The sequence below is a fragment of the Typopeltis vanoorti genome, chromosome 20 (assembly GCF_054136105.1).
Source record: "Typopeltis vanoorti isolate ZY-2024b chromosome 20, IOZ_Tvanoo_1.0, whole genome shotgun sequence".
In the NCBI taxonomy this organism is placed as follows: Eukaryota; Metazoa; Arthropoda; class Arachnida; order Uropygi; family Thelyphonidae; genus Typopeltis; species Typopeltis vanoorti.
In genome coordinates, this window is record NC_143568.1 from 29,529,265 (window position 1) to 29,601,353 (window position 72,089).

Consider the following 72,089-nt stretch of genomic DNA (forward strand, 5'->3'; position numbering starts at 1 on the left):
TAACAAGGATCTATAAAAAAAAATGTATCAAGAGAAAGTTTTTCAAAATGCTAAAATTATATGTGATAAATGGAACATTATACATAGCCCATATTTAGATTGTAAGATAGTAGTAGTAAGAATTGAAGTACAGGAAGGTGTTTTAATGGTTACATGCTCTCTCCACTCATATTCATTATCATCCATATGGATCACATTATGAAAGAAAGTGATATGAAACCTGAAATTAGGAGACATTAAACTTAGCTCTTTACTTTGTAAAAGATGTTGTACTTTAAAAAAAAAAAAATCCAGTGCAAGTCTCCAGAATTCTTTAATAATAGCTAAAAAATTAGATTTGAAGATCAGCTAAACTACCAAAATTAACAGGAACATAGACCACTTCAACTGCATTCTCAATGGAGAACCTATAGAGAAATAAAAGATTTCTGTTATATTTAGGTGTAATTTTTAGTAAAGATGACAAATTAAATATGGAAATAGACAACAGAATAAGCAAAGAAATTAGGCAAAACACTTAAACAGCAGTATAAAAGATAGTATTCAAACCAGTTTTAATTTATGCATATAAGAGTTGGATTAGATCCAGTTGATGACTAGAGACCATAAATATGAGTTCTGAGAAAAATTACAGGGAGGGAAGAAGAGATGACAACAATGCTGGAATCACATTAAAAATGAAAAAGTATTTTGGAAGGAGACTGACACTGGAATGTGGGAGAAGAACTAATCTAAGGTGGTGTATACAACACCTTAAATTAGTTCTCCCACATTCTTGATATCGATGTAGACATTGATATCAAGCAGGATCTGGCAGATGTTCAGTTGTTTGCTAATGATACAAAGAAAGACAGGCCAATCAATAATGATATGCAGCACTTACAGAATGACTTCAATAGGCCAGAACAACCATAAATAATACATTTTTATTCACTTCTATTCATGGGCTGTACTGTTCAATGTGCTACCCTTCCTGGTATACCACAAACTGCATCCTTTGCATAGTGTGTTCAACGGCAGAATGCAGCTAGTCAGGACTGATGTTGCACACATGCTGCGTTATGCTGTTGTTTAGTGCCAGCAAGTTATCCGCATGCCTAAATGTTCTCTAAGAACCTTCTGTATAGATCGACTGATGTGCGGAGTAGTCATTTTCATGTAGGACTACATCCTACATGAAAATGACTGAATCCATGCACAGGCACTGCTGTAGCACAACAAAATTGTTTATCATATCATGATACCTCTTTGCAGTAACGGAGCAGATCGCAGGACCCAACTGGAAAATGTCCTCAAAGAAGAATGGTCCAATGATAAATGAAGCTGTAATAAACCTACACCAGAGAGTAATTTTGTGAATGAAAAGGAATTTTTTGGATTGCATGCGGGTTTTGCATAGCCCATACCTGGCAATTGTGGGTATTCACAGCTCTGTTCAGGTGAAACTGAGCCTCATCCCACTACAAAATCATCCATTGCCATTCAGCATCCAACTCCACTTGAACAAAGAATGTTAAAAGTGAATGTCAATTGACATTCAAAGTACTGCAGGTGCAATTCCTGTGTCAGTGTTATCTTGAATGGGTAGAAATGCAGAATCTTCCATAGAATTTTCCAGACTGTGTAAGGCACATCCATGTGTCTTGGTATAGCAAGGTGCACTGCAGGAACAAACTGTTATTCAAGGCCTTCTTCACAATGGCAGTAGCAACTTCATACACTCATGAACTGACTGGTTTGTGACTTCTGCCAGGTCTAACTCGCAACAATCCTTTTTTTTCAAAACGATTCATCAGAAAGCAAATGGAGAGAGTGGTCCTCCTCAACATTTGTTCTGCCAATGAGGTCTTGCAATGCTGTGGAGTGCAGCAATACCATTGCAATTGTTTAAGTAGTACAGTTTCACGAGCTAAACACGATGGGGCAAGGTTAGTGCTATCACTGTGGATGGTATTAGCAACCAGAATGAAGGAAAAACTCCTGTGTCCATGTTTGTACACCCTCCCGGCACCCGCTATGCACATTCCATGCATTTGGTGTTTATAATGTCCCCTGATGGTGAATTTTGGAAATCCCCACCCCAGATATCGCTTTCACATGATGCACAATGTATTCCTGCAAAGGAATACTCTGTGCATCATCTACACCAATGCCATCTACCACTCACCACCACCACTGGTATTTTCACAGACAGTCAAAAATATCCATGGCCATGGCAGGATTCGAACCCACAGCCTTTTGGCTGGAGAACAGATAATGCTAACCACTCAGCCAACCAGGCAAGCAATCATGCCTCTTTTTCAGCCATTTTCTGAGTTAATCAATTTTTGATGCAGGTAAGTAGAGATTTTGTTTTTTTCCCTCACCCAGGAGGGAAGGTTTTTAGTTCAGCAACTTCTAAAACTCAACTTGTGGAATACACGCATAATTATATACTTGTTATAAATTAAAGATGTCAAGGAACTATATTCTTGGTTTAATCCTTTATCCAAGTGTAAACTATAAATTAAAGATGCCAAGGAATATATGAGTTGCCCAGTCATGAAGTTACTTCATGTGCAAACTTTGTTTGCTTACACTTGGACAAAGGATTAAACCAAGAATATAATTCCTTGGCATCTTTAATTTATAGTATAACCAAGTGGAAAAACTTTCAAACATCTATCTCTAATCCAGAGTATTTAAGTAATAAAGTGCGACACATTTTGGCTACTCGTATATGGAAATGTGACTTCTGCATTACTTCAACTTTGGTATCTCAAGATTGTGAAAACTTTTTAGAACTTCCAGGGTAACAAATGGCAATGCTGTAGCCAATGAAGTTTTAACTGAGGCTCGGCTACTGCCGTTACCCAGCCATGACTAGAGCTTTTTAGCTCTAGTCATGGCCAGGTAACGGCAATAACACTCCATCCACACAGATTTTCTTCATTCAGATGACGGGATAAAGAGTCAAGGACTCAGTCCATCACCCAGTTCTTTTAAGTTTTAAGAACTTTGGTATCTCCTTTCAACCTTTCCTATGATGCATGTCAGTAAGGATATGTGCTTTGCATTATGGGACACTAAGGCAAGTGATGTGAAGTTATTACCCTCCATATGTGAGTTGCCCAATCGTGAAGTTATTTCACGCACAAACTGCTTGTTTTCACTTGGATAAAGAATTAAATCAAGAATTCTTTAGCATCTTTATTTATAGTATAATCAAGTGTGTGTGGGGGAGAAATATATATATATATATATATATATATACACACACACACACACACACACACAATAGTTAAGAATAGGGAACACAAAATGGCAGCAGTTGTCAGCCATGTTCTCATATTGAATGAGAACATGGCTTTAGTCTATTTGCATGCCAGTGACATGTATTTATCTTTACCAATGATCAAAACAGAAACTAGCTGCCAGCTGATTTCCAATAAATTAACAGTGAAGGAGTTGCTTAATCCCTTTCAGAAAAAATCAGTACTAGATGATTTATCTATTGAAAAATTACAAAAACTAAGATTTGCTTTTCTAAAGGCACAATTTGTTTTGCTCAGTAATGTGATGAAAATTATACATGTACAACTGGAATTAGGAATATCCAAGAATTAAGAACTCCTGTTACCTTTCCATTTTTTTGAAAGATTAATACTTTTTGTCTCAACAAGGCCAACCACTAACTCTGAAGTCATCAATGCCAATCAATCCATATCCAGTATCGTTGCGTGTGAAAGCATAAAAGTCAACCTAAGAAGAGAAAAATAATGAGTATTAAAGTAAAAAATAATGAGTATCATCATCATACAGTTCATTGATTTGTCATCACCAGAATTTAACTTTGAAATGATAAGCCTCAAAGAGCATGTCTCATTGCATAGGACATTCAATGAATCTAGCAAGGAAAAAGATTTGCCAAAACATACTAAAATAGTAATTATTAATTTTTATGGCTATTTTGTCTATTTTTCTTTAGGAGTACCCCTTTTATGATGTCATTGGCTTTTTACTTAATTTTTTGGGCATAACTGATGTTTTAAAGACAGATACATGAAGAATATAAGGAAGGAATAATTTTGGACATACTTTTGTAGGATGTTCCTGGTTGTCTTCTTATTGAGTGACATCTGGCATGTGGTGATAAACATTTATATTACTGCTGAAGTATGACTGAAAGGAGAGGGGGGGGTTGGAAATGTGGAGATAGATGTTGGAGAATTGCAGGTGAGACAAACGGTATGTGAATTTAAAACCAAGGTTTCAAAGGGTGGGCTGTGAATTCCTTGGGAAGAAGGTAAAAGATAGAAATTTTTTGGGAAAGGAGAAGGACAGATATGAAACAAGGTTTATTTAGAGGAGTACCATGGAAAATATTCCAGAAATAATATCTATGCTAAAATTGTTTTCTACACTAGTGGCCAAAATTGTGGAAACCTTTTGGAAAAAGTGTATTTTTGAGGTTTGATGACTCATAACACCACTTTTTTTTTGGTGTAATACCATAAAATTATATATCGATGAAAAGATAATTTAATCAAGAATGTAATGCAACAAAGTTTGTTCAATTATCTGTATTCTATGAAAAGTTATAGCCAAATAACCAGAAAAAAGAAGCACAACTTGCTTAGGTTGATATGAAGTAGTAGCTTTCTTTCATTTGAATGCAGCCAATGAGCACGAGTGTTTAGAGAGCAAATCAGGTGTCATCTTGTTCTGGCAATGAGCCAACAAGGTTACAGTAGGATTCAGCTATTGATGTCATGTATTGGAGCTGAGAGGAGGACATTTGTCAGTGTGTTATGTGATTGCTATCAAGTTGGTTGGTTTTTTTTTTGTGTTCTTTCATTTAGTGAGCTTGTAAAACGTAATAAAATTAAAGAAATGGCACAAAGAGTTGACTGGTCACCCAGAAAGTGATGTAAAATAGTACTATTAAGTGAACAAGGCTACATTTATGAAGAAATTAGAAGAAACATTGGTAGAAACTTAACCAAAGGTGGCATTTCTAAATTTTTGAAGAGGTATAAGGACACTCAGTCACTACAAAACCAGACTGGTAAAGGCAGGAAAAGGTGCACAACAGCAAGTGATGATAGATGAATTGAGAGACTGTGCTTATGTGACAGAAGAAAATCATCTCTGTGTATACAAGATACAATGGCACAATACACTGTGAAGTTGAGTGCAAGGACTGTTCGGTGCCAAAAAAGAGCCATTTTTATCTCTCAAACAAAGGTTGAAAAGATTAAACTGGGCTAAAACCCATGTTAATTGGACAGCGGAACAATGGGACAGTGTTATTTGAAGTGATAAGACCAAAATCTCCCTGTTTGGTACTGATGGCATAAAATATTTAAGGAGAAGAATCGGAGAAGATTTGCATCCTGATTGCATTACACTGTAGGTGTAATGCAATCAGGATGCAAAACCCACTTAGTGTTATGATCTGGGGGTTGTATGACATCAAAAGGTGTGGGCAGGATTTGCATGATTAATGGGAATAAAAATGCCCCAAAATACATAAATGAAATACTTGAGCCCAAACTGAAGCCTTCCGCACGTGATCTTTTCCAAGACAATGAAGCATTTATATTTCAACAGGATTCAGCTCCATTCATGTTGCTGCTGTATGCAAAAAGTGGCCTCAAGATAATCATATTCCACTACTGGAATGGCCTGGGAATAGCCCAGACCTTATCTGGGGTCAAATACACTAACCTAGCCCAATTGAAAATCTATGAAGCCGACTAAAGAAACTTGTTAGTCAGAAGCAACCCACCAATAAAACCCAATTAATAGAAGCAATAATTCAATCTTGGTTTCACATTATAACAGCTGCAGAACTAAAAAACTTGGTTCACTCCATGGGAAGGCTTAATTAACACTAAAGGTTACCCAACTAAGTATTAGCTCATTATGTGTTTCACTTTTCTTCTTTATAACTGCTGTTATAATAAAAAATCCTTCATAAAAGTTATTGCATTACATTCTTGATTAAATTATCTTTCCATTGATATATAATTTTATGGTATTACATCAAAAAAAAGTGGTGTTATGAGCCATCAAACCTCAAAGATACACTTTTTCCAAGAGGTTTCCACAATTTTGGCCACTGGTGTAGTGTAAATCATTTGAGGCATTCTAATGTACTTTGGCAAGTACTTTTTTGTCAGCTGACCAAATCAACTGCAAATCAGTAACATTACACAAAATAACTTGCTATCAAAAGGCAAGTATAATACAGGGTGATTCAAAAAGATGGACTCAATTTTGTAAGTCTATATATCAAACATAGAACTAGTGACAAATATGATGTAAAGTATATTTGATTATACTCGTAATAAAATTTATAGATGTTCAATTAAATCTTCATTCGAGGAAGAAGCCAGTTTTCAAACATGTCCAGATATGTTACCCCAGTAACGGTCTCTTCAACATAAAAGAAAGGTCTATAAACATTTGTTCTCGATAAGGTGCAAAACACATTAACTTTCGGAGAGATCCTCTCATGTTGCAATGTTTCACGGTGATTTTGTAGCCCCCATATGAGAACATTGTGTCGGTTTACTTTCCCGCTTAGGTGAACCATCGCCTTGTCACTGAAAATTAAACATGGTAGAAAAGTGTAATCTTCCATGTTTTGGAGCATACGATTACAAAATTTGACATGCTTTACCTTGTCATTTGCGCAAAGAGCGTGAACCAGCTGTAGGCAGTATGTCTGAACAGTAAACAGTGCTTCAACACATGCCAGACAGTTGGTTGCGGTATTGCAAGTTCTCTGCTCGCTCTACAGGTTGACTTGCTTGGGCTATGCTCAAAAGTCTGTTGAATTCTCATGTTCCCTTCCAATACACGTGGTCTACTTGAGTTTTTTCCCTTACACAGACAACCTGTTTACTCAAATTGATAATTCCAATGACAAATGCTTTTCCTTGTTGGAGGTTTAATGTTGAAATGATGATGAAATGTACGCTGCACTACAGTCGCCGACTCGGTTTTAATGAGCTAACGAACGCAGAAAATTTTGTGCTGCATAGTAGCCATTTTGCTCCTGACACTGCTGCACAGCTGTGCGCTAGGCAAATGCTCTAGCAGTAGTATTTCAAACTTTAGGACCTCCTCTTTCAAATGTTATGTATATCATTCACATGCTGTATAGTTAAGGAAATATAGCTGTAGGAAATTGAGTCAATCTTTTTTGAATCACCCTATACTTGCCTTCTGATATCAATATATAATATGGTCTATAATATCTTCTGTATCGCTCTAACAAATATTTAGCTTGTGCTGTTGTAAACTCTTTTAATATTCTGCATTATTGCTGTCTGTGTTTTTTTTTTTCAACTTTCCAACTTACTGGATTGGTTAACATTATACATTTTGTCATGACAATGGTATCAAAATGACACTAAATTATCTAGTAAATGATTTCACTTTCACACAGCAAATACAAGAATAATAATTAAGAGTTAGTAGTTTTATTAAATAAAATCATGTACTAAGTGAGTAAGTAATAATTTAACTCTGACCACGTAGCAATGTGATTAATACAAACTATAGTGAGTATCCTCTCCCTTCTCTTTGGCTGCTTTGCTGGTCCTCTAGGCAGTGTACAGTCCAATGCATGTACTAAGTGAGTAAGTAATAATTTAAAAATAATATTCTGACCATGTAAAGATGTGATTAATACAAACTAGCGAGTAGCCTCTCCCTTCTCTTTGGCTGCTTTACTGGCCCTCCAAGCAGTGCTGGTAGATGGCTAGGAAGGAAAAATTGGCCTTTCAGGAACATATGCCTCACGAATAAGCCAATTTCTGGCTTATGGATTAAATCCAAATTAAACCCTACGGATTAAATCTCCTCAGCCACATACATTTATGTTAAAATAAGTCTCAGGAAAGTAATATATTTTGGAGAAACCTAAATTGCAAAAACCTTTAATAGGTCCTGCTTTGATTCTGAACATACTTTCCACTCCTCTAGCATGCACTCCATAAGTTTCTGATAATGTGTCAAGCACTTTGTACCATTCTTCCTTCACAATCATCACAATACTATTATTGGATGCATTGGTCTGTCTGACACCTGGCATACCAGTTTGTCCCATAGATGTTCTGTTAGGTTTGTATCTAGACACTCTGCATGCCAGTCAAATATTTTTCACATAATTTTCAATTATGTGAAAAATAATTAAAAAATAATTAAAAAACATGTGATAGTGCACTGGCATGTTAATAGAAGGGGTCTGTTTTATAAAATTTCTGCAATGCAGAGAGATGTGCATTGAATAGTGTTGTATGTCCATTCCTATTCATCCCTCTAGGCACTACAACCAACCAACCAAAGGTCTGAATCCTTAGAAGAAAGAGCTCCTGACCATTACACTTTCATCACCAAACTTCACAGTGAGAATGATGCATAAGGCATTTGCCTAACTCACACTTGTCCATCCAGTCTGAAAAATAATCTAATATGCTATAATTCCCACATTGAACTGCCATGATTTCCATACCACTCTCTCTCAAGCATCTTTTGTTGTTAGATTCTTCTATCTTATTATGTGTTTCTTGGCTGTGGTGGCTCCCCTCACATTTCATAAGCTATAATGTTGCCTACAATTCATTTTGAGTAGTTCAGGTTATTTGGAATTACAGCTGAAGCAGCTAAGGCTTTGAGGCTAGTTGTATTATGTCAGTAAAGTGTGTGTGTTTTCTCTGGCTAGTTTGTCTGTTTTGCAGGATGAAAAAACAGAGTTTATGGGAGGAAAACCTACTACTTCTGAACCAGCGAATTAAACTTCAGATGAAGGGGAAAAAATAAACAACAACTTACGAGGGGAGGGATTGAAAAGTCCTGATAAACACCTAGAAGAAAAATTATATTAATGCAACTGATAACTACAAGACAGAACATATCTTAAAAGATGTTTCATCAAATTGTAATAATTTTTCTTTTTCTTTTAGGATATATAAGAAGACATGCTAGAGGTTTTGAAGAAATTCTAAGTTTTTAGCCTCACCCCATAATTATTTGCAACCTACATGGATTTGAACCTAGATACTTACAGCCAAATTAATTTTTGATGGTGCAGTATCTTCTTCATCTTCTGGAACTTTCAATCAGGTGTACTACTGATGATGTTTTTTGGTTGGAAATATCTGGGTTTGAGTACAATCCCCCCCCCCATTAATATGGGCTTTTCAAATGAATGCTTAGCTGGTCTCATACAGAAGTAGCAGAGTTTCCCCTATTGGAAGCTTCAGTTTTTCTTTCTACAAAACAGGCAAACCAGCTAGAGAACACATGCAGTTAACAGATTTAATATACCAGTGAACCATAGCCTTAATTACTTTGACTATTCTAAACAACAGTAGCACTCAGGTATTGGCTAGCTCAGGAGACTATTCAATTTCAGGAAAATGAAAACAGTCCAATAAATGATTAAACCCACTTCTGCTGGCCTGCTGTCATTGTTCCCATGCAAAAGTGCCAAAGAGGTAAGTCTATCTTATCTGAGGACTGCATTTTGCCAATTTTTATGTTTTGCAAGGAATAAAAGACCGTGGTTTACTTCCAGGAATATTCATAAATGCTTTTATAAATATTCCTTGCCTTCTAGATAGGATTAAACCGATCTTTCCAACTAAAAAAGCATATACCATTCTTTCAAGTGTGCTAACCACTTGCAGTATTCCTAATGTATATGTGCTCATAGGCTCATACTGCTTTTATGTAATTCTCCTTTTGTTAGCATGGCACAAATGGAATTTATATTCATTAGTTCAAAGACCTTTTTCCTCTCTAATTTTCAAATGACTAGTTTTTGTATTCTGCCTATTGTAGGTACAGTTTGTTGGTACTGATAGATTTCATGGTAGATGCCCCCACAGTGGCGTAGCTAGAGCTGTTGCCGCCTGGGGCGGTCCCTGAGTTTGTCACCCCTCTCAATACACACCAAAAATACTACAAAAAGTAAAAACGATGTATAGGGAAATAAATTAAATTCTAATAGAAAGGGGGATGGAAAATCCCTTTATGTTTTTATAGCCGGGTATGAAACTCAGATCGAAATCCATAGTTTCATGCCTAAAAACTATCAGCGGGTCCAAGTGTAAATGATCACTTGGGTAGTACAACACCAGGGCAACTCCATGCAAAGGTGGAGCAAGCTCTGTCACTAACTTTAATATTCTCTCATAATGTAAAACCCAGCTCCTAAGAGATGTATAAAAACATAAAGGGATTTTCCATCCCCCTTTCTATTAACATATTCGCCGGTAAAATAGCCTTTCGGCTTATTAACTTAGAAATTAAATTCTATTTATTTCCCTATAAATAAATTAAATTTTACTTCAAAAAAATAAACTATGTTTATTTTTGAAGTAAAACTTTAATTTCAACATTCTAAAATGTCATTTTTCTTGCTTTTCTGTTAGCAAAATCGTCTATGATATTGGCGAAGTCTATTTCACAGTAATGTAGGTAATTCTTAATCAATTTTATTTAGAAAAGCTTCTCTCACAACTAGCAAAACTTACAGCAATTGTAAGGAAAATTCGCAGTGGTATTACAATATTTGGAACAGATCTCGAGACTGTATTTTAGAATTAACTGCAAAAGTTCAAAAAGGTTCAAAGTGCCATCCAGGGTGGACTGCCCCCTCTGCACCCCCCCCTAGCTACGCCACTGCCCCACCATCCTCTTCAAGCTTTGCCATTAAAGCAGGAGTGCCTGAGGGGCTCTGTTCTATTAACGCCCTACCTACTCTCAATCACCACTAATCCTATCTAGTTTTCCTCATAAAAACAGTACGCTCCATTCATTCTCCTCTTTTGACAAGCCATATAGTTTTCAGACATCCCAAGCTTCAAGATCATCTGTGACCAATGCTTTAAACACTGATCTCCATACCATCTTTCAGTGAGGCAAGGATAACATGGTCACAATGCATTCCTGCCTTTTTTTTCTCCCAAAAGGGATCTCAGCTTATCTTCTCTTACCCTCAGTAATACACATCCCAGACAAGATCAGAGCTCCCTTTCTCCTGGGATTAACATTTATACCACTCTCTCCTTGTATAAATACATCACATCAACTTTCCTCTGCTTCTGAAAACAGGTAGAACAATCCCCAACTTTTCCACTCAAGATGCTATTTTATATCCAATCAGCTAATAACATATACAAATCCTGAATTCCAAGGATAATGCCTATTCTTAGAATACTAATCACATTTAGGGTGGTAGACTTAAAACTTCCTTAAAAGTTCTTGATGCTATCTAGAGGAAAGCAATTCAGCTCATAGATGACCCTTCCCTCACAGATTCACTTCAACTTCTATCTCACAGGCACACTATTTCAGTTCTGTGTCTCTTCTGCAGTCACTTCCATAGTGTCACTGCTCCAGTGAAACTGGCAAACATCATTCCTCTGTTTTCGGTTGGGTCTATTAAAACAAGAGCAGTAGCTGTCCAACATCCCATTTTGGTACAACTGCAAACACATCAAACATTCATCACCTCTTTCTCATTTATTCCACCTACTTTTGTCCTATAGAACATTCTTTGTTATAATGTGTTTCCCAACAACTACAACCTCCAGCTCTTCAAGAAAAATGTCCAAAGATTTCTTCTTTCTTAATCCTTACCTCCACCCCACACAAAGCACTAATGTGTGTACCTCTTGTGTATGTGGAAATTAAAAAAGAAAAAAAACATGCATAGACAATAATAAAAACTGCCCATACAACAGACAGAATAATACCAAAACTAGCATATGAAAACTGGTAAAAAAAGTTCTATGTTCAGGTTTATTATGTTGCTTGTTTACTCATTATCATAATTTTGGGGATGAGATGACCATGTAGATGATATGATTAAGTAAAATAATTTCATTTCACTTAATTACATCATCTACACATACCAGCCACTGAATTAGAAACCTTGTGTAGATGTACATAAACATACTTACACAGCATATATGCAAAATACTTGGACACATGTTCTAGGCAACTATTTAACAATGCTGCTAGTCAGTAATCCTCAATAGCATTTATCACAATGGGAAAAAACAAAGGATCTCTAGGAGTTTGATAAAGGTATTATTGTGGGTGTCCATTTGGCTGGAGCCATGATTTTGAAAACAGCAGAGCTGACTGGTTTCTCAAAAGGTGAGATAATCAGTGGAAAAATAAGCCAGATTGCTTGTCTAAGAGGCATAACTGTGGTCCTAAGACAGTCTGAAATTTTTTGCACTCTGAGATTGCCACTGTCAAAGAAGGCTTGTATGGACAAACAGAACTTTATGTGTAGCAATTGACCGAAGCATTTAATGAAGGCTGCTCCTGATCCATATCTCACCAAACTATGTGCAGGGAATTCAAAAGAATTTGTATTGGCAGTTGCACGGCTATATAGAAACCACTGATTTCTACGAAGAACAGGAAAGTTCGTCTACAGTGATGTCAGGAACACTGTAACTGGACACTGGAAGATTGGAAAAAAACTTGTGGTCCAATGAGTCATGGTACACCTTGTTCTGTACTGACAATAGGCAGAGAGGATTTGGTGGGAGTCCCATGAAGCAATGAAACCAACTTGCCTTGTAAACAAAACTCAAGGCTCTGGAGGCGGTGTTATGGTGTGGGACATGTTCTGTTAGTACGGAATGAGTTCCCTGATATTGCTGGATGGTCGGGCATCCTCCAAGGAATATCTGAACATTGTTGATCAAGTCCATCCTGCAATATTGACTTTTTATTCAGCAGGTGATGATTGTTTCATGGACAACAATGCTATTGTCCATCATGTAAGAATTGTTCAGCAAACATAACAGCAACTTCCACCATCTTCCCTGGTCACCAAAAAGCCTGGATCTGAACACCGTTAGAAATGTATGGGACATATTAATAAAACAGATCAGGGAGCATAGTCCACTTCCATCAAAAATGAGCCAGTTAAAGGACTATCTGGTGAATGGCTGGCATGTTGTAGACAATGGTGCAATCGGGTGTAGAATCTATGCCAAACTGCATATATATATATATATATATATATATATATATGCTGTAATTTGGACTAAAGGAGGTCCAGCATGGTATTAAATAAAAGTTCCTAATTCAGTGGCCAGCATATGTAGATAATACAGCAGAACTTACAAAACTATATAGTTTTAAAAATTCATTTGCTAAGTTTTAACTCCTATTTAACTCTAGATGCACAATTCATTTTTTCCCCACCAATATCATCCCAAAACAATACAGTTAGCATTTGACTTATGATAGGGTTTCATTTTGATGATCCTGTTGCAAGTCTACAAGCACAGATTACTATTCAGAATAAATTTTCTTTCATTTTCTGAATTACTATTCAGAGTAATCAGAGCCAGAGATTACTATGCATCATAAGGATAATGCCTGAATGTTAAAATGTGCGGGTCTGTTTTATAGTATTTTAAACTGATTTTACTGTTTATATAGTATAATAATACATGATGTACAAATTATAATATAAAATTACTGTATACAGTTGTTATACTGTAATAAATAATGAAACATGAGTGTAGGGTGCTTCTTTGCACCTACCAGTGTTAATTTTATATTTTGCACTTACCTGTGCTAGAAACATATGAAGCAGAGTAATTCTTCAAAGATGCTGCTTTTATTGGATGATTCATTGTAGTGGGGGGGGGGGATATGGGAGGCTAGGTCAATAGATTCTTTAACTTCAGGAATTCAGGCCTCTTTATTTTTTAATGTAGCTCCCACATCTCCACAAAAGGTTATTTTGCAAACCTATAATAGATTTGCAAATGTACCATGGGAGGACAAGGGATTTTTTAAAAAATATTTTTTGTTAATTTTATATTATTTATTTATTTTTTTACCTAGTCTGAAAACCTTGCTCTAGAAACCATACATGGAACTTTTTTTCAAGCCTCCAGTAAGTGGGAGAATGAAATTCACCTGCTATCTCAAGACAGTCACAAACTTCAATGCCCATGGGAGGATTAGAACCTGCAGTGTACAGGTTCAAATATACTAACCGTTCTGCCAACTAGTCTGGTATTTAAGTCCAACTTAGTTTGTACAGTCTGCCTTTTCTTTCCTGCATAAATTTTTCTGTAGCAAGCAACTGTAGCTGGCATCACTCTGTCTACTTTGCTAAATCTCTCCATGTTGGGGTTCATTTCCTCAAATAACAATTCAGTTTTTTTTTTGGTGCATGGGTGGGGGCTTGATTTTTGTTTTGCAGCTCCTTGAGGTCTCTTTTTGAAGTTTTTCATCTTCTACAGGTCTCATTATTGTTCTACATTTTCATTGTCAACCTTTATCTCAAAAATTATCTTTTCAGTATTCTAGGACTTTATAAAATCCTGTGAATGTATGAACATATGAACATTCCATTATGCACATGGATGTTTATAAAACCTATTCTGGATGAACTTGTGTAGCATGTCCAGAATAGGTATAATGCTTTTTTTTTTTTTTTCAAAAATATACAAAATTGATAAAAAAAATACTTAGATCATCAATGGTACTAAATACACTACTGGTCTTTGTGGGCAGGAGCAACATAAAAAATATTCATACACTCTGCTGTCGACTCACTCTATGCACCACTATATTCTTTGTTACTAAATAGCTTAAGGAAATTACAACGTACAATAGAATATACATTAAAATAAATTTTAATACACTTCCAATATTTCGGCAATGTCACGTTGCCATTATCATAGGAACTTAAATACAAGACACGTGCATGCAAGCACAACACACAGTAAATGAGGAACGAAGCAGGAAGCTATTCTTTCTCCTAAAAGTCCTGATGGTGCCCCCCAGCAGGTAATGTTGGTATTCTTAGCCAATTGGGCTGAAGGTCTTCTGATGTAAGTTTCCCAAATTTGGGGCAGTCTCATGCAACCAAATTTGTTGAGGTTTGGATTGTTTCTTAGGGCTGAGGCTGATTCCATGAATAGCCTTTCGTATTTGAATTTACTATGGTGTATTATCTTGACTTTCTTCCACCATATTCTATGGTGGGTATCCAGTGCATGGTCTGCAAGACCAGAGTGGCTGTATTGGTGAAAACGGATGTAATCCTTGTGTTCTGAAATTCTGATATTAGCTGTCCTGCCTGTTTTTGGCCAAAGTAAGACAGCTTACAACTGCAAGGGACTTGGTATACACCAGGTAGGTCTAGGGAGGGGGGATGGTTGGTCTTTAGTAGAGCAGATAAGGGATGCCAATTTTTTATTATAAGATCTGTAACAAGAAGTTAAGTCATGTTTTTTTAGGATTTTTGCAATTTTTTCCAAGGTGCCTCGGATATAGGGAATGGTGATGGATTTAGAGTAATCCTTGTTATGAAGGGGGAGGGGGGGGGTTGTGGTTTATTGGTTTCAATATTTTTTGGATTTTTTTGAGAGGGGTAGATTGGCTAAGAAAGTGTTGAGAATGTGGTTCAGTTCTGTGGTTAGGGCATTGGAACAGATAAGTTTAGCCCTGTTGTGTAGTGTCTTAATGACTCCATATTATTGTGAGGGGGGGGGATTGTTGGTGAATGTATCTGCCTGTATGGGTGGGTTTTCTATAAACTGAGAAAACCAAGGTTCCATCAGGCTGGCAGGTGACTAGTATGCCTAAGAAAGGAAGGCAGTTGTTTTTTTCTTCTTCCAGGATGAACTTGATTCTGCGGTGTTGGTTGTTTAAGTGTGTTAGGAAGGAGAGGAGCGTATCAGAGCCATGTGGCCAAATAGCGAACACATCATCAACATAGCGAAGCCATATGGTTGGTTTTTGTGGGTTTAAGGCTTTCTCTTCAAAAGTTTCCATATAAAAGTTGGCCAAGGGTGGGGAAGGAGAATTACATATTTCCTTCTCCACTGGCTAAGGAAATATGTAATTTCCTTAGCCAGTGGAGTGTGTTGCCAGTATAGTGTGTGAAGGCTTTGGCCAAATTTTTACCTAGTTTGTATGTGGGGGAATCAATGCCATCCACTATGGGACATAATGGCACATTTTCTTTATGTATTTTTGGGAGTCCATATATATATGGGGGGGGGTAAGAAATTAAAACCAAATGTAGTAAGAAACTAACAAATTGAAACCAAACTGTTTTAATTTGTTAGTGACTTCTACAGGCCAAGAAGTGACCTTCTTAAGGAGCCTGTGGAGTTTTCTAATTTATGGGTGGGTGGGATTGTACTCAACAGGTTGGTAAGTAGCCCGATCTAACAATAGAGCATTCAACTTACCTATGTAATCCTTTTGGTTAAGTAATACAGTGGCGTTTCCTAACACACTTAAACAACCAACACCCCAGAATCAAGTTCACCCTGGAAGAAGAAAAAAACAACTGCCTTCCTTTCTTAGAACACTAGTCACCTGCCAGCCTGATGGAACCTTGGTTTTCTCAGTTTATAGAAAACCCACCCATACAGGCAGATACATTCACCAACAATCACCCCCCCCCCCTCCCCTCACAACAATATGGAGTCATTAAGACACTACACAACATGGCTAAACTTATCTGTTCCAATGCCCTAACCACAGAACTGAACCACATTCTCAACTTTCTTAGCCAATGGTTACCCCTCCCAAATCCAAAAAATATTGAAACCAATAAACCACAACCTCCCCCCCCTGCCCCTTCACAAGGATTACTCTAAATCCATCACCATTCCCTATATCTCAAGCACCTCAGAAAAAATTACAAAAATCCTAAAAAAACATGACTTAACTTCTTGTTACAGATCTTATAATAAAAAATTGGCATCCCTTATCTGCTCCACTAAAGACCAACCATTCCCCCCTCCTAGACCTACCTGGTGTATACCAAGTCCCTTGCAGTTGTAAGCTGTCTTACTTTGGCCAAAAACAGGCAGGACAGCTAATATCAGAATTTCAGAACACAAGGATTACATCCGTTTTCACCAATACAGCCACTCTGGTCTTGCAGACCATGCACTGGATACCCACCATAGAATATGGTGGAAGAAAGTCAAGATAATACACCATAGTAAATTCAAATACGAAAGGCTATTCATGGAATCAGCCTCAGCCCTAAGAAACAATCCAAACCTCAACAAATTTGGTTGCATGAAACTGCCCCAAATTTGGGAAACCTACATCAGAAGACCTTCGGCCCAATCGGCCAAGAATACCAACATTACCTGCTAGGGAGCACCATCAGGACTTTTAGGAGAAAGAATAGCTTCCTGCTTCGTTCCTCATTTACTGTGTGTTGTGCTTGCATGCACGTGTCTTGTATTTAAGTTCCTGTGATAATGGCAACGTGACGTTGCCGAAATATTGGAAGTGTATTAAAATTTATTTTAATGTATATTCTATTGTATGTTGTAATTTCCTTAAGCTATTTAGTAAGAATGTGTAACCAATGTCTAAGCCTTTCCACGAGAATTACATTCTTTGTACAATGCCAAATATTATAATCCTTCAAAACATCTGAGAATTTTCTCACTTTCAGTAGCAGCGACAGCCTAAACAAAAGTATTTCTTAAATAAATGGCCTGAAAGTAACAGTAACAGTTTGTTCCATGAATTGCAGGTGTGCAGTGGTATTCACTGAATGCATTAATAGGATGGCAGTCATAAGTACGAGTTATTGTAAGTCCTAAGACAAGGACTAACTATTTTTTCCACCTATTTTTCTGTTATAATTCCCAAAATGTTCTCTCATTACTAATGCTTATCCTTTCCCCACCACCCCCAATTGAGTTGATTCACAGGTACAAGGCAACACACCTGTGAATCCAATTAATTAGTAGTGATTGTACAAGGTGCACAGTCAATACTAATACAACTATTCATCAATGATATGCTCCTTAATTTAATACCATTTTGTTTTTGACCTTGTTTTTGATTTTTCCACCATCTGTGTGTAACTTTGGAACATGAATATCATCTTGGTTAGGTGGCTACCTGTTGTCTGATGTACTCTCTTTACCTTTTTATCTAGCATGTGAGGAACACTATTCCTATGTGTATGCAACTGCACGCACATGCTCTTCTTAAAGAGGCATGTGTGACTGTTCATTTTCTGTCAAGGTCTTTGAAGCCTTTGTGGTGCATTTGGAATAAAGATGTCCCCATTATACAAAAAGCAAGACTTAAATACCATAAGGTTGCAATGAGCATATTTTGTGGGCTTTTTTAACTAAAGGTGAATTGCCGAGTCTCAGATGAAGGTGGAAAATCCCCCCCACCACAAATGCGGTTGACAAGACACTATACTTGCATCACAGCTTTAACTGTGCCTTTCCGTTAATGCTAAACAATCTTGTAAAAGCCAAGTGATTTGTTTTCAGTATCTCTTTAAAGAATTAGCCATAATTAAAACTAATAATAAAATATTATTCATATGAAGACAGCATAAACCATATGTTTACACATGATGATATATACATCCACAACTATTGGTGGAATCTTGGTCGAATAAAGCATTAACGATGGTGGATCGCATGCTCGAAATGGGCACCTTGTCTTTCAAGACAGTTTTTGTAGCACGTGAAGGTTCTCTGTCATCTTGGAAAACAAGAATTGGGACATCTGCTGGACATATGTAATTTTATCCCTTCGTTCATCAAGGTTTGAAGGCAGGTCATGGTGAAATACCCATTTCTTCAACAAACACCAAACAAAGGCATCGAGTGATGTGAGATCAGGAGAATGTGAAGGGTACAGAAATTTTATGAACCTTGAAATGAGCTTCTCGGGGAAGAGTTCTGATAAATAAGCACTAAAACCACATGATGTGTGACAGTTGCTCAAATGGAATACCTGTGCATGAAATGGTATGTTTTTTTGCAGGAAACATCCTATGCAAATCCTGGTTGAATGGAACCATCACGTTCCTGATGTAGCGCTCGCTATTCAAGGTCACGGTTACACCACCCTCTTTAATGAAGTAGGGCCCAATTCCATGGCTAAAAACCGCACACTATGAGGTGATCTTCTTGCTGCGAAGAGGTTTCTCTTGGACAAATTCAGGTCTTGAGAAACCAAGAAACCTGTAGGTTCATCTGTTTACATGACTGCTTAGATGGAAATATGCTTTGTCTGAAAACCAGACATTATGGAGGAAGGACAGATCTTTATAAACATTGGCTAGCATGCATGCATAGTATTCTCATAAAGCATAATCCATTGTTATTAAACACTGACTCACCTGAATAACGTACAAAAAGCACCTAATTCCTTAAATATTCTCTGTAATGACTGCCTCGCTATCCCAAGTTTTACCACTGTTCACCATCGACTACATTTCGGAGAACTGTAACCCTTGTTCCATCACACGCCCACAACTCTCCTCGTTTGTAGTCTCCTCGAATACCCTTTGCAATGCAGCAGAACACTTCCAGTATGTCAGAATCTCTCAATTAAGGCAATGATGGCACTATTGCTTGGAGCACACTTAAAGAAACAACAAAAATATTGCTCACAAACTTGGACCATTTGCTCTGCTAACTCTGTATGAATAAAAATAATGCTCAACAATAAACATCTTTTCTTCCAAGGTCAACATCATTGTTACAGCTAAATGTAATGGCGTAGACTCTATGTGTGCTCTTCTATTAATGTGCATTTGACGAAATGCACATTAATAACAGCATATCTCATGACAAGTATACCGAAGGGGGTCAAAGTTCAGTACTGTTTATGCACCATACTGTACTTTGGAGAGTATTACTCAATGTAGCATATACACACTACATACACACCACAAACAAATGAATGCATTCATAAAAAATTTTGGTGGTGGTAGTCACATTCTACTTCTATGAATGCCGAACAGTAGTTTAAAAAAATCAAAACTGAAAAAAAAAAAAAAAAAAAAAAAAAAAAAAAAAGGAATGCAAAGATAGTAAGTAATTATGAGTTTATCATTGTGAAAATACATGAAAGATTTCTTACTCTCAGTACGTCATCTTCAAGATTAAGGTTGATTTCAACATTCTGCCATCTAAGTGAGTGAGTTTTGTGCCACAATACTGGCTTGATATATTTAGGGTCTACTTGAATTACTAGAAGGTCAGTTGATCCGGCTCCATAGAAAAATATCTTCACAGAGAGGCATCCTATTCTGGGCATTTGGACATTAATAAGTGGTGAGAACAAAATGGCAACTTCATTCTGTGCATCTCTTGCTAAAGTAATCATGAATGTCCCTGTAATGAAAAATTTTGATTAATGAGCTGCTGTTTGTATATTTTAATTTATATAATTTAATCAAAATGCTGTGTTTGCATGAAGAGAAAACTTTTCTATAAATCTGTTTGTTGAATAGTGCAACTCTTTCTGAGAGAGAGAGAGTTGGTTGGTTGGACTATTATGGCGAAAGTAATTGAAGCTGTGATGAAAACTGTGTGTAATTTCTGTGGTTAGGTTTTCTGTTTTGCATAGGAATATTCCTGCAAGATATCATGCTACCATGATCACAGTGAATAACTAAAAGCACAACTGACCAAACTATGAAAATCTGATTATATCAGAACAAAAAGATTAGGTATCACTATTATACTATACAACCAATACTAGTGTCTTTAAGAGTTTGGAAATAGACACAGAATTACTTGGAGATAATATTTTTCAAAACACATTAATTAATTTTTGTGCTAATAGAATTAAAAGTATTAAATATTTATTAAAATAATATTAAAATTAACTAAATAAATGTATATGGCATAGGGGAGAAATTAGTTAATAGACTAAATCAGTTGTATACAAGAGTGTTCAAACCAATTTTAACTTGAGGATCTGAGAGTTGGTAAAACCTTAAAAAAAGCTTTATATGTACTAAAAATTAATTAAATTAAAAGAAAAGGTACTAAAAAAATTATTTTTCTGATGAACTATCCTTATCATACATTAGCAATGCATCATGAAAAAGAGCCCAAGTATTCACATTAGTCAACATCAGAACAGCCTTCTAACCATTTAACACCATGGAAAGTTTCTTATGTTCCTCTAAGACAAGATTCCATATTGTTGTGGAAAGGTGTACGTAGGTCAAATTGAGAGAAGTTTCGAAATTCTCAAAAATGAGCATGCAAGCGATGTTATAAACAAAAGGAAGAAAAATGCAGACTCAGTGCAAATCTCCAAAGAATGTCACATGGTAAAGTGACAAGCATTCTCTATGCCTTACTTAGAAGAAAATTACTTTGACATTGTTCAAGGATTCTTCCGAGGTCATTAGCTTAAAAGGCACACTATATAGAAACCAAGGACCAGTGATGCACCCAGAGGAGAGGCCTTGCCCCCCACCCACCTCCAAAGAAAAAAGAAAAAAAAAAAACACTAGAAAATTTTCAAAAATCTTTTTCTAATTAAAATTCATTTTTTTATTTATGTTGTGTCATCTTCTATTTCTATACTATTTATGAATTAGCAATCATTGCAGATGCTCAGTCATAGGTTGTAGTGCAATGCGTAGTGTGTATTCTCAAATCATCTACTCACCCCCCCCCCCCCAAGATTAAATCCCGAGTGTGCTACTGCCAAGGACTGATCCATCATGACATTTAATTACGTATAATATGCAAGACCTCTTCCATGTCGGCAATTACATACAGAGTTATTTAAAATTAAAACCTGGTTATTTATTAAGTTAATGGAAATCTACTCATTATGAATTACCTAAAAATAAAGTAGTTGATGAAAGACTAGAGACAATACTCATGAGACTTCTGAAAAAAGACTGTGAGGGATATCAAAATGTAGAAGGTTTAAAGTGCCTTAGAAGATCAAATATAAGCTCTAATAATATTGGGACCCTGACTGATAACAGACTAATTGGGAAAAAAGCTGTTGATAGGAAGCCAGTAATAATGTAACCTATTCATGTAGTATCACCATCAAGACCATCGCCAGATTAGATCGTGTCCTAAGGCAAACAATTAAATATCACCCCTGATGGATTATAAGAAAAAATATAAGAAAATCTCCAATCTTCTTCTTCTTGGCTTCCCGTATTAGGCAATTGTTTGCCTGCAACCAGGGCTGTGTCAACCCGAGGGTGCACTGCACCCAGGTGGCAACATTGATAGGGTGGCATTTTATGTAGCTAATATCTAATTTGGATTATACAATGCAGTATTAGGGGTGGCCGATAAAAGATTGCACCTGGGAGGCAAATACCCTTGGCGTGCCCCTGCCTATAACGTTTTCAAGGGTTTAAAAAGTCTTCTGCCCATTCTTCCTCTTGATCAATGTCCCTTCAGTTTATATTTCTAAGCAATATTTGGCCATCTGTCCTCATTTTTTCTATGTGGTTATTCCAGTTCTTTCTATAGTTTGTGATGTCTTCTGTTATGTTAATTATGGATAACTGTTTTTTTATTTCTTATCTTGTCTATTCTTTTATAGCCTACAAGTGGTCTTAGGAACTTCATTTCTGCAGCTTCCACTTATCTTTTATCTCATTCTCCCAAAGTCCAAGTTTCACTGCCATATTTCAGAATTGGTTTGGCTATTATTTTACATATTTTATTTAGGTTGTTCTAGACATCTCTTTACTGAAGTGTCTATTCAAAGTTCCAATGACTGCTAGAAATTTTTGCTTTTTATATGCAATGTCAATTTCTCCATTGTATCTCTTATGTAATTTCCTTGATATTTAAATTTGTTCACTTGTTCTATTACTTTGTTGTGGATGACTAGTTTGCATCTTTTAATTTCTTTACCTTGAAATGCTATGATTTTGTTTTATTTATTGAGATTTTCATTTCACACTCTATTCTATTGAACAAAACCGCATGTACTGAACGATTACATAATAATATTAATTAAATGTTTGCTCTACGGGGATATCACATAATAAAACTGTTTAATAAGTTCTTCTAAATTTAAATTATAAGCTATGTCCGCCTCTATCAATATAGTTGCTAGACCAACCAGTCTTTCTTGAGTCATTGCTGTTCACAAATAATTTTTAATCAGTCAAGCTTGGAAAAACTTCTTTCTGCACTTGCTATGCTAACAGAAATTGTTAACAATACCTTCAGGACAGTGGTTATGTTGGGATAAATTTCTAGAAGATTTTGGTTAGGTCTATATGATAAAATTTGATAAGGACCACTTTTCTCCTGTATATTTTTGAGAGCATTTTTAATTCTTCAAATAAATCTACTGCATCTAGATCAGATGTTTTGCCAATGATCAAAATCCAAGTCTTTACAATGTTTTAATATTTCGTCTGAACTCCAGTTATGTAAATTATTTATATGATATAAAAATCCAAATAACCATTGAATGCAAATGTCTTTGTACCTTATTCGGTGACATAATAAAACTACAGTCATCTCTCGACTTACGTCCTCTCGAAAATACGTCCGTGATCCCATAAGGGAATAAATAACATTTTCAGCTATACTTTCAAAGAAGATGCAAGCAAGCATAAGGTAAAGCATGCACAGTGGCAACAGCACTTTCAGCGGCAACCTCTCTCGGCAGTCGGCACATGTCTTCAACAGTTCCTATGTTGATTTTGTGTTTGAGAAATGGGTTATTTGTGTATTTATCGTTAAATATTTCGCGATATTTTGTGCAACATGACCCCTACATGCACAATCAAAACACCTAGCGAAGAATCACAGAAAAAGAGGTGAGCAATTGATCTTGAAACGAGGTTGCAAGTTATAAAACAACAAGAAGCTGGTAAGCCCGTCAATGTGATCGCACATGACTTTGGATGGTCTCATTCTACAGTGACGACCATTTTGAAAAATAAGGATAAAATCGTAGAGACTGTGAAAGGATCTGTTTTCATTAAATCGACGATAGTGATGAAGCAACAACAGGTCTTATTGGTGATATGGAAAAGCTACTTGCATCATGGATAGAGGACCTGAACCAAAAGCACATACCCCTTAGCACTGTGTCCATAACCACGAAGGTACTAAGTCTTTTCAACATGTTGAAGGGGAAAGCAGAACCTGATTATGACCATGAATTCAACGCTTCTTCTGGTTGGTTCATGAGATTCAAGCAGTGTTTTGTGCTGCATAATGTGAAAATGTATGGCAATCTGCAAGTGCTGAGAAGGCTGCCAAGGAGTTTGTGGAAAAATTGGATAAAATTATTGCAGAGGAAAATTATTTGCCACAACAAATTGAGACGTTCTTGTTTCGGAAAAAAATGCCAGAGCAGACATTCATCCACAAAAAGCTAAAATCTATAGTTTCAAAGCTCTTAATGCCCGTATTATAATTCTGTTATGGGTAATGTTGCTGGATATAAACTGAATCCATTTGTTGGCACAGTGAGAATCCACGAATCTTCAAAAACATTAGGAAGCATACTCCCAGTTCATTATTGGAGCAATAAGTCGTGGATGACTCAAAAATTGTTTACGGATGCCTTAATCAACTGTTATGAGAGCGAAATAAAAAGCTATTGTGTGAAAGAAAATGTAGACTTTAAAATTTTATTAATTCTAGATAATGCTCCAGGTCATCCATCTTATACATCTTATAGTAGTGATCTCCACCAAGCTCAAGGTCATGTTTCTCCCACCCTTCATTGATCCAACCGATGGATCAGGGAGTTCTTGCAGTGTTTAAGGCTTGTTATCTATGGAGAACTTTTTTTCAAAAGCCATTTCTGCTACTGAAGGAAATCACCAGACTCTCATTGAATTCTGAAAAACATTCAATATTTATCATGCTATTAAAAGTATTGCTGTGGTTTGGGATGAAGCGACCTCTCAATGTATGACTGGCATATTGAAAAAGATATTAAAATGTTTGTGCATGATTCTGGAAGTTTGTAATAGTGGGCTTAGCAAACAGTGGCGGGCAATGAAAATTTTAAGTAGGAGTGCTGCATGTACAAAATTAAAAAAAAAAAAAAAATATTTTTTTTGTAATCAGTAACCAATTTATTAATAAATAAATTTACATATTAAAAAATTGTTTTATTAAAAATATTTCGCCCTCGCCATGAACAAACACCAATAATAAAAGTTTCGTATCTCACAGAAATAACGTGCACAAGCACATGATACACTGCCTAAACGAGCAGTGTCGGAATTACTTGTAAGGTGCAATGACAAGCGTAAATTAATATCAGCGAGTCTAGCTGCAATTGGCATGATAATTCTCACATTTGTTTTGTGTAACGATAATTGAAAAAATATAATTCTTTTCATATTTTCAGCAGTGACACTCGTCATAATTCAGCCTTGTATCTATAATAAATAAATAATTATATGTTATTTTAACAAAATAAAATAAGATTTACAAAAAAATTCACCCTCACCACGAACACGCATGAATAATAAAAGTTTCATATCTCACAGAAATAATGTGCGCAAGCATACGATACACTGCCCAAACAAGCAGTGTCGGAATCACTTGTAACGTGCAATGAGAAGTACAAACGAATATCAGCGAGGCTAGCTGCAACGTGATAATTCTGACATTGCATTAGATCGCAGTGCATTTGTTTTGTAATCTAAAGCGTTAATCGAACAATTCCAATTATTAACTATTCAATGTTGAAGCATAAGCTGTAACCTTTAACATGTTGTACTGCATTTATATAATGTTGTAAGCATTGTTATTATTTATAAACACAAACAAAATTTAATTTTTTCATTGTTTCCTTGGGGTGCTGCAGTGTCACAGTGCTTTATGTACAAGCCGCCACTGCTAGCAAACAAACTGAATCTCGAAGTGAACAATGATGATATAGTTCACCTCATAGAAAGTTCCCCTGAAGAGTTGACCAATGAAGAATTGGTCGAACTGGAGGAACAATTGTTGCAGAAGAGGAAAAACGAAGAGGTAATTAAACAATTTACAGTCAAGGATCTTGCAGAAATGTTCTTTGCAGTTAGTTAGCGATGTTCTCAAAATGGCTGAAGACATGAACCCCAATGTTGAATGCTACTAATAATAGAAATGAAAGTACATGATGCATTTGCTTGATATGAACAAATTTATGATGAAAAGAAGAGGAATAAACAAAGCACATTGGACATTTTCATCAAAAAAACAACGGTTACACCAGAAGAGCCACAGCATTATCGTTCACACAGGGAAGGTAATGAAGATGTGATTGTGAAGGAAGATTTGGGTGATTATTCTCCTGTTTTATAGTGGCAGTAACACACAGTACAGTTTTATAATAAGGTTTAAAAATTAAAATGACAATATGCTTATTACAGTTAAGTCCTAACAGCTATAACTCTGTTGATTTAATGTATCGACTTATGTCCTGCCAGATGGAATGGAACCCGGACATAAGTCGAGGGATGACTGTACTTGCTTTTCGTGTATCTAGGGAAGTGGTGGCTCATGGCTTGAAATTGTTGGGGGAAGGGGGTGCTGCAACTTTCGAAATGGTAAAAATTAAACATGAAAAAATATTGTTTATTATAGATAAAATTATACAGTTTAGTATAATTCAAAATTACTTAAAAATAAAATCCATTCCTTTAATTGTAATTAAAGGAATCTATCCCTTGGTGACAGATATCAGGAATTTGATTATGATTACTCCTCAATTGAAGCCCACAGTTCATTGTGAAACTGCATTTCACCATCAACCACATAATATTGTTAATTGTATTTATTCTCTGGTCTATTAGCCTGTATTTTCTGTGTGAGGAAAAAACGTGAGTTTCTTTAGATATGAACTTGCTACTTCTTCATACGACGTCAGCTAAGAAATCTGCTGCTTGAAAAAAAAAAGTAGAGAATTTTCTACATTACATGACCTTTTTTCTTTTTATTCTCCTCCCAGTTGATGTGATGTGATGTTGTTATAGTTGGGATTGAATATTAAAATTCCCATCATGCTGACAATAAATATAAAGCTTTTAAGCATATGTTCTGGTATACTACAAAGTCTGTGGGGAAGTTGAGACTGAGTGGATATAAGTGATAAGCAGTGATAAAGGTGATTGGGCAAAGGCAGATGTGGTGGAGAAATCACAACCAAGAAATGGCTTCAATAGGACTGTTTAAAGACCTATAAATGAACTGCTGTGTTTATTTACAAATGCCAGACGTATCAGTAATAAGGGAGAGGAAATGGTTTCACTGATTGACTTTATTTGTCCCAAAATCGTTGGAATAAGTGAAACATGGTTGAATGAAGATAATATCCTAACAGGAATAGAAATGGAAGGATACAGTATTTTTCGCAAAGATAAAAAGGAGAAGAAAGGAGGGAGAGAGAGAGAGAGAGAGGGTAGTGCTGCTGATAATAACAGGAAATTGTGTCCACATAAGGCAGACATGAAAGAGTCAAATTCTGGCAATGGTTATGAGGCAGTGTGGTGTAAAGTGGACGTTGACAGGGAGATATTTTTAATTGGATGTTGCTGTAGGCCAGGGAATGTGGAGGGTGGTGATGAAGAAATGTATAAACAACTTGGATTAGTGAACAAAGGAAGGGTAATTATTATGGGTGATTTTAATTATGGTGACTGGAATGAAGAGATAGCATTTGGGAATAAGGAAAATGAATTTCTCGAGTTCATGAGAGAGAGAGAACTATCTCAGGCAGTATGTAAAGGAGGACACGTGTGATCAAGAGTTTTAGATCTGATCATTTCATCAGAGGATGTAATTATGAGTGAGGTTTTGCACTTTCCTCTAGTTGATAAGAGTGATCATGAAGTGATCACCTGGTTTGTGGCTAACCATATGCAGATTTCTGTGAGGAAAGGATATACGTGGAAGTACAAGGCTACTGATTAGGAGACAGCCTGGAGCTATAGAATGGAAAGAGCAGTTGAGCAGTAAGGAAATAAATGCTGCCTGGGAACTAATAAAGAAATACATAACAGCATCAATATGTGAATGTATTCTGCAGGTCAGTTACAAGAAGAGTAACTGATTATTACCATTATATAATAAAGAACAAGGCGGGAGAGTGACTCAGTAAGAACAACAAAAGTGCAAAATGAGTAGAAAATGGCAAATCAGGCGAAGAAAAACCCTAGAGAGTTTTTTTTTTTTTTTTTTTTTTTTTTTTTTAGGTATGTGGCAAGTAGAAGGAAGAACGATTATGGTAAGATAATGTTAATGGATGAAAATGGTAGAATGGTAGCTGCTGCAGAAGACATTGTTGAGGTATTCGGTGTTACATCCTCATCAGGGTGGAATCATGAGGAACTTAAGTGTAGAGGACATAGGAGAGGACGACTTAATTGTGAGTGAGCAGAAGGTATTTGAGGAAATAAATAATCTTGATGTCAATAAAGCATTAGGATTTGATGACATCAGCATGCATCTTAAGGGAATTAGCAGTAGCATTGAAATGCCTGTTTAATAAGAGTCTTACAACAGCATGGATTCCAGGGTAGTGCAAAGAAGATAAAATTGTTTCACTGCATAAGGTGGTGATAAGGCTGTGGCTACAAATTATATTCCAATCTGGATATCTGGAGTTGTGGTAAAGGTACTAGAGAGATTGGTGAGAAGGATACAGAAATGTGTTGATAACAGCAGCATTCTCTGTAGGTTATTAGCATGGGTTTGTTAAAGAGAGATAACAATGTGACAAATGCCTTGGACAGGGAAGATGCATATGCATTTGTATACTTGGATTTTGCAAAGGCTTTTGATTGAGTGCCAAATGACAAGCTGTTAAATAATTTGAAACAGAGGGGATTGGATAACAGACTTCTGAGTTGGGTCAGTGACTGGTTGTCAGATAGGTATCAGACAGTTGTATATGGGAGGTGCAGTATCTTTGAAAGAGGAAAGTCACTAGTGGTGTGTTGCAGGAGTCAGTTTTGGGACTTGTTGTTCAATTTGTATAGTAATAATATTGGGATAGGTTTGACTAGTGATATGCAGCTGTTTGTAGATGATGCAAAATTGGGTAGAGCAATGCAGAGTCAAGCAGATATTGTGGCCTTACAGGAGGACTGACAATTCCACTTACATGAATGAGTAGAGAAGTGGAATTATCAGTTCAATCATAAAGAATAAGGTTTTGAAATTTGATAAGCAATGATGGGTGCAAAGTACACACTTAGTGGGGAAAAACTTTAAAGGAGGTAGAGGAGATGAGAGATCTGGAAGTGGTGGTAGACAAGACCTGAAATTCAGGGGGTCACATTGAAGAAATGTATAAACAACTTGGGATTAGTGAACAAAGGAAGGGTAATTGTTATGGGCGATTTTAATTATGGTGGTTTAGATTAAAATGAAGAGATAGCATTTAAGAATAAGGAAAATGAATTTCTCGAGTTGAATTTCTCTATTTCTGCATGTCAGGGTCCTCTGACATGCAGAAATAGAGAAGTCATGATACCATTGTATAAGGCCTCATATGGATTATTGTACACAGATATGGCCAGTGGATTGTTATGATGATGATATGTTGGAAAGGATCCAGAGAAGATTCACAAAACTGGTCAGTGGTCCTTGGAATGTGGAATACGAGGACAGATTGAGAGAATGTAAGTTGCAAAAACCTGGTGAATAGAAAGAAGGGGGGGGATATGATTTATACATATAACTTAGTCAGAGGTTGATATAGATTTTTTTCATAGAATGGGAGAGGGAGGGGGGGGGGGTAGAACAAGGGACCATTGCTGGAAACAGTATCATTATTATTTGAGTGTGTTTAAGTTAACTCAATCTATTCAAGTCTTCTTATAAGGCCACAACATCTTCTCTACGATGAGCTGTGTGTATATGAAAGGACCTCCTAGGTAAGTCTTTAATTCCATGGGTTCTTAGGATAATAATAATGATGATACAGTTTTCCAGCAATGGTCACAACTCTACATGCAAAAAACCTGCTTCTCACTCCCTTACTCACGCCCTCCTTATACAGCTTCCAGGGATGACCTCTGGTTCTCCCCTGACCTACCACTGTTTTCTGTAAAACCTATTCAACATTGATCATATTCCAACTCCTTAACAACTTGTAGGTCTATGATATCAGCCCTCTTCCTCCTATCCACTAGACTCTATAAATTGCATCTTCTCAACCTTTCCTTATATTCAACATTCCAGAGATCAGAAACTAGCTTAGTCAGTTGCCTCTGGATTGTTTCCAACATCTCTTCGTTCTTTTGAAAACCAGGTGACCAAATCTCTACACAGTAGTCCATGTGTAACCTAATCAGAGCCTTATACAATGGAACAAGAATCTCCTTACTTCTATAAGTCAGCGTCCTCCACATCATTCCCAGATTTCATATCCCAAGGTCTCTTATTTCCTCCACCTCCAGCAATATATTTCCAACAAGCATATATTCTACATCCCATCTTTGGTTTCCAAATTTTAAAACCTTACATTTTGAAACACTCAACTGGCATCCCATTCCCATGCCCATTCACTCAATCTATTCAAGTCTTCTTATAAGCCCACAACATCTTCTCTACTCTTCATAGTTCATCCCAAGTTTGCATCATCTGCAAACAACTAAATATTCCCATCCAAATCTTTGCCAATATCATTAACATAGAGGTTAAACAGCAGTGACCCTAAAACACACCCCTGAATCACACCATTAGGGACTCTCCTCTTCCAGTATATTGCTCCCCCATACACAACGTGCTGATACCTATCAGATAGCAAGTCTCTGATCCAATGCACTAATCTAATATCTAACCCCATCTGCTCTAGTTTGACTATCAACTTATCATACAGTAATCTATCAAAAGCCTTTACAAAATCTAAGTGTACTACTGTGTAATCCTCTCCTCTGTCCAATGAAGCCGTCGCCTTATTGTAATAAGTAAGTAGATTACTAAAATATGACCTCCCTTTAGCAAATCAATGCTGTCCATCAAAGATAATACCATTGTTGTCATCCCAATTCTGGATCCTAGTTCTCACCAGCCTTTCCAACACTTTAATCACAAACTGACACACAGATAGGATATTGGAACTTGACCTAATATAAGACTCATATTAAACAAATCAAGACAGATGTGAACTCCTTGGTACAATCCTTCAAAATATGTGGTGATATATTATCAAATCACACAGCCTTATTAACATCAAGTTTGCTCAATTTCCCACGTCTCTTGCTCACTCACAGTCAGCCTCTCCTCCTAATCAACTGCTCTCAAGCTCTCCACGATGTCACATTCACAAGAGTGAAAGCCCTTTATGAACTGCTCATTAAGTATCTGCATTATATCTTATGCAGCAGTTGTTCTTACACCATTTCCTCCAATCAATGTCATCCTTCCATAATTATTCTTTCTTTTGCTGGCTACATATCGTAAAAACTCCTTGGGATTCTTTTTGGCTTCATTAGCCAACTGCTGTTCATACCTCTCTTTAGCCTTCACCAACCAAGTCATCCTCCTTGCCTGTTCTTTGTAATTCTCATGGAAATGATTATTACCACTTCTCTTATGCTGCCTCCATAATGCCATTCTCCTCTGTATTGCATGCTTAATCTCTTCATTCATCCATTTCACACCTACTTTATTTAACCTTCTGACTCTTGGAATACATTTAGACATTGCTTTTACTAGACAGTTCTTGAATATCCCTCAAGCTACATTGATCTCCTTTCCAGCTAACTCCTCATTCTATGCTACACCTTCAAACTGTCTCCTGAACTCCTCATAATCACCCAGTACAGTAACGAGGGTATAAAGCGCCTGTGGCAAGTGTCTAACTTGCGCCCCCAACCCAAAAATGACAAAAATTTTAATGCAACAAGTTAAATTTTACTAAATGCAATATGTTAAATACTATTAACCCTATCAAAATGAGTTACAGTGTGTTGCAGAATTTGTGTGTCTAAAGTGGAGTATTGCCGAAATTTAAAAATACAATATAAAATAGCAGACTTTTATATCTATTTATTTATTTTTACATTTTGTGCCCCAAACTTAGTTGCGCCTGTGGCAGGCGCCTCTTTTGCCACGCCCTCGTTATTGCATTGTAATCACCAGCCTTGTAGTTCGACATATACTCTTTTCTCACAGAAGTCCTCACGCTGCTAGCAACCACCCAGGTAATCATTTATTGGTCACTCTCACCAACTGGAAGGTGATTTGACACTTCATTTATAATTACATCCTCTGATGAGATGATCAAATCGAGATACCCTAAATCCTCATGTGTGCTCTGTTACATACTGTCCAAGGTAGTTGTCCATCAAAAACCCAAGAAACTAATTTTCTTTACTTCCAGGTTGCTATCTCATAATCCAAGTCTATAATGCCATAATTAAAATCACCCTTTTCTTAGTTGCTTGGCTAATTTGATTGTACATTTCATAGTTGCTACCATCCACATTACCAGGTCTATAACAACATCCAACTAAGTATTTCATTCTATTTTATCTCTATTTCACACCATACTGCCTCAAAACCACTGGCACTATTTCCTTCTTGCATCTACTTTGTATGGACATAACTCTTTCTCTATCATCAAAGGCACCCCCCCCCCCATCCATTTTTACCCTTTCTGTCTTCAGAAAACACATCATACCTTTCCATCTCTATTCCTGCCATGATATCATTCTCATCCAGCTATGTCTCACTTATTATAACAATTCTTGGGTGAACAAACTCAATGCAACCATTTCATTTGTCTTGTTTCTTACATAAGGAGGATATCAGGAGATGAGTGAGTTCTGTGCATGGAGAGTGGTTGGTGAGTGGAATGCATTGCCTCAGTGTGCATTGAATCCGTTTAAGGTATGATTGGATGAGCATTGTGTGGGTCAGATGATAATCTTCAAAATATTAACATTAGTTTTAAATACAAAGATTTTAATATATTCTGAATTAAGTGTTGACTTCTAAAAAGGAAATATGTTTAAAATTCAAATCAGCAGTTAAAAATATGACAGCTCTATCTTTATGATCTTTAAGATTTATTTCTTAAAATAGATCTTCATCATCATCAAATTCCTGCCATGTACCCTCAAGGGGTGTACAGGATATGATAGTACGACATGAAAAAAATTACATCATTATTAATTTCCTATCTACAATTTTTCTCCAAATCAGTCTGTTACTTGTCAAGACTCCAACATTATCAGATCTTATATTTCTATCGTCTAAAGCACTTTGTACTGTATCAATCCACCTATATCTTAGTCTTCCTCTGGGTCGTTTTGCTGCCAACCTGGCAGAGAACACTTGTTTTGCTAATCTTTCCTCGCCCATTCTGTTTAAGTGACCATACCACCTGAGATTAGCTCTGCTAACGCATTCCTGGATGCTGACAATGTCAAGTTCTTTCCTAATATCCTCGTTTTTAATATGATATTGCCATTGATGCCATCTGTTCACGCCTATAATCTTTCTCAGGACTCTCATATCTGTGGTCTCTAGTCTTTGGTCAAGTGTTTTACTTCTGACCCAACTCTCAGATCCATAAGTTAAAACTGGTTTGAACACTGTCTTGTATACAGCTAATTTAGTGTTCCGACTAATTTCTCTCTTATTCCATATGAATTTATTCAATTGACTTCCCACCATACCAGCTTTGCTGATTCTGTTGTCTATTTCTATATTTAATTTACCATCTTCAGTAAAAAGTAAAAATCGTGCCTAAATAGCTGAAATGTTTTACTTGTTCCACAGGTTCTCCATTCACAATACAGTTGACATTTTCAATGATTCTGCCTATTTTCATTGTCTTTGTCTTTTTATTGCTGACCTTCATACCATATCTATTACAACAGCTATTCAATTTAGTCAGAGAATCTTGCAGAATTGTAGCAGATTTATTTAGAAGTATAACATCATCTGCATAAAGCAAAGAGCTGACATTAACATCTCCAATTTTGATATCATGTTTAATACCACTTTCCTTCATAATGTGATCCATATAGATAATGAATAACAGAGATAATGTACATCCTTGTCTCACACCAGATTTAACATTAAACCATCTTCCTGTACTTCCTTCAATTCTAACTGCTGACTTGCAACTCAAATAAAGACTAAGTATTGCTTGATATAATGCCCCATTGACACCATATAACTGCAGCGTATTGAATAGCTTCTCTCTTGGCACCTTATCATATGCCTTTTCCAAATCGACAAAACTTAAATACAGATATTTGTTATATTCCCATGCTTTCTCGACTATTTGTCGTAAAGTAAAGATCTGATCCTGACAGCCTCTGTTTGGCCTGAATCCAGCTTGTTCTTCACCAAGCTTTTCTTCCACAATTCTTCTCAACCGTTTCTCAATATATTTGCTTAGATCTTGCCAGGAACACCATCATCATCATTCATCTCCATCAAATTCCTGCCATGTACCCTAATGGGGTGTACAGGATATGATAGTACTACATGAAAAAAATTACATCACTATTAATTTCCTATCTACAATTTTTCTCCAAATCAGTCTGTTACTTGTCGAGACTCCAACATTATCAGAGCTTATATTTCTATCGTCTAAAGCACTTTGTACTGTATCAATCTACCTATATCTTGGTTTTCCTCTGGGTTGTTTTGCTGCCAACCGGGCAGAGAACACTTGTTTTGCTAATCTTTCCTCACCCATTCTGTTTAAGTGACCATACCACCTGAGATTACCTCTGCTAACGCATTCCTGGATGCTGACAATGTCAAGTTCTTTTCTAATATCCTCGTTTTTAATATGATATTGCCATTGATGCCATCTGTTCACGCCTATAATCTTTCTCAGGACTCTCATATCTGTGGTCTCTAGTCTTTGGTCAAGTGTTTTACTTCTGACCCAACTCTCAGATCCATAAGTTAAAACTGGTTTGAACACTGTCTTGTATACAGCTAATTTAGTGTTCCGACTAATATCTCTCTTATTCCATATGAATTTATTCAATTGACTTCCCACCATACCAGCTTTGCTGATTCTATTTCTATATTTAATTTACCGTCTTCAGTAAAAATCGTGCCTAAATAGCTGAAATGTTTTACTTGTTCCACAGGTTCTCCATTCACAACACAGTTGACATTTTCAATGATTCTGCCTATTTTCATTGTCTTTGTCTTTTTATTGCTGACCTTCATACCATATCTATTACAACAGCTATTCAATTTAGTCAGAGAATCTTGCAGTCTTGTAGCAGATTTATTTAGAAGTATAACATCATCCGCATAAAGCAAACAGCTGACATTAACATCTCCAATTTTGATATCATGTTTAATACCACTTTCCTTCATAATGTGATCCATATAGATAATGAATAATAGAGGGGATAATGTACATCCTTGTCTCACACCAGATTTAACATTAAACCATCTTCCTGTACTTCCTTCAATTCTAACTGCTGACTTACAACTCAAATAAAGACTAAGTATTGCTTGATATAATGCCCCATTGACACCATATAACTGCAGCGGATTGAATAGCTTCTCTCTTGGCACCTTATCATATGCCTTTTCCAAATCGACAAAACTTAAATACAGATCTTTGTTATATTCCCATGCTTTCCCGACTATTTGTTGTAAAGTGAAGATCTGATCCTGACAGCCTCTATTTGGCCTGAATCCAGCTTGTTCTTCACCAAGCTTTTCTTCCACAATTCTTCTCAACCGTTTCTCAAGTATACTTGCATAGATCTTGCCAGGAACACTCAGTAGGGAAATACCTCTGTAATTCTCACATGCAGTTTTATTTCCCTTTTTATATATGGGTACTATGAGAGCTCTACTCCAATCATCGGGAATTCGTCCCTCTGTCCAGGCTTCTGAACTATGCAGTGCAGCCACTGTAAGACTCTTATACCATCATACTTCAGCATTTCTGGTCGAATATCATCTACTCCTGCTTTCTTTCCACATTTCAAGCCTTTGATGGCTTTTTCTACTTCTAGTATGGATATGTATTCCTGACTGCATGCCTGGTCAGTGTTTTTTACCACTGTGCTGTCATCACTGCTTGTTTCATTTAGCAGTTTTTCAAAGTAATTACTCCATACTTCAAGGATATCTTTTTCTCCCGTTTTCATGTCACCTTTATCATCTCTAATTCTTTTTACAGCACTCTTTCCTCCATTCTTAAGCTTCTTCAACAACCTCCAGAATATTTTGCCACCTTCTTGATATTTATTTTCTATATTCTTGCCAAAGTCTTCCCATGACTTTTGTTTAGCTAGTTTTACACAGTGTTTAGCATTCTTGCATTTGTCTCTATATTCTCTAAGAGCACAAGCTGACTTATTTGACAGGAACTTTTGGTATGCTTTCTTCTTTTCCTTCACTGCCTCTTTAACTTCCTGTGTGCACCAGGGAGTTCTGATTTTTTTATCCTTACAGATAACCTCACCACATGCCTCTCTAGCAGAATCAATCAATGTTTTCTTCAGAGTTTGCCACTGAATCTCCAAGGTTTGATTCCTGTTCTCAAACTCTTTCATTTTTCTTCAATAATCTTTGTGTATTTTAGTCTACAGTTCACATCTGAGAGCTACTCAACTTTTATTCACTTTAAAACTTTCTTACATGTTATTCTTTTCAATATGAAATTCAATTTTATCCTGTTCAAGACGAAATAGTGATCACTTCCCATTTCAAATCCTCTGTACACTCTGGTGTCCTGCACCAGGGAGAAAACATCACTATCAACAATAACATAGTCAATGAGACTTTTCTTATTCCTAGCCTCTTCTCTCCATGTGAATTTGTGCACATTTTTATGTTGGAACATGGTGTTAGTAATAACCAGTCCATGTCCTGAGCAGAAATCCAACAGATATTTGCCATTATTATTAGCTTTGCTCTTTTCTCCAAATTTTCCCAAAATATTTTTGTATGTCTCACAATCATTTCCTACTCTCCTATTTAGCTCCCCAACAAGGACCAACTTTTCCTTTTTCATTGTGTCAGTTGCTTTTTCTAAAGCCTCAAAAAATTCCTCCACTTCTACCTTAGTAGAACCTTCTGTGGGACCATAGGCACAAATAAGTCTCATTGTCCAGTTCCCCATTCTCATATTTGCCCACCTTACTCTACTTGAGACTGACTGCCATTCAAGAAGATTAGCCTCGTATTTTGTGTTGAATACTATGGCTACTCCTTCTTTTCCTTGATTATCATTGCCTGAATATAACATTTTGTATTTATTGCTCAGAAAGATCTCACCAGGTTTGGTCTTTTTTGTTTCAGTCACCCCTATTATGTCGATCTGGTACTTATCTAATTCCTCAGCTAGCTCCATTTCTTTGCCATTCAGACTTCTTACGTTGATAGTACCGATCTTTAACTCTGGTGATGTTGAGTTGGGGTTTATTTTCAGATTTGTTCCAGTAGCTGACTTTTCGCTGTTCGCCCTAGTTCCCTGGCGAAAACAATGGGGGCCTTGTTTAACCGGGCGACGCCCCAGCCGGCATGAAATTTTGTCATGTTGTACCATCATTCTATATTTTGGTTTAACCAATAAGAATACAATTTGGTCAGCTAAATCCCAAATTGCCAGCCCATCCTCGTCCGTTCAGTATCCAAGTAGATACCCAACAGGGTGCACCACGAGAAAGTGAGGATTGGATATTAGGTCAGAAGCCCTGGTCGGTTCTCCGTATTCCTTTAAAGGCTATGTGGAGGTCTCCTCTCAGTTATACAGCTTTGACCCTTAAGCACCCCTAAAATAGATCTTAAAGATATATATTTCAATATTTCCAGTAAATTTTTAAGCATGTTAGAGGGATTCAAAGTTAAGGGGTTGTTCTAACAATTTTCAGCTTTTTAATCAAATATCAATATTTATTTCTTATTTTTTCTTTACAAAACTGGTAGAAACAAATATCCTACATCATATTTATTTTCGCATATAAAGTTTCCAATTGGTCTTATTAACTTCAATGACTTTTTGTTAGAAAGACTTTGGAAGAATCTTGTCTAAACTGAGTACAAAAGTCTGCTGGCTTTGATGCAAAATATCCAATTTCTCTGAAGGTCTGTGCTGCAGAGTTGACTCTTGTTAGGTATCATCTTTTTATTCTCTACTCTTCCACTAGTGTCTATCCTGTAGCTTGCAAATTAGCCCATATTCGATTCATTCTTCTTAAGAAAGCTAACAAATCTTTATCATTTGGGTTTTTTTTCTTTTCCATTCAACCACCTCAAGATAAATAACCACACGGAGAATCTCAAGTGGTTACCCTTGATATCTCTGAGGCATCTGATCGTGTTCAGTACAAAGGCCTTTTAAGTGAGCTATCATGTCATGGTCTGTCTTTTGACATCTGCAAGCAGGTTCTAGTTTCATCTCTGATTATGCATTTCATGTGATGAAGACAGATCTTCATCTTTATCACATGCAATGTCATGCATGGTGTGGTTCCACAAGGTTCTAGTCTTTCACTTGCTGCCTTCCTTCCAGTGGGAAGGAAGTTTGTAAGATGACAATACACTGCACTTCTTTTTCTCATTTAACAAACCTTGCACCACATAAATTCAACAAAATGCCCAGAATATTAATTTCTATAAATCCTAAATTGGATCTTCACCCATTATTCAATGGGGGTACTGATAACTTTACTAGATAATTCAAACACCTGTCATACTGCTAATGAAAAAGAACCACTTCTTCCATTACTTTTGACAATATCCATATTCCAAGACAATATAAGATTTCTCTTCTTGGGAAGAATCTTAGCTTTCTATATTTATGGTATAAACATATTACAAAGATTTCCTCCTCAGTATCCAAAAACAAATAGGTTTCCTCTTTTGCTCAAGGCTTTACATTATCTGTGAACACATAATTTCCAAATCCCAACAGCGATTGAACACTATATTCACATTTGGAGCTGTGCTTATACGAGTTTTCTTAAAATACCAGACTCAATACAGAAAAGAGCAATCAGGTTGATTAAGGACTTCTCTCATGAATTCATTCTGCTCTCACAGATGTTTAATTTTTGCTACTTTTATTTTCTAAAATTATTTCCATAGTCACTGTTCATCAGACTTCCTCTAATGCTGTTCAAACATGATGCAGCTATTCAAACATACCTTCACAGTCCAACTCCAATCTCATACAAGTTTTTATTCATTCATTCATTCCTTCCCTCCTTCCTTCATAAAGGAGGGAACTGTCTTTATGAAGAATCTTGTACATTTCCTAGAGTGTACAATCTGCAGGTCTTCAAATTCAATATTAACAGGTATTTTCTTTCTTCTCAACTTTCTACCTATATACAATATGAATATATTCCAGGTTCAGTATCCTTTTCATGTATAGGATTAAATAAATAAATTTATATGCGATTTGAGAAAGTTTAGCTGTCATTTAGTAATTCAAGTGATCAGAGCATAAAAATAGCCACTTAGCAAATACTATTGATGATTTTATCTATTCAAATAAATCCTTCAGTATTTGATATAGTTATTTATTTTAGTAAAAAAAAGTTGGTATATGTGTTTTTGAGAAATTCTAAATCTGATGTGATCAAGCAGACAGAACATTCTAGAGAAGTAAAAGTGATAGGTGCTGAGAATAAATAAGTGGTTGAAACATTGCTGGGATGTGACAGTCTAAGACTGTTTTCTGTTCAAACATCTTTGAGTGCTTATTTTGCATGTTTAACTTTCAACTATGCACTATGTCAGGCATGGGCAACCTTTCCTAGTTAGGGGGCAAAGTGATCATTCTGTCTCCGAGTCAAGGGCCGGACCAAATTATTAAATAAAATAAATTAATATTAAATGAATTAAAACAAGTTGCTACTTCATATTTCATTTATTTATAATATAATCCTTTGGTATAAAGCTCTACATAAATTTTATAATATAATGAACGACATAACAATTTAATGTGAAGATTGGCTTTATACTTCAACTACAAGACTATCAATATTGACGTTAATATTACTTAAGGATAATCGCATAGAATTTTCGAGGTTTTCGTCCATTATTCTTGTCTGAATTTTTGATTTATTGTATTTCATCCTCAACAAAAACTGTTCACACATATATGTGCTGCCGAAAAGACAAATGATTTTTCTTGAAAAGGCACGTAAATTTGTACATTTTTCTTCCACCAAATAAAATTTATAAAAATCCATCAAAGCAATGTTGATAAATTGTGATTTTAGCACTAAATCCACCTGAAGCTCAATAAGTTCCATCTGTAAGTTTTCCCGCACATTATTTACATCAGCACCATCAGACAAGCAAATATAGCTAATGTGGAGTCTTTGTTTTTGAAGTCGGCAAACCTTGTATCAAATTGCTCTATTAGTGCCTTGAGTTCATCTCCATAACAATTATAAGGGATATTTTTATGAGTAGCTAGAGTAGGAAAATGATAACAATTTTTAGCTCTTATCTCACTTTCCAACAATCTTAGTTTATTACAAAAAAGCTTTGACATGTCCATGCAGTTCATGAACCAATTGTCCTTGTTTTTGCAATTTAAGATTCAGTTCATTTAGGTATCTGGTTACATCTACAAGGAACGCACCCACTCATGCATCTTTTACTTGGTTATTAATTGTGTTTCCTTTTATGTCCATAAAATCTGCAATGTCTTGTCTCAGATCATAAAATCGTTTTAACATTTTACCTTTACTCAACCACCTCACTTCACAATAATAAGACACATCTTCATAATCTGAAAATAGGTCTGCCAGATACTCCTTAAATTTGGTGGTGATTAAGTGCACGTGACTTAATAAAGTTAATACTGGCTACTACAACTTCCATAACATTTGTGAATTTAATCGATTTTGCACACAGATTTTGTTGATGGATAATGCAGTGAAAATTTGTTAAATTTTCCAGATGGATCTGTAGTTCTATTGCTCTTTCATGAACTATTCCAATAAATCCCTTCTGTGCACCAACCATTGCAAGGGCTCCATCAGTGCATATGCCAGATAGTGAACTCCATTTAAGTCCAAATCTCTGAAAGACTGTGTTGATTGTTTCAAATATATCTTCACCGGTAGTTGTTCCTTTTAACGACCGAAGTGCCAATAATTCTTCTGTGATGTTGAAATCCGCATCAACTCCTCGAATAAATATTGCTAGTTGTGCTGTATCGGAGGCATCAGTGCTGTCATTCAAAGCAATTGAAAATGCTTCCAATCTAGCAATCTTCTCTTTTAAACTTTTTTTGATATCATCAGCCATAATTTTTATCCGTCGGACAAAAGTACGTCTCGACAAACAAATATTCTTGAAGTCTTTTTTCTTTTCAGGACATATTATACTTGCAACATCCAGCAGTTTGATAAATTCTCCTTCACCAAATGACTTAGAATGCTTAGCGATTTTTTCGCTTACCACAAAGCTGGCTTTGACAATGCTGTGGTGCTGCGTTCTTTGCTTGTTGAACATTTGCTGCTGGATATCAAAGTTCTTCTTCAACTTCTGTATTTTATCTTTTCCATCTATTTTTGGTGGATCCGCATGTCTTGAAGTAAAGTGTCTCTTCAAGTTGTATTCTTTGTTGACGGACAGGGATTCATTGCACAGCAAACATACATGCAAACCTTTATTCAGAATAAAATAATAATCCTCCGTCCAGTTGTCTTGAAATTGACGATTCTCTGCATCTACTTTTCTTTTTTTGCAATAACCCCTGACATTGTCCCAAATTTATAAGCGATATTCAAAACTGTCAAACAAAACTGTCTTCTACACGGCAGGCACTAAACAGAATACAACATCAACACAGGCACTAAACAGAATACAACATCAACACAGGCACCGAACAAAACATAACATCAATGCGGGCACAGAATAAAGCATAACACCAACGCAAGTACCGAACTGACACGTAACATGTTCACACATGCCACTAGTCAAAGTGAGAAAGAGACCTTGGTTGGAGAAAACATAATGTGTTTTGCACAAGTCATATGACGTCAGCTTAATGTGAGTTAGTAGAACTCATGTTTTCTCCCACCATGAATCAGACAAACTTCGCTGAAATAGATTAGGGCCAGATCAAAAGAAGTAGAGAACCGGATCCAGCCCGCGGGTTGCCCATATGTGTATTATGTAATCAAGAGCTTCCTATGTAAATAGGAAGTGTTTTGTTATATTTGAAGTTTGCTGTGCTGATTTTTGAAATCAGCGTAGCAACCTTAGACATGGTAAGTTATTGAAATTGATAATGCATAGCATTATACACATCTAAAAAGATGCGTGCTTTACATTATGGCTACTAAGGCAATTGATGTGAGAAGTCGTTGGCTTCTATATATACAAGTAGCCCATTTGTGAAGAAACTTCATAAACAAACTTTGCTTACATCTGGATAAAGTATCAAACAAGAATATAATTTCTGGCAAGTTTAAGTTATTCGAATGCAAGTTTTGATTTGTAGTCCTGTGTTATTTATAGTTTCAAAGCTTTTGTTTTAAAGAAAAAAAATAACTGGTTAGAGTGTTACCAGTTCTGTCTCCAAGTGTTCCTCTTGCCCACAGCCACTTTGCCGGACTGTTAACGGAAGTATAAAATCGACAGTCACTGTCTTCAAAGTCGCACATTAGATCAGGCATTGGTGAAGGATGTGGACGATGATTTCCTAAAATAAAAGATTGTCAACTGACAAAAAAAATATTTTCACAAGGTTTATTATGTGAGTATTAATTCAATCAAGTATTAATTCAATACTCATTATTAAAAAGCTATTGCTCTAGAAAAAAAATTATTAACCTCTTTGCATATAAATCAGGGCCTTATATAGAAATGTAGTTGAGAAAAAAAGAGTTGAGATTCTGCTAGAAGCAGCAAGAAAGTGAGAGAGTAAAAATTGTTGGTTTGCTATCAAGATACAACAATACTGAGTTAAGGAGGAGGAGGGCTATGATAGCAAATGATTCAATGCAGGCTGTGTAGAAGAAATTGATGAGAGTTTTTGAATGTGTAGAGTGTGTTTGATGGCAGAAAAGACATATAAGAGGGAACAGCCTGCTCTTGCATGTACTTGGCATCAGGAGCCTGAAAAAAATTACTTATTGGGATAATACCTAATGCAGAGAGTCAGGGAAACAAAATTATAATGGGATGAGTGATGAGAATGTGTATTTAAGTTCAGCTATGGTATGCAAACGTGATAATGATATGAATAGCATTATGTGGCAAAGGGGGTAGAAATGTGTGCTTCTGGTTTGAACCTTTTGAAGTGTAACTAGGAAGGGAAAACAGAAAGTTGTCCAACAGGACCAAGCAGCTTATAGATCAAAGTATAAGAAAAAGCCAGGTGGAAACTTGTTATGCCTACACATAAATACTAGGAACAAAGATTGAATTTGTTGGTTTACTGAATAAGTTGTGGCCTAAGATTGCTGGCATTAGTGAAAAACAGCTACCACAGTCAGATGTTGTAAGTGGAATTGAGTGTAAAGGATATAGTACTTTTAGGAATGACAGAAGAACCAGAAATGCATTAAAACAATAATGATAACAATGTGCCATGTAGTGGAAAGTTTAAGGCTGTCTTGTGTGAAGTAGAGGCTAACAGGATGAAACACATGGTGGGTGTTGCTACAGACTGAAAGTTGAGAGCTTCTTCAAAATCTTTCTACCATGTAGACCTTTATCTTACATCAATGGATGGTAGGGATATTATACACACACATATATGCACGTGCACACACACACACACACAGGACTCAACAAATTATGTAAAATCCTACTTACCATGAAAAAAATATACTAGCCCAAGATTCCTCATTTTTTAATCATGTGTCTCAGAAGTCCATAATAACAGTTCCATAAAGTGATAAATGGTGTTGTATCTGTGTTTATAAAATTAAAAATATTTTGTTTAGAAAATAATTTTTATTAAATAAAAGAAAATATTTTGTGTTTTGCCCAGCTGCAGTTACTAGCCATAGGTGAATGGGTGAGCATATTTGTATAGCCATTTATAAATATATATATATATATACACACAGGGGCAGCTCGTCTATAGGGGCCAGGCCCCACCTATATTTGTATAACTAACCCAATAATTGTAGTTTTAAAAATATGTTTCCTGTAATTATTAATTTTTGATCTATTTCCAACACATTTTATTGTTTAATAAAAAAATTACTGTAGTATTTTGTGGCAATATTGTATAATGCGACTTAGTATGGTCTCTGGAGCCAGCCACGGCTGACCCTATTTTATGTGTAGAACACAGGGCATGTATGAGCATGTGCACTAGCGATCGTGTTTGTTTATGGGGTGCAACACTTATCTTGGGGTCAGTTTAGTCTGGCCCAGTCACTGTGTTGGCACGTACGTACATAGCACGCGATTCTTTGATTGTGAAGCACGTGCATTAGCAATCGTGTTTGTTTACTGGGCGCAACGCTTATCTTGGGGCCTGTTTAGTCTGGCCCAATCACTGCATTTGTATGTAAATAGCCTGCGATTCTTTCATTGTCTTATTATTTATTCTCGTTGTTGATCTGTTTTATTGTTTTTAGTGTGTTTGGTTGTCATTTTTTGTTATAATTTATTTTAAAGTTTAAATTTTTATTACATCATAAACAATACATTTTAACCATGAACAAAATCTATAGTTTATTGGAAAAACATTTCTAGTTAATAAGTCTAGAAGAAAAATTGGAAATCAAAAAACTTGGCACATACTACCTCAGAGATGTGCGTATTACTCAACAAGATGGTAAAAAAACAGGAACATTCTATTATAGAACCCACTATATAAATATAAAAAAATTTAGTTGTTTTTGGCCCCTGGCCCCACCTGTTTCTATTGTCACCGTATATATAGCCGCCACTGTGTGTGTGTATGTATATATATATATATATATATATGCAGAGGATATAGTTGAGATATTTAATGACCAGTTCATAAGGATCTTTCATTCATGTGAATGTGACATCATGGAGACTTTGAGAGCAGTGGATGATGAGGAGGAGAGACTGACTGACTGACTGTAAGTGAGCAAGAGGTACATGGGGAGTTGAACAAACCTGATATTAATAAGGTTGTGAGACTTGATGATATATCACTACATATTTTGAAAGAATGTACCAGGGAGTTGACATCTGTCTTGAGATATTTGTTTAATATGAGTCTTATATTGGGTCACGTTCCAATATCCTATCTTGAATATCCCATCTGTGTGTCAGTTGTGATTAAAGTGTTGGAGGAAAGGCTGGTGAGAACTAGGATCCAGAATTGGGTTGACAACAATGGTATTATCTTTGATAGACAGTATGAATTTGCTAAAGGGAGGTCATGTTTTAGTAATCTCCTTACTTATTACAATCAGGTGACATTTTCCTTGGACAAAGGAGATGAATACACAGCAGTACACTTAGATTTTTGTACAGGCTTTTGATAGATTACTGTATGATAAGTTGATAGTCAAACTAAAGCAGATGGAGGTTGGATATTAGACTAGTAATATCTAACCCCCATCCCAAGTAATATCAGCATTAGATTGGAGATCAGCTGTCTGATAGGTATCACCAAGCTGTGTATTGGGAGCAATACCCCAGAAAGTCACTAATAGTGTGTCTCAGGGTCTATTTATAATTACATAACACCAGTCCAAAGACTCATTGAGGGAGGGTGCCTACTTTACAACTCTCTAATTTTAGAATCATTGCTGTTTAACCTGTATGTTAAAGAACTGAGGAAGATTTGTATGGGGATATTCAGTTTTTTGCAGATGATGCAAAGTTGAAACGAACTATGAGGAGTAGAGCAGATGTTCTGACCTTACAAAAAGACTTGTATAGATTGAGTGAACATCCGTGGCTGAGTATCCAGCACAACTGAACATCAAAAGTAACAATTCTCATTTTATACAATAATTGTAGAACATGGACAGTGGATGGGAGATTCAACACAGGACAGGACACGAGATGCAAAGAATTTGAAGAGTCCGTATGATTCGTGCATTTTGGTAGCATTTTTTTATATACACAAGTGCAAGCTGGATGGCTTGCAACTCAATAGTATAGTTACTGCACTCAAGTGGAATGTGACTGGAGACAAAGTTGTCAAGATAAACAGCAGAATAGCCAAAAGAGGTCTCAGATCTTAAACTATCAGCACAGACAGGTAAGAAATCAGAGTATTCAGTTTTGTGCATGCTAAATAATTGCAGGTAGACTGATGAGGTAATATATAATCTCCAGCAAAGACTGGTCAAATTGGTAGAGCCTCTGCTACTAATGGCTCACGAAAAAAAGTTAAGCAAATTTGAGCGTGGTTAATGGTTGGAAGGAGTTCAATCGTTCAATGCTGTTGGCACACTCTCCCTCAATGAGCTTTGGACTTCCTGGAGGTGTCACATAATAATAATAATAAAATAATCTCCTCAACTGGCATTGTGAGAGGATGCATGATGGAGTAGTACAAACCTGCCATATTCATGCCCAGAACATGTGATGTCAACATTCATGTGGGATGTTTAGGCAAAAACTTTATTTTTAAGACTTTGATGGAAAGAGTTGAGTACAACTTTTTCCATTGAAGCTACAGAGCAGGTTCAATTGTTTTAACATAACAATTTGGAATGGGCAATATTGAAAATGCACCAGTAACTTTCTAATATTTCAATGGTGGATAGGATTCATCAATCACAGTGGATTCTCCCTTGTAGAAACAGAGTAGGGACCATAATCAATCTCTGAGCAAACAAGCACATGATGCAGGAAAGGAACATCAATCAGCACTCTACCATTGGATAATAGATTACACAAAAGATATTAATTGCTCTCTTGCACTTGAATGTGTGCAAGGAATACAAGCTTTCTTCCAAAAATTAGTCCTAAGAACAATGGTTTCTGTTTCTACTTTTATCCCAGTATAAACAGAAGGATAGGTCACTCTTCATCCAGATCCATCCTTAACTCTGAATGTGGAAGAAGAGTGCATTTTTTTGCCAAAAGTGCATAGATGATTTTTTTCTGCTGAAAACCTGAATCCATTACCAAAAGCACATGAGCATATATGGACAAGTTGAAGTTGCTTTCAATGATCCTCATATTACAAGAATGACAGAAAATTGGGAAGTCTCAACATACAGAATATTGCCTACTGCAGGAGGATGCTGTTCAGCAATTAGATTGATTTTATGGCAAAGCATGCCATGCTGAAGACTGAGTGTTGGGGAACACCCTCTTCCTGGCAAAGATAATGTGTTTTCACTCACACTTCAAAATCGGCTAGAGAGAAAGTTTTCAATAAAACAGGAAAAATTCTCCTTAGATCTAGATTATGAGTCTTTTAATATACAGTATCTCTAGTTTTTTTTTCAGAAGTTTTATTTTCCATATCAAAGAAAATTGAAACCATATGTTTGGGTTACAGGAATGCATCTCATAGCTGTTACTAGATGGCTCCAATAGTCCAAAGTCAATCATTATCTATGAAAGCCACCTTGTGTGTTGGAGAAAAGATCATTGCTTTCTAAACACAAGTCTTGTATTTAGAAACTATCTTTACAAAGACAGCTGGTCTGACTGTTAGGTCAATAACTCTTTTTTGCATGTGTTGGATCTTTTCCTGTTATTTGGAAGGCAATGAAAATTGAATTATGCCATGAATCCAGAAAGTCCTCCTCCATGAGTATTCTGTTGTAGAATAAGAGAGAGAGAGAGAAGGAAATATCCATGAAGAACATGGGAGATTTTTATCATTTCATAATGGATATCATTAGGTCTTATGGGACTAGCATGAGAGAGAGAGAGAGTAAAAGTGCTCTTTTTAGTCCTCCTTAACGAATGGCTGATTGCACGACTCTACCTTTTTGTAAAATTAAGTCACTGTTTCTCTTGTTTTTTCAAATCAAAAATTCTGGAGGATACAATGTTTTTGCTGAAATTCTAGCAAAGCTTTCTTATAAAGTGTCTGCAACTGCATTGGTATGTTCCAGGATAGGCAGATGAATGGGATATTCTATATCTACTCGTCATTTTTTCAAATTTTATCACATCACATACAACTTTGTGCACATTTGGCCAGTGCACATTTAAATGCTATGAGACTTCATGTAGCAAGGTATTTCTGAAATATACCATATGCTCTGTCTTGATCTCTCTCTTTTTTTTTTTTTTTTTTTTTGTGGCTACCTAGTACTCATGTCACCTTTCCACATAAAGTCCAAATAGAAGAATATGTTTCTCACAAGGATGCAAAGCATGGAGAAATAATCACTTACATTTTTTTCCCCACATGATCAGTAGTGGAAAAATGGCAGGCAAGTAGATAATAAAATATATTTATAGAATACAAGTGGATAGGCATATGAAAAATATACTGCATCCACTGTTAAGAAGAGAGAGAGGTTATTATTATTATGAAACATGCACTCAACACTTGCCTTCAACTATTAGTGTTGGCCCCAAGGAGTACTGTGTTCATTAAAGTTACCTATAAGAAATATGGGCTCAAACAATTTGCAGTATGAGATTATCAAAACAAAACCAATACAAAAATTACCCATATACGGTACTAGCGTACTATAGGTTGAGCAACCAACCTCTCGTGTATTGGCCCGACATAAAAAAAAAAAAAATCAACGTCAATCTGAGTTGACTCAGAACCCATTAGCACTGGGTTCTGAGTCAACATAAATGGAGCATATTATAATAAGAAATTCCACCGAAAGACAGCCAGCTACCACTTCAAGAGCAGTGTTTAGATGAATGCACTGACAAGTAAGAAAGAATAGGGATCATTATTCTTACCCACAAGAATAGCGACTTCTCAATGAGCAGATCCAGCTCCAGTTCAGTCTTTGTGAATAACAGTGAAATGCAGGTGGAAGGGGGGGGGGGTTCTGTATTCTGCAGACAGAAATAGATAAGTTTGTTTCTGAAGACATCTTGAGATTATCAAATTTTTTTTTTTTTTTTTTTTTTGTAGACTTATTCTATTGAGAATTTTGAGAAGTATAAAAAGCCAGTCTCTGTCTCTTTCTTTGGTAAAATGTTTAGTAGTATAGCATTTGATAAGTCAGTATCAGTTCTTGTGTTTAATTTATATTCAGTGGTCCATTTGTGAAATTATGGATTCTAAAACCATGTTAAAATAACTCTTTGTTATCCCGACATTTCGATCTTCATATCAAGATCGTCATCTGGAGCATACATAAATATACAAAACAAGCTGCGTTACATTTCAAACTGAAAGCTAGAGAAACAATGATTTGATCACATGCTACTCACTGGCATGACCTCTAGTGGGGAAAAAAAATTACATCAAACTCGATTTAATTTATGATTACATGAATAAACATTCTTGCTTACAGATAGTTTTCCTTCCAGTAACAGTGATTTTAATACTAAAAAATATGACAGTGATGTCATAAACATCGCTGTCATATTTTTTAGGGCTCATTTATATCCATGCACATATACAGGGTGTTCGTGATAAATTTGACAGTTTCGTAAGGAAAAAGAAAATCTTCTTTGTATCTAATAAATTTAATGAATTGACAAAAAAACATTACAGGCAGAGTTAATTACAATACTATCAACAAGATTTACTCAAAATAACCACCATTAGCATCGATCACAGCTTCAATTCTGCTTCGGAACCTCGAACAAGCTGATGCTACAGTCTCCCTGGGAAGGGCAGCAAAAACTGTTTTAATTTTATCCATTAACTGGGCTTTTGTATTACTGGAAGTGCGATTGGTGTCTTTTTCAACTGCGCCCCATACAAAATAATCCATGGGGTTAAGGTCTGGGGAGTTTGGAGGCCAAACATTTGGACTGGTGAAGTCGTAGAAATTTTCAGACAACCATTTTTGACTTTTCCCAGAGGTGTGGCAAGGGGCCAAATCCTGCTGCCATACATACGGCCTACCATTGGCTACCCTTGTTATCCAGGGCTTGACTACAGTTAGCAACTCCACGAACAAAGCCCGAATTCCAATGCCAGGGTTCTTCAACACCTGTTCCTGCAGATTTGCGAGGAATTCTGCTGTACGAACGCAATCAGATCGTCTGCTAGGGATCTTTCTTCTTGCTACATCCTCGTAGTCACCATTCCAAGTCTCTAGTTCATGCCTGATTGTTTTTACTGTATTCAGGGAGCATTGGGCAGCAGTCGTAATATCCTTATTTTGATGGCGGGCACGAATCATCATGATACAAGTTATTCTCTTCCATGATTCAGGTGGGTTCCAGCTATCCATCCTTTCTGACATCTTGTATATGAATGAAGAAGGGTCCAAACTTTTAAATGAAGAGAAGTGTGTGTTAATACATGTAACTTACGGAAAAATATAATTAATTATAAATATGTCAAATTTATCCCGAACACCCTGTATCTGTGCATGGATGATGAAAAGCAGTGATATATTGTTTTATATATCACTGTTTTTCATCATCCATGCACAGATAAAATGTCAATAGGGGAAATATCACCCTTCATTTATTGTAAGTGTTTAGGACTCATAGGATCTCTCAAAACAGTTAAAAACTGTTTAAACATTCTTGTTAAAACAACTTGTCAACAACACTCAGAAAACTACTTCAAAAAAACATCAGTGGTGGAATATTAACAGTGGATGTTAAGAGTGTAAAGATCAAGATGTGACAAGTATGAGGTGCATCCTGATATAGAGATGGCCAATTGGTTCTGACTAGGAACATCATTCTTACTTTTGACATACCGAAACTTCCAACATTGATAAAAGCAGGATTAGGGAAGTAGAGCCTACTCCTGCTAGGTTCTACATCCCTAATCCACTGAGATGCTTTAAATGTCAGAGATATGGGCATGCCCAAACTGTTTGCCATAACTTACCATCTGTGCCTGATGTGGTAGTAAAGAGCATGATAATAAGTCTTTCTCTGTGATGAAATCTAAATGTATTGACTGTGAGGAAGACCATCTGGACTACTCCCATACATATCAAAGGTGGAAAGATGAAGAAATATAAAGGTAAACAACAAATAGAACACCTCTCGAATCATGATGCAAAAGGGAAGCTGACTATCACAATACATGTAAAAATTCACTTACGCTAAGAAGGTCAGTTAAGAAAATATCAAAGGTGACACTAACTCATATGTTTTTCTCATATCTGATAATAGGACCTCCTAGATGAGTCTTTGACTCCATTGGGTCTTGGGTAGTAATAATAATAATTTCAGTATACCCAAACTTTATAATCTGAAGCGCTTCTCTTTGGAGAGCATTATTCGTCCGACGTAGTACAGTCTCACTCCTGAAATAACTACTAAAATGATTCCTACATCCCTAAATAAGAACTGAATAAGAACTTGCTTGTCAAGAAAATTATGACAATAGCATGCCTGAAAGAAAAATCTCCAGACACTGCCATAGAATACAATGGATACTTCTGTATCCACTGAATATAATCCTTTCTTTTAGTGTTACACAGTGATCAGCATTCATTTTTGAAATTATGGATTCTACAACCATGTTAAAATAACTCTTTTTATTATCCCGATGTTTCGATCTTCATATCAAGATCATCTGGAGCATACATAAATATACAAGACAAACTGCGTTACATTTCATTTAGGTTCCTCCCCTTTAAAACACAAAGTCTAGCTTAGATAGGTTGATGATGTTTTCGCGATCTGGTCTCATGGCCACCAGACACTAGACACATTCCTTAGCCACCTAAACAAGCAACACAAACATATACAGTTCAAAATTGAGATTGAAACACATAACACACTGCCGTTTCTAGATACACATGTCACACGTCTCCCCTCGAGCAATCTTTCCTTCACTGTTTACCAGAAACCGACACATGCTGGTTAATATATACACAAACTCGTACCACCACCCAACACAAAAACTAGGTGTCATTAACACTCTAAAAAACAGGGCTCTGAAGATCTGCTCCAGTGAACAGGCACTGAAAGGCGAATTTAAAGTGATCAGCAATACTTTTCAAAAAAATGGATACAGCCAAAATACTTTTAACAAAATTGTCCGCAACGCCTCAATAAAAAACAAAGACAAACAAGACTACAATAAAACTATAACCATTCCCTACATTAAAGGGGGGCATCAGACAAAATAAACAGAGTACTACAAAAATGCAACCTCAAGAGCCACCTTTAAATCTCTTGCAAAATTAAAAAGCTTACTCAACTCATCCAAAGAGAGTAAAGTGTCTTTTGTTTCTTATTTCTGTTATCAGATGATGCATTTAGAGAATCTGTATTTTTTGTGGGGCATTATGGGAACCCTTGCAAAATTTTAGGATGCAGGATTCATGCTGAAAGGGATTTTTTGATTTGCTATCAGGGGATCCTCGCTCCCTTAAACACAAGAACATCCAGCAAACAATAAATGCACTTGGTAGTGGAACACAAAGGTTACCCTGGATGCTATACAAGCACTAGAGCATGCCTTGAGTCCTGTCCCTGGATAATGGATAAAGAAGACTTACTGCAACACTGTTTATCCTTACAGGCAAGCCCACTATCCAAATGATCCTGGCCAGATTATTTAGGACTAAACATGTTGCCAAAGCAAAGGTCAAATTACATAATTCAAAATAATCAGGATCCCACTTTCTAGAAGTTTATGGGTCACATTGCAGGTGAATATAGAGCATGGATCCCAGTGATTGTTCCATGGTGCTGTAGGTGAAGAATTCATTTCTATGGATGACAATGCCACACCACATCACACACTAGCAGTGGAGATACTTCTGGAGAGGGAGGGTATTGAATCAAGTGGTCAGCACCTCCCCAGATCTCAACCCCATAGAACATGTTTGGGACACAATAGGGAGTTGCTGCTCGAAATTCCCCTCCAGAAAACAAAGAAGGTTTTATCCTTGCTCTGAATGAGGAGTGGACTGGTTTGCCTGAAGAACTCCTGAATCACTTGGTGCCAAGTATTGCATGGTACATGGGATGGACATATTCCATATTGAAATGTCTCTCCGCATAGTTGTCTGTAAGCACTATACATTAATTCCTTAACTATGTCCTTAGGAAATTTGTAACTTTTGCCAAAAACATATTGCAATTTAATTTGTACAAAATCTCTAACACATTTTTTTGTGTAATATAGTTTATTAGTATGCTGGCAATAAATTTACGTCCACACTTGGCTGTAGTTATGAAGATGTTTTCATATACGTGTAAAAATGTAGTTCATCCTTAGCTTTTGGACACCAGTGTACTTTCAAGTCTCAGCCAAAGAAAAACAGTACAGATAATCAGGAAAACGAAATTGGAAAAAGGAACATATAATGAAAATTGCAACATGGAATATAAGCAGCATCACACACAAAGGCGAGGAACTTGAACAACTAGACCAAGCCAAGCCAAAAATATATGTGGTATAAGAAACAAAGAAAAGGCAAAAAAAGTAACAAATAAACAACGAAGGGAGGATGAAAAGTTCTAATAAACACCTAGAATAAAAATTACCCTGTTAACCCCCCCCTTTTTTTATTAAGGCACACACACAGTCATGCTATCATCAAATATTTTTAAACTGTCGCCCACGCCATATTAATCGCTTTTACTTCAAGTTCTTTTTTCCCACAGAATTTCGAGGCTGATTTTTAAGCCTTCCAATAATCTACTGCTATATAGTTTCACATGTATCCCCTTATTCCGGATACCTATGCATGCCTTTGCGCCTTCCACATAAGGGCTATATGATCACTATTTTCGACTGGCGATAATGTTGATATGATGTGTACATCATCCGATTACTTCTAAATCTAATATATTCAGTCCACGAGTTTACTCCATCACTAACCGTATGGGAGTGATCCCCCATAAGAATTTCATATTGTATTTTGTGGTTTAAGAGAAAGGGCACTACAAGAGTCGAACGACAGATTAAATTAAATAGTAAGGTATCAAGAGCGAATTGATTGTGGAGAGAAGGTAGAAAAGAGTTACGTTTGAATAAAGCTGCATATTCCTTTCATTCGCCAATATTGAGTTTTCCCAGAATGAAGGAAACAGAAAAGAACAGAACCGTCCCTGTAGAAAATGAGTAAAAAGTTCATTATGTAACAAGTGCATTAAGTTGAATCATCCGATTTTTCTTTATTTATTTGTTTTTTTCCGGTTCCATACTATTTGGCAGGACCAGCCTTCTCTATAAGGGGGCCCCAGTTGCAAGAAACCTTTTGGGGCCCTAAAATATTTTTCAAAGGTAAACATTAAAGGATTCGAAATAAACGCATTGTAAAACCTCTCACCTGCAAATGATTTTGGCACAGGAAAACAAAACAAACAAACAAAAAAAAAACATTCGAAATATAACAGGTTAACATAACGTTTACTGAACACAAAACACTAATATAATAGAGAAACACAGAGATATTATTATTACCGGGGGACCTAAAATCCCGTCGATGAAATCCCTTTAGTTATAAGCAAAATTAGAAGAAGAAAAATAAAATAAAAAATACGTTTCCGCAAATGTGCACCGACTGTGCTCACTCGATCGTGGGGCATTGCACCCATCGCACCCCCGAGATGGCCGGTCCTGCTATTTTGTGACTACATTTCATAACACAAGTTCCTGTCCATTTAATTTTTTTTTTCCCTGAGATATTTTCCTACCGTACATTACATGTGGTTTTGAACATTACTGATTGGAAGAACGTGGTATAAGAAACGTCGAACCGAGAACCACACGGTTGCATAATTTTTTTTTGTAAAAAATTGTAAAAGGCATCTTCTAGATGAGCTTGTACAGCTTTAAGTTTTGAGTTTAAAGTTTTCTTTCTTTCTTTTTTTGAGAAAATATCTTTACCATGTAACATTTAAAATATTACGCAGAAATACATAAAATACTCTTAATACGATGGACAGTAGTCAACCTACTATACTGTATATCGTATTTAAAAATACCAGCTATTGAAGCACACTAATTAAATCCTTTACTTGTCAGGCCTCTCACTGCATGCAGGATTCATTTTCAGACATCTTCGTCCACACTTGATGTGTTTGAATGATAGAAACGATAAAGAAATTCGTCATTTATCAAACGAACATGTACAGAAGACAGATCACGTTCTACATTAACTACGCTTTCAAGGAAAGTGTCAGACCACCTTTAGAGTAATTATTTAACTTTGAAACTATTCAAACACAATTTGGGATATCTCGTCCTTATTAGGAAACCAAATTGACTTATCCAACTTCTCCAGTAAGTTGTTAAGACACAACCATGAAATCACTTCGATTTCGAAACGCCGGGCACCTACCTCTGTATAAACCTTTTTTTTTTTTTTTTTTCTATTCTTATTTGCATCATTCCTAGCGCTGCGCATACCACTTTATCGAAAACAGTTATTAATTATTAAGAGTAATGGATAGTTCTATAGTAACAAAATCGCATTATTATAATACAGTGGAACCTCGGTTGTCGAACGACTCTCATCTCGAACAAATCGGCTTCCGAACAAACCGGTAACCACGAACTGGGATTACAGCGGGAGAGCGTTCAGTTACGCCGTAGCCTATGCTTAGTGCAAACACTTGCTGGACTTTCTGGAGAATTAATTAATTTAAGACACCTATTGTATATTATTATTATTATTATTATTATTATAAGGTGCCTCCATGGAGTCAAAAGACTCATCGCGTGAGACATTACATACTAACCATTATTCACACAATACGTGTCATACTTCCCCTTAAATTTATTCGCATTCTTGAATTTGCAGTGCCTTTTCTTGATTTTCTTTGTGTTTCATGTTTTTTTTATTTTTTTTTTATAAATTATTATTAAATAAGCCATCACGTTGCGAAGAAGGATAGTGATAGCAGCAAAGCGAAAAGAAAAGTTGTTAGAAGCAAAATAGAGGTAAAAAAAGAAATCATATCCAAACATGAAAATGGCGTTCGTATCTCGGATCTTGTTATATGCAGTTCGGTATGGCGAAATCAAGGATCTGTACAATACTCAAAAATAAAGAGGCGATCAATTTTCGCTTATTTTATCTATTTATTGGGTTTATTCTTTCTGTGTAAGATTCTATGCATTTTCATGTGTTTTTGTATACGATTTTGTGCATGATTGTAAAGGTTTAAATAAGCAATCATCTGGGGTTTGGGAACGGATTAATCCATTTTACATTAATTCTTATAGGAAAATGGTTTCAGTTTTCAAACAATCTTTAGGAACGAATTATGTTCGACAACCGAGGTTCCACTGTATTTAGAAAATAATGGCGTAATTAGTATGACATAAAGCATTAACTGCAATTTCCATAACTTTGCAAAAAAAAAAAAAACAAAAAACAATTCATATCTACATCAAAAATATCACACACGCTCATTTCTTTTTTCTTTTTTAAAGACAAAACTTATCATTATTATGACGCCTCCAAGGATTCATCGCGGGAGGGAACTGTACCCCACGTCGCCGCACACATCTAACCATCTTCCCTACTACTTAATTCTCCCATTACACACAAATACCAATATCGCCATCTACTGCCCATCAATACCAACCACAGTATTTTCTGTCTATAAATAGTTGCGTGTGTTCTTATCTAGTCATAGTCTATTTTTATTAAATCACTTATATGTTTCTCCTTAAATATAATAATTTTGGGAACGGATTAATCCATTTTACATTAATTATATGTGTGGATTATATGTGTTAAATATGTGGATTTTTTTTATTGATACAGAAGCACTGTATCAACCGATTTTTACTATACGCATTTTATATTTTGTTATTTATACTATAACGCATTTATACATACTATATAGCGGTTGGAAATTGTGACATTATTGATATACATTAAAACATAAACATCCAAGTTTATTCAGGTTGCTTACTTTTTGTGTTTGTTTATCTTACGCTACCGAATTAATACCGATAGTCATTCTTGGCAATGTTTTTATTTTCAATGGCTGGAATTAGTGAAACAGTTGTTGACAATAGGACTAATTATATCGCGACGTTTAATTATACCTGCCTCTCTCTCTCTCTCTCTCTCTCTCTCTCTCTCTCTCTCTCTCTCTCTCTCTCTCTCTCTCTCTCTCTCTCTCTCTCTATCTGACTATCTATCTGGTTTGTTTGCATCGTAGCCAATTAATAAACAAACTTCAAACACTGGTAAACGATAATGAACTCATCGACGTCTTTCGGCATCAACATCCTGATAAGAAATCCTACACATGGAGGTCAGCAATCACAGCGACAAATAGGTCACTCTACCAAGCACGACTGGACAGATACTACATTTCCAAACACACCTTGCCTCTAGTTAGAAACATCTCACACATCCCTTCCTACATTTCAGATCATTGCTTCGTCAAGCTGCAACTATCAGTATCTTGGGAAGCATCCAAATCAGGAAGTGCCTATTGGATCTTCAACAATACTCTCCTGAAAGATCCAGCTTATATAACAAACACTCAGGCTTTAATAACTAACCTCACTCACTCGAAAGTGGATACAGAACCAATGAAAACATGGTGGCCCCACTTAAAATCACGAATAAAATCCTTTACGCAGATCTGCAGTCACCAGAAAAATCAACAGAGGAACATTAGAATCCGACAACTTGAAGAACAGCTCAAGTATCTCCCAGAAGAAAGCCCTGAACATCATTCTGCCTTCCAAGCCATGCAAAGACAGGCCGAATTATCGGCAAAAGGTGCCCTACTTAGATCGCGGCATACACAAATAAATCTTTCAGACGCCCCCACAAAATATTTTTTCTCTTTGGAAAAAAAATGCCAGGCAGTAAATTCCATTTCTGCTATCAGACTTCAAGATGACAGCATCACAGAAGATCCTAGCAAATTCACCTCTGAAATCCTACAATACTACAAGAATGCATACAGTACTACAGGAACATCCCATCATGCCATTCACGAAATACTGAAAGAAACAAAAAAAATCTCTGCAACAGATCGGAACCACTTAGAAAAGAAAATCACGCTAGATGAACTGAAAACCGCATGCACATCTTTGCCAAAGAACAAATCTCTTGGCCTTGATGGTCTCATGTCAGAGTATTTCCAAGTCTTCTGGAATCAACTCGGACCACTTCTCCTCAAAACACTGCAAGAAGCCTACATCAATGGCCTCCCACAATCCGTCACGACCTCAGTAGCACGATTGATACCAAAGAAGGGAGACTACATGGATATCCGAAACTGGCGTCCAATCTCCCTAACTAATACCGATTGCAAAATAATTTCCAAAGTTATAGCAAACCGAATAAAGCCAACACTGTCCGAAGTTATTGGCCAACATCAAACGTACTCTGTCCCAGGAAGATCAATACATGATAACCTCCATTTAATAAGAGATCTCATCCACATCGCAAACAGCCAACATGAAGACCTAGCTCTCGTCAGCCTTGATCAGGAGAAGGCTTTCGACAGGGTAGAGCACGATTACCTTTATGAAGTTCTAAAGGCATTTGGGTATGGTCCTCTCATCATTGAAACAGTTCAATTGCTTTACAGAGATGCACATTTCTGCTTAAAAATCAACAACAGGCTCACTCGCACTTTGTCATACTCTCGAGGGATCAAGCAAGGATGTCCCCTCTCTGGTCAATTATACACACTGGCCATAGAACCCTTCTTAAAAAGAGTACACGACACCATCATCTCCAAACGAACCAGAACAATAGAGCCACATCAAAAAATTACCTTATCAGCATATGCCGATGACGTCACTGTAATAGTAAGAAATGAAGAAGAAATGACAGTAACCGAAGAAGCATACAGACTACATGCACAAGCCTCAGGGGCCAAATTAAATTCTGCCAAAACCACGGGCTTGTGGTCAGGCAGATGGAAGTCTAGAAATGACTCTCCGATCGAATGTACCTGGTCAAGCGAAGGACAAAGATACTTAGGTGTACACCTTGGCAACACCAAAATATATAACACACTGAACTGGACACAGCTGCACAATCGTTTCAAACAGGTGCTAGGTAAATGAAACAACGTTCGTTCCATGTCTTCACTTAGAGGAAGAGTACTAATAGTTAACCAGATGGCTGCGAGTATCTTATGGCATACCCTCAAAGTACTCACACCTCCTGAAGAATTTCTCCACCACATTCAAAAGGAAATCAAACGTTTCCTCTGGAACAAAACTCACTGGACAACATACCCTAAACTCTGCAAGCCACTCAGCAAGGGAGGTCAAGGCCTGATTTCCCTTGGAACCAAGATTAGATCTTTCAGGATAATCCTCCTCCTAAAAACACTTCAATGCCATCACACTTATGTGAGCACCTTCGATTACATCACGAAATCATCCACCAGAGGACTTACACTTTCCACAATCCTCCGAATGGCCAGTCCTGCACCATCTCCTCCTAAGCTACCTCTTTTTTACAAAGACGCTACAGCAATGGAAAAACACAGGACTTCATCACACACTCACAGGATCAACAGAATCAGCTGTACTAACAGAACCACTATTTGCGAACAGAAACATCACAAGTCTCACAACGGGCCAGCCTTTTCTTTTCCCTACATGTAACTGGGCAGGAATAAGAGTCAGAAGAGACCTCCTAACCCACACCCTAAAGTGGAAAGCATTCACAAGCCTACCAATGAAGAACCCAAAAACTGAAAAGCAATATCAACAGCTGCAAGCCTCCATTGTAAAAGCCTATCCAGATATCGCTACACCTCAGGAAATCCGTATTCCTTCTAGAAACTGCTCGGGGCCAATATTTCATCTTGTACAATCTGAAGCCTCACTTCCAATTCTTCCCTCCAACTACAAGAAAATATACCACTTCCTCATGTCAGTGTCCCCATCCTCGCCCTTCTTATACTCAGCCTTAACACTCTCATCTACAAGGCTGCATATACCACACAGTTTTCAGTGGGACCTGCCATATAAATCAAAATGTGCCAAACCAGATTCCGATATACAGTGGAGACTATGGCACAACATCTTGCCAACTCCTTCTAAGCTCTACAAATTTCAGCTAAGAGAAACGGATCTGTGTCTATTCTGTGACGTTCCAGGTACCTTGGAACACACATATCTGACTTGTCCCGCAAACAAAATGATAATCACCTATGCCCTGATTACTGCCTCGAGCACCTGTAACTACACACACAGCCAAGAAGACTACTGGAATTTAGTCCACACAGAAGAAAACAGACACAGAACATGCAATTTCCTCTTCATCTGCGCTAAGGCCATCATCTACAGCTCCTACCTAAAACAGACAAGAAGGTAACCAGCACCCATCCATCACTGAAACTGCACAAACCCTCATGTATATCCTCCGTCGGAAACTAAAAAGCAGGCTGATATTAGAACTTGAGCACTTCAAAGAAACAAGAACTGTCGCGAAATTCATAGAGGCGTGGAATCCGACTGGTACCCTCTTCTGGATTGACGACGACAATGTGCTTCATCTGAAAGATAACTCAGACTGAAACTGAACTGTAAATTTTTAATTCATTTGTTGCATTCTGTATTGTACACCCGAAAGGAAAATGTTTTCTTTCTCTGAAATATATATATACTTAAAAACTTATAATATATAATATGTAAATAGTCCTTGTTACCTATCGTGTAATGTTTATTTTAACAAGTTAAATAAAAAAAAAAAAAAAAAATCTGGTTTGTTTGTTTTGCTGATGAGGTGCAGAGGAACATCCTAATTTCTGGCAGGAAAATACCTCCGTAAATACCTCTGTCGGGCTAACCCTTCAGTTGAAAATCCTTTATAGAAGTTTCTTATAAAATCATAAATCATCTAAGTTGGGATTCAAGTAACAGTATCTCCAGAACCGGCGCTAGGGTCTTTGTCGCCCGCATGCAATTTCTATTTAAGTGCCCCCTGTAACGATCCGGGCGTGTGTGGTTCTTTTACGATAATAAAAATTTAAATTATTTGAAATTTCTTAAATAAATTTTGACAGAACAGCCACATGTTGGTTCGCTAAATGTAACGAACCGGGGGTGTTAACTAGGCAGGATAAGCGTTAAAAATCCGAATATTCAAAAAATTCTCAAAAGTTAAAGCAAATTTTGATACTTCACTTTAATCGTTGAATATAATGATATAGGGATTATAGCCTTCTCACCGACCTGAATCGCTAACAAAATTAAAATAAATTTTAATTAAAGTTAAAATTTATTTGAACTAAAGTTTAAAAATTCCTGCATTTTTTGCAAGTTACTAAATTCTTAGTAACTTGTAAAAATTTTTTAATAAAAGTGGAACTATCTTTTAGGAAAATAAAAGAAATTCAAGATAGATGAGAAAATAAGAAAAGAATTCAGAAATAATTAGAACATTTAATGTATTCAAAAAATAACATCTTTACAGAATAACAGAAAATAAATTAAATTACATAAATATACTTGAAATTTTTTTTATTAAAATTTTAGGGTTTTTGATTTCATATTCACAAAATTAGAAATAATGGTCTTAACATCTAATTCAGTACATATATCATTTTCAATAGCTATTAATGGCAACTAACAAGTCTTTTTTGTGACAAACTTGTTCTTAAGTAGGTTTTAATCAATTTCAACTTGGAAAAGGAACGTTCACCGCTCGCTACACTAACTGGTAAGGTTAATAGTATTCTTGGAGCAATTGAAAAGTTAGGGAAAGATAAATTATTGGACACACTAAAATTAAGAATATCGAAAGGGTTTTGAATATTTAAATTATCCTTCCAAAAAATATCCCGGAAAGCACATAACTCGTCATATAGTTCTATTGCATTTTCATCTTTATTGTCGCCGTCCTTCAAGAGAATCTCCAAATCGTCACATATTTTTCGTAAATTTTCGTTATTAATTTGTAGTAATCTATACAAGAAATTGAAATTATCATAATATATTTTTAGTTGTTCAAAACGTTCTATTAACGAACACATTGCATTGTCTAGAAGTGTATAAAACATATTCACTCTAAATTAAGTTAAGGGGATAATAAATCCCTCATTATTTTATTTTAAAGCTGGATACGAAACTCGGCGATCGAAATCTAAGAGTTTCATGCCGAAGAACTATCGGCGAGTCCAGGCGTAAGTGATCACCTGGGTAGTACAACACTAGGACAACTCGTTGCAAAGGTGGAGCAAGATTCCTCACTATCCTTAATATTTTCTCATAATGTAAAACGCAGCTTCTAAGAGATGTATTACTGTTGTAAAAATAGCCTCTTAGCTCTTTAATATTCACACTAAATTTATATTGTGGCGTTTCGTCATGATGCTCGTAGTCAAATTTTCGTGCCTTCTGTCGTCGTCGAACTTCCGTACTAGTTTTCAATTCTTGTTCTCCATCCACCTCTTCACTCAGTTATTTTGCCATTTTTAGAACTTATTTAAAATTTGTATCTGATCAATACTCTTGTAAGAATATTTTTAAGTTTTCGATAGATTCTAAAGCAAGTGTAATGTTCATATTTTTGTCTTGAAGCATTTTACTCGCAGGGTTTATTCTGTTAAGTAAATCATGCCAAGTTATAAGAGAGCAAATAAATTTGTAATCCTTTATTTTAGCACATAATGTTTGTGCTTCATGCTGAGTTTCTTTATAAAAATTTTCATTATTTATATTTTCGAAAAGTGCGTCGTGAATTTCTCCTAACTGATTTCGTAGACGGCGGATTGCGTTAATTTTACTTTCCCATTGCGTTTCTGATGGCTGTTTCAATGTTACATTTTTTTAGAACTTTAAAAGGATTGCCCAAAGTTTGTAAGAGAATGAAAAGAAATTGTATATTCCTTGAATAATTGCAAAGAAACTAATTGTATCTACATTCACTTTGACTGCATCGTTAATGATTAAATTTAGAGTATGAGCAGCACATGGCACGTAAAAATCTCGAGGATTTTCGCTCAAAAGCAAATTTTGGAGCCCATATTTTTTCCCTTTCATATTTTCCCCATTGTCATACCCTTGACCTCGCATGTCTCCAATGGGAATGTTCCATTTTTGCAGTTGTTCCATTATTGTTGCACATAAACCAACAAGATCAGAAGTCGTCCTGTGGAATCTGATATATCTGCAAAACCTAAAATGTTTTCCCTGATCTTGACAATTGCATTGTCACAGGAAACAAAACGAATAATAATGGTCATTTGTTCTGTTTTACTTGCATCAGGTAAAGTCTAAAATTATGGAATAATATTTAGATTTTCGAATTGATAATAAAATTGTATCCCCGATTGCGTTTCTTAAAGTTTCCAATGTTTCATTTTGACTGTCTTTACTCAAATAGTGTACTCTATTGTTTCGTTGTAGGGTCCTTTCAACATTATGTTACCATAACGGGATCAAACTTCGCAAACAGTTCTGCTAATTTCAAAAAAATTGCCGTTATTCCTTTCATATAATTTATCAGATGATTCGCGAAAAGCTAAATTTTGGCTACCAAGGAATTTTATGATTTCAATCAAACATTCAAAAACACTCGTCCAATGTTTCTTTTCCATTTCATACATGCTTTGAGTCTGGCAATCAATAGTAGTTTTGATTATTAAATTTTTATCAAGTTCCTTCCATTTTAAGAAATTTTTCATGTGAGTTAAACTAGTCTCATGTCTATGCAAAGTTGAACTTACATTTCTCCAATCGTTAAAACCTTCTACAAGACTACTTGATTCAGTAGGTGCAAAAAGTTTGCAACAAAAGCAAAAAACAGAATTTAAAGTTTCAGAATAAATGAGCCATGTTCTTGGCACGAGCTCCCCATTTTCCTATTTCTCATACTCTTTCCCACTTTTGCATTTAAGTCTCCTAAGATGTACAATTGAATGTCATCAAAGACAGGAATGATCATTACTAACAGAAGAGTTGGAAATCAAAAACAGATGGAAAGAATACTGTGAGGAATTACAACAGAGTGGATAAAGAAAATGTGGAGTCCTCCCACTAAGAAAATTTTAATTTGGAACCTCCTCCACTTAGGCATGAAGTTGAAAGCGCAATTAAGCAGCTTAACAGCAATAAGGCCCCAGGTGCAGAGGAAATCCCAGCAGAGTTAATTAAGGCCACAGGGGATGGAGGGATAAGAGTGTTTCATAGATTGATTACAAGGATATGGGAGACAGGATCATGGCCTAGAGACTGGAAGAAGTCAGTTTTCATACCACTACACAAGAAAGGTGATATGAAGGTATGCAAGAATTATAGAATTATTAGTTTGATATCTCATGCAAGCAAAATTTTATTAAAGATCGTGTTAAATAGGATTGAGGCCAAAGTTGAGGCAGAGATGCCCGAGGAACAAGCAGGTTTTAGGAAAGGTAGGGGCACCAGAGATCAGATCCTTTGCCTTAGACAGATCATAGAAAAATATAAAGAATTCAGACTCCCTCTGGTAATGTGTTTCTTAGACCACTCTAAAGCTTTTGACTGTGTTGAGCATGTGAAACTGTGGGAAGTAATGAAAAGAATGGGTTTTCCTCATCACACTATCAGGTTGATAGCCAACTTGTATAAAGAGCAAGAAGCCACAGTAAGAACAGGTGTCGGATTGACTGACTGGCTTCAAGTTGGAAAAGGAGTTAGACAAGGATGTTTACTTTCTCCTCACTTGTTTAGTATATATGCAGAGGACATCATGCGTGAAGCATTGGATGAGCTCAGGACGGGAATTACGATAGGAGGTAGATTGATCAGTAATATGAGGTACGCTGATGATACAGTACTCCTTTGTAATGACATGGAAGAACTAGGACTAATTCTTGACAAAGTTAACAAGATCAGTAATAACAGAGGACTTTAACTCAATTCTAGCAAGACAAAGATCATGGTTCTCAAAGGAAAAACAAACAGAGAAGCTCTTGAGGAACAAGTGTATCTTAATGGAGAGAGGAAGTCAGCAAGTTTGAGTACCTGGGATCCATTATTAATGAGATCCATTATTAATGTGAAGAATTGCTGTTCAGAAGATGTCAGAAAAAGGTTAGTAATGGCTAAAACAAGTCAAAGACCTGTCTAAAATCTGGAAGGATGGATCTATCTCCATGGGAACAAAGTTGAGGATTTTAGATGCAGTTGTTTTTCCAACAGCGACTTATGGATGCGAGACTTGGAACCTAAAGAAGTGAGATAAGAAACGGATATCTGCTTTTGAGATGTGGTGTTACAGAAGGCTGTTGAGGATATCATATACTGAAGGGCGTACAAATGAATGGGTGTAGAAAAGATTAGTAGAACTTTAAGGCTCCTTAAGGATATTGACAGAAGAAAGTTAACATATTTTGAACACATAGAAAGGATGGAAGGAGGACTTCTCAGAACAGTAATAGAAGGTAAAGTTCCTGGAAAAAGAGTCAGGGGTAGACCATCAGTGAGATGGATGGATGGATGGCGTGTGTGGAGTGACTGATCTTCAGAGAGTTTAGGCTGCCAGAAAAGCAAACAACAGGACTACATGGCGAGGCCTAGTGTGGAACATCATCGAGCATCGGAGTGACCATACGGCATCTGTAGATGTCCAGTGAACATAGAAGAAGAAGAATACGTGTCGCCAAATGTACGACCATATGTATCTCTGAGATATATTATATTTTTCTTTTGAACAGGCCCCATTTCAATTAAACCAACTGGTAATTGTTCATCAATATTTCTTCATTCACCTGGATCTTCTAAATTTACAGAGACTAACAATGTGTTAGTTTCGTGGTCAACTACAACTAAAACTTCTCCTGTTTTTCACTTAAATCATGCGTCTTTTTATGTTGTTCAATAGTCGCAATAGTACTTTCATGAAAACTGGATGATGTGCACAATTCTTCAACTCTGATTTCTGATGTATCGCGTTGGTTACAATCTGCATCAGAATATTTTAACAAATTTATTAAGAACCCCAGATGATCGATTCATATCATATTCATATTCATATGATCAGAAATACAATTTCTGATCATATGTTTGGTGTTCCAATTATCAATGTTTATGCATCAAACAGAAGATCAGGATAATGATAATGGTGATGTTACAGATAAATTTTAAGAGGCTATATGATTCTTTACTTGATCATTGTATAGAATTAGTTATAGGTTAACATAAAATAGGAACCCACGAGACCAACGACTGACCCAGATAATCTGCATAACATTAGCATTGACAATGGAATTAAAGCTATTAATTTTGCTTCCTTCAGGGGGGCTTACGGTTAGTGACAAATACTTTCCCAGAAGAAATATACATAAACAAACTTCGCTTTCTCCAGAATGAACAGTAAGCAGTCAAATAGATCATCTAATGATAAACAATAGGCAATAGACGAATAAAAAACGTCCATACCTATAAAGGAGCTTTTACAGATGTTGATTATTACCTGGTAATAGCATATTTCAGGCTAAAACTTTCTATTCAATGGAGAATTGTTAAGAAACAGAAATACTAATCAATTTAATATCGAAAACTGTGAGAATTTAAACATATGAAGACAATATGCAGAAAAGATAAAGTAGAACATTGAATATTCGAATTCACTATTGTGTGGAAGTTCTTAGATTCACGAACAACAGAAAAAAAAAACAAAATTTTATTTAATAATATACATAAAACGGATATAAAGAAATATTAAAAGATGAAGCTAAAATACTACAGAATCCATCATCAGAAAATACTAAGAATAATAGGACCAGCAGAAATTTAACTAGTAAAATATTTCGCCAAGAAAAAAAAGCTGGCAGAGAAAAAGTTAATTGGAGAAATTGAAAATAATACAAATCACTGGCCTGTGTAGCTCAGTGGATGTGGCTTTTGCATCCTTTTTGTTAGGCTGCCTGAAGAAAGACTTAAGTTCTAGTCTAGTTGCTGACTAGAGGAACTTTTTCTATGCTTTTCTTCGACCTGCTCCCGAGTTAATCGATTTCTGGCACTAACAAGCAGGTTTTTATCCCGGGGAAACTCGGTTCTTTTGTCCTGTAAACTGAAAAAATCGATCGCAGAATCCACACTATTTCAGACAGGTAACGTATTCTATCAGGGTTAGGGACCACGAGATGGCGACACATGGTAGTTGTCTTTCCATTGGATGCCGCTTATAATTTGTGATAATCTTGGGCCAACTATCTCTGATTGGCTACCAGTGGAGATTGAACAACTCACTCAGTCTCCAAAAGTTAGGGGTAAAGGGCTTCGCCTACTTCCTATAAGGGAATAAAAGGCGTTAGATGATTTTGATTTTTTTATTATAAATAACTCAAAGAGGTTAATCAGTTACAGTTGTAAAAAGATGTAAACCAAAATTTCGAATACTGACTAACAACTAATTTTAATTACTCAAAAGAAAGAAATTATTGACGAATTCAGACAATATTTTGAGAGACCTACTGAACAAGTCATCACAACCTTACACTAGAGGCACAAGGTTTAGAAGAGAAAGGCTTCTCAGTTGTTGACAAACCCACAACTGAGAAGCCACCTCTAATTGAAGTGGATAATTTCAGTAAAGCACTAAAAATGATGAGGCAGCAGGTGAAAGTACAGCAGAACTTCTAAAATTTGGAGGAACACTGTTAACTGAAATTTAAGAACTCATTAAATTGATATGACAAAAAAAAAGAAGAAATCCCAATTGATTGGAATACCAACTATTCCAAAGACCCAACAAGACATCTTGTTGGGTCCTTGGAATAGTTGTTAATAATTATATATTTGAGTAAGTGGATAATTATAACTATCTAGGAGTCAATATTAACAGCCACAGTGATATGCATCAAGAGATAGAAAAGGGAAATGTGAAGGCAATACCTGGATATTTTGCAATTTTACATCTCCCGAAGTCTAGAATATTATCAAGAAAATCTAAAAAAAATTCTGTTTAAGATATCTCGACCAATATTAACCTCCCTAGTCAACTTCATAAAGAGAGATAATTGGAAATTTATCACATTTGAAAGAAAAGTGCTGATAAAAATTTTGAATAATCTTAAAATTCTAGTATCAAAATTCCAGTATTTTGATATAATATAATATCAAAATACTGGACTGTGTGAACGAAGACGTAATGAAGAACTGTGGAATCTGCTTCAAAGATCCAACATCCTATCATTTAAAAATAAGTAAGAGAATTAAATGGTTTGGTGACGTTTGGAGGGCTGATGTCCATCAAAAGACCCACAGGAAGACCTGAATACGATGGATGGATATAGCAATGAAAGACAGGACAGCAGGATGAACACTTTAACCAAGACGCAGCTTATGAAAGAGACAGATGGAGTAACCTAGCAATGGCAACATTAGACCTAAATGGTCCATTAAACTGTTGAAGAAAAGTAATAAGTTAGATTTTTTTTTTTTCAATTTCATGTATAGGCATATAAGTAACTGCGTACTTACCAAAGCACTCATAGAGTTTATTAATCCTGGCAATATCACGGGAACTTAGTCCTGGCTTTTTCCATACAGGCAGAAGCGGTTGACCTGATTTTGCTGATAAAGTCATAGACCCATTTAAAGAAAATGCGTAGTTGTCATAAAGCATAACAGAATTAATATCAAAGTTTTCCTGAAGAAGATTGTTCTCCCAGTAGTTGAATTTGTCGAAGTTGAAAAGCATGTCTTTTTTTAGAAAGAAGAAAACAAATAATAATTAAAATATATTCAAAATAAACTCAGTTCATTTTTAAATAATAATTTGAATCTAGTAATACACTGCAAAACGTTTAAATTTAGAGGGAGTAAAGAGAGATCCGATTCTGAACTAACTACCGGATATAGTAATAAGACAATTTCCGAAATGTTGTTTTATAGGTATTTTAAGTCATTTTTATTATCTAATGGGAGATTTATTTTTATCTAGTGTGTGTGTGTGTGTTTGCCTACTTTTGCCAATATTTCTGAGTTGTTGGGTTAAAACCTCATTGTCTTTTGCAAGAAAATTCTACTTCTTATACGTGCGAAATTAATTAAGGAATAGGCCGAAAAAAAGCCAAGAAAATGTCCTTTTTTTTCTGTGATTAGAATTGTACCTATAAGTCTTGCTTCTGCTGATCTAGCATCATGTAAGTAAGGCTACATGGGTACGTCCTCCTCCTCCTACGTTCACGTATATTAGGCCTAGTGGCCCGTTAATTTCGTATTAAGCATGGCCTATTGCGATTTGAAACCGGGACCACTTCGAGGATAAAGTGGTTAACCCTATGCATATGGATACTTAGTTTGGTGTATTTGTTATCTTTCAAGAAACTTTAATTTTTTTAAAAAACTAAGAACCTTACCTGGTTCAATGTTTTCCCAGTGTACGATAAGGTAGTCATCTCTGTCTGATCTACTTTGTTCATGCCAGAAACCAATTGCATGACCAAGTTCATGAATTATAATCTGAACAACATGACATCCGGATGAAAGAGAAACTAGTTGTTCTCCTCCTTGGCGACCGACATGGGAATTGCACCTTAAAATACAACTCATTAACCAACCAAATATTTGTATCATTGATTATACGTAACAGAAATGTATGCATATCTTTATAAATACATTTTTATTATTTTTCATTTTATGTAACATTATGCAGTAGACGAAATTTTTCGGCTAACTTATATTATGAAAAGTAACAGTTTAAATTCCATGGAATTTAAGCTGTTAAGACTTGGGTAAAAAAACAACATCAACTGTGATGGGAAGATGTCATTTGTCTTTTGCAATGCTGCAAGGTTTCTTAGTCTTCTTTTTTATGATTACGACAAGCAACGAAGCCGAGGTATTCATATCTAACTCTACAGATATGTCACGATATATACTATTAACAGCCGTAGCTAGTTTTAACCGTTCTAGACTAAAAATTTTAGTTCTGAATTGTCATAAAATGTAATGAGAGAGAGAGAGAGAGAGAATTCACCATGATGGAACAACCGCTGACTTGGAAAACTGTGGTATAGAATGCTGAATCATGATGGACGTGTTTGGACATGACGGCTGCCATAAGACATCATTTCCTATAATGCATCGTTCTCTGTTAAGTGTAGCGATGGTTTTCTGGCGTGGAAATACCTTCTCTAGTTTCGTTTGAATTTGGATACCATGTCGTAGTGCTAAGGAAGACCGAATATCATATCGTAAGGACTGTAGCGATATCGTTTTGTATTATCTTATTCACTAATTCATAGTAGATGATTCATACTCAGGTCTGACATGGAGTTATACTCAGTAAACTATCTTTGCATTTCTCTTTTTTATTTGATAAAAGATTGTGTACAGTCGCCGAAGCTTCAAAAACTAGATGTACATTTCTGTTCAGTACACCGCATCTCACCTACACAACTGCTTGCCTTGTATAAATCTCAAATAGGTCCCTACAATATTGCTTATACATTAGAGGTGTGCACCTAAAACGAACCCTTGATGTTATCCAGAAGAGGAAAATCCGATTAACTGACTCCTCTCTCATAGACCAACCATTCTCTCATAGACGTTTGGTTTCTCCCTTATGTTTGTTCTACAAATAATTGAATGGAAACGTTCTGCTGAACTGCCCATCACCTATCCCCTACTTTTCTCCAAGGGGGTAGGAACACGAACAACTACTGGTCAACATTCATTTACTGTCCGGCTTGAAACTTAAGGAACTGGATTCTCATCATCTTTCCCTTCTGTTTTCTGGAACATCCTCCTTCATTCTGTTTTCCTCAAAGACTACAACTTTCATCTGTACAAGAAACACACCAATAGATTGCTATGTTTTCTTTAACTTCTAGTCTACTCATGGTACGGTACTGATGTGTCAGCTTTTTGCAACCTTCCATGGGTTTGAGCTGTTGACTAGTACTCAAGAGCAAACATCGGGAAAAACATAGATTCATATTAATACCTATCTATTAATTTAAATAAATATAGTTACATACCCCTTTATAGATTTCAGCAAAACATAATCCTCATCACTTGGTGTTTTGGAACGAAATTTAATGCAAGTAGATCTATGATAGGCCTCCATTGCTGCTCTGATAATGTCCGTATAGTTTGCTAAAGGCAAAACAAAAATCAATAGATGAAACGTGAATAACGACTTTAAAACTAAACAATTGAACACGTGGGATAAATGTATTAAATGAACGCTAAATAAATGAATTTAATAAATAAATATTAGATACAATTTAATTAGATCTGATTCTGCATTTAAATCTCCATACTGATGATATTCTTTAAATTAAAAAAAAAGTAATGTTTATAGGATACATGTGTTATTTATTTGCAATTATTATTTAACATTAAAAGAGAAAAAGGGGAAGGGAAGATTGCGATCAGAAAAAGGGGAAAAGGATAAAAAAGAAAGAAAGCAGTATCATTTGAACTGGCAAAATCAGATGAGAGGCATAAAGTATACCAAAAGGTTATATTCTCAGAGGGCACTGGTATATTAGAAATTGAGCATAATGACTCAGATATTACAATTTAATAAAATAAAATAAAATAAAAAGCATGATATGATCTCAGCGTCACATAATGAAAATACGCACGCATGCAGTTCGGTCAATTAAATTCTCTCTCTGCGTGCGTGCGCGAGCGCGCCTGTCTGTGCGTGCGCGTCTGGAAAACAACCACAATACCGGCCAAGACGTCTATAGACGTCAAGGTTATCATGGAGACTAAGTACATATTAAAATTGTAATATCATTGATATTATATTGAAATATATGATGGATACGAAGCGTATGAGGATGCGTATTTGATCGATAATGGCCCGTAAGGTGATTAAATTGATATAAAATATTTTCCTAATGTTCAGTAAACAGTTGAATTCTATAAAAATATACTGTAAATAATAAATATAAGGCATATGAAAATAAATGTTTTCACTGAATTTTATTAATAAAACCCTTTCATAATGTAAAGAAGGACATTATACTTCTATTAGAAGGATTATTATATTCTTACCAATATTTTCATCAATAACATAAGGAACAACACCATTTGGCCACAGTTTCTGCTCATTAATAATCGCGTTCTTGTGCTGGAAAATTAAAAATCAAAGACATTAGCAGTTGCTACTGTAGAATCATAATTTTAATTCATTATTTAACATTCTTCACACATTAACAGATTAAAAGTTAATATGTTTCTGTGTGTTTTTAGTATTAATAATCAGCGCAGCTGTTAGAATTTCTCAAGATTAATTTTCTGAAGAGCTCGTGTAGATAACGAGGATACCCATGTGTAAGATGTTCTCAATAAATTCATGAAAGTAATCCAGGTATTATTATTCGCGCTTCATAATGGACTCACGAACTGTCCCTAAAGAATTGTACTTTATCTCGTCAGCCGTAGGTTTGAGTCTCACTGTGCCATGTTTTTTGAAACTT

The 72,089-nt window shown here is 36.1% G+C and overlaps 1 protein-coding gene across 4 annotated transcripts; it reads right to left on the bottom strand.

Annotated features, from left to right (window-relative positions):
* Window positions 1-297: 297 nt before the first annotated feature.
* LOC150095320 (uncharacterized) lies at window positions 298-56,228 on the bottom strand. 4 transcript variants are annotated; one of them, XM_090410542.1, is made up of 5 exons: window positions 56,132-56,228; window positions 42,298-42,432; window positions 19,927-20,180; window positions 3,620-3,741; window positions 298-407 (listed from the first exon to the last, which is right to left on the bottom strand). In XM_090410542.1, the coding sequence occupies exons 1-4, from the start codon at window positions 56,169-56,171 to the stop codon at window positions 3,655-3,657; spliced, it is 516 nt and encodes a 171-aa protein (XP_090266668.1). In that variant the 5' UTR covers window positions 56,172-56,228; the 3' UTR covers window positions 298-407; window positions 3,620-3,654. The 4 variants fall into 4 exon arrangements, with proteins under 4 accessions (XP_090266668.1, XP_090266670.1, XP_090266671.1 ...); XM_090410544.1 differs by having other exon boundaries at window positions 56,114-56,200; XM_090410545.1 differs by lacking the exon at window positions 56,132-56,228 and adding an exon at window positions 54,738-54,842.
* Between the last annotated feature and the right edge of the window lie 15,861 nt (window positions 56,229-72,089).

Coding starts and splice junctions, on each gene's coding strand:
- LOC150095320 (XM_090410542.1), bottom strand. CDS start 56,171: ATGATAAGTTTTGTCTTTAAAAAAGAAAAAAGAAATGAGC. Junction 20,181..42,297: donor AACACTTGGAGACAGAACTG/GTAACACTCTAA, acceptor TTTTCATTACAG/GGACATTCATGATTACTTTA. Junction 3,742..19,926: donor TTGAAGATGACGTACTGAGA/GTAAGAAATCTT, acceptor TTCTCTTCTTAG/GTTGACTTTTATGCTTTCAC.